The sequence below is a fragment of the Gossypium raimondii genome, chromosome 10, assembly GCF_025698545.1.
Source record: "Gossypium raimondii isolate GPD5lz chromosome 10, ASM2569854v1, whole genome shotgun sequence".
NCBI classification, from domain to species: domain Eukaryota; kingdom Viridiplantae; phylum Streptophyta; class Magnoliopsida; order Malvales; family Malvaceae; genus Gossypium; species Gossypium raimondii.
Window position 1 is genome coordinate 35,900,749 of NC_068574.1, and position 72,089 is coordinate 35,972,837.

Here is a 72,089-nt window from a genome sequence, read left to right on the forward strand (position 1 = left end):
TCATGGCAAATGGTAGGATAGATTGCCAACAGAAATTTCATAGCAATTCTAGGAAAATGACGCAACACTCAATCCACGTCACTCTCAGCCAACTATATGTGTACTAGATATATCACCCTGAACAAGAGGAGAAAAAATGTGTGCTTAGAGTGACGGATCTACCCTATAAAAGGAAGAGAGAGAAAATAAGAAAGGACATACAGATTGTGAGGAGAAAAGAAAAGAAAGAGAGTTGTTTCTCTCTCTACAGTAGAATCATGTGGAGAAATGGCGTGGGAAATTCAGAAGAGAAGAAAAGGGTAGCAGCTAAAAGGAAGAGATCATAGATGCGAAGAAGGGGAAGATAAATCTGCCCTAGGTTTTGCATAAAATCTTGAGAAGAAGATGGAGTGTAGTGAGAACTACCTACAGTTCTGCCTTTGTTCTGTTTTTCTTGGATTCTAATTTCTGTGATTTGTAAAACTTGAAGAATGTTGATGAATGATTTAATTTTGGATTTCATTGCCCAACCCATGAGATAAATATCTTTGGGTTGGAATTATTTAGATGAATATTGAATTATCCGTAATGCCCATGATATGATCTTGATTAAAATCATTGTTTCATTCAATTCATGTTTATTTTGAATGAATGCATGAAAGCTCTAAACATAGTTGACTACATGTGTAACAACCTTATTTCAGTGGTGTCAAAAATAATGGTTTCGGGACCACATTTTTGACATATGAATTATTATTTTATAATTTAATTAATATTTATAATATTATATTAAGGTCGTATTAAAATTTTATTAAGAAATTTTGATGTTTAAATGGTTATTAAGTGAAAAGAACTAAATCGTAAAAAAAGTAAAAGTTGTGTTCTATTAGTTATAAGAGATAGAAGTGGGACACCATATACCCGGCCTGGTCGCCAAGCCTAGATACAACATGCCACACCACTGTCTTATCTCATGTACATCAATTGGGGACTAGATCTAAGCAAAATGATCACTTTTTGTTAAACCAAATAAGTTTTAAGTCGTCCAAATAGTTAATTAATATTGTTACATGCAAATCATTTGTTAATTGGTCCTACATACTTCCAGCATCATGCATAAGAATCGTTAGCAAAATTTCATAAAAATGTCTGTAGGTATTGATACTAATATCTAGGTATCGATATTTTTCTTAAGTGGTATCAATACCATTTGGAAACACGATACTGAATGAGCATACTGTTTCTCGATTAAAAACCTAACTATCAGAAAATATCGGTACCATCGAACAACGTATCGATATTTCTTCCTTGAGTACCGATACTATAGCAAAGGTATCAATACCAAATATCTATTCTGTTTCCTGTACATTTTAATTCACAGAGGTATCGATTTTCAAAGCCCAGTCTGCTACTGGAGCTAAAAATACAGCATAGAAAAGAAAACAATTCATTTCAAATAGTTCCTAAACAACATGCATCAAGTACTACGTTAAAAAACCATTCATAAGGCTTAACTAATAGTACAAAATACCATAAATGATCTGAAGAAATATCATCATACCAACATCAATGTCTATTGCCTTAAGCAATAGTAATAGCATGACGTTCTTAGAAACCAAGACATTTGTTTAGAAATCAACGTAACTAAGTCTACCACATTGCCTATTTTTCCAAAACAAATAATGAAACACCTATGAAGAATAACCAAACTTCCTTGGATCACTCCCTCGAAAACCACACCACCCATATCGTGTCATCACTAATCTGCATATGTTGAAATTAGTGGGTGAGCTTTAACAACTCAGTGAATGCAAAGAATTTCCACACGCAAACATGTCACCACGCAACACGGCCAATCATTTACTCACAGTTACCTTATTTTTAAGTCTAATGTCTTAAAGTGTTAAATCATGCATCATCTAGTAGTTCATTTTCATTACACATGCATACTCATTCAACCACAGAATATAATCCACACAATTACATAAAATACGATAAACTGGGATAAGATGGCACTTGTGTTATGAAACATATAATGAACTCTATCATCACACATTAGGTACATGTATCTCTATTACACCACATAGACTCATAGAGTTAAACAAGTCCCAAAAGTGAAGCATTTAGCTAACACTCTCCTTATTTCCCCTTACATGTCCCATTGAATGGAGCTTAGCTCTCATTCCTTATTCCTCCAAACATGTCCCAGGCCCTCAACGCTCGAAACCACTAAACATATAAGTGTGTACTCACAATCCTATTACTTGCCAACTATATCCAATGGTTCCAAGGTCACAAGGCCATCATATCAGAAAATAACACACATTACTTACCGATTATTCATTCCCTGTCACTACATATTAGCATATTTTGCAAAACACTAGCATAGTCATATAGTATACATTTTAGACATTCACTTTACACAATAGTCATTATAATCACATACCGCTTTTCATGCACATCACATAACCACAAAATCTCAAGATAATTATGGATTCAAGGAAACTTACACTTGGAACTTAGAGTAGGGTCTTAGGCTACATCTAAATTCCTAAATAGCACATGACTCGTGTTTACGAGTAGCAATTCCACACAGTCACCACTTATGCTTTTGCCAAAAAACCAAAAGCTCAACTAACGCTTCCCTAGCTCGTAGAAAGCTCTAATGAATCCAAAGCTTTATGCACATAAATCATACAATAACCATAGTCAAGTATCAATCAATAATTCATCAAACCAATTAAAACACAACCATTAAGCTAAGCTCCCATGTAACTTAAACTATTAGCATAACAAATTTAAACTCTAATATCTTGGTCTATACTCAATATTTTTTCCCAAAGTCAATTTTGTTCATTTAATTAATCATCTATGCCTAATTCACAATGTTCAAACTAGACAAATCGACTTAGTTCATGGTATCGACATTTTTCAACATCTTTTAGGTAATTTTCGCAAAATGTATTAAAACATGAGAAATCATTAACAAAACTTCAAGATAAGTTTAAAAACCTTATATTCATTCTAAAATAAGTTGAAAAACACTTTGAAAGTAAGTTTTTACTAAAAATCTCGAAATCCACCATTAATGGTTCGATTTTTGGCTTTTATTTAAAGCATGCGATTTGAGGGCTAATAATTCAGCTTTAGAGTCTAAATAACATTAAAAACCAATGGATACATGAATGATTACCTTTGTTGACAGAATGAATGATTTTTGACAAAAATTTAGAAAACCCATGTTTGAATAATATGATGAAATCTATGCAGTTTTGGGTGTTTTTCTTGGGGATTTTGATGGTAATGACTTAGAAATGATAGGAAAGCAATGTATTGTGGTTCAGGAATCAAGAATCGAGTTGAAGATCAAGGGAATGGCAACGGGCGGCATGCATAATGAAGGGGATAAAGAAATTGACGTGAAAACATGTTGACATGGAAAAAATAGGTTCAATGTTACAAAATGGTAAAACTGCAAATAAATGCCTACTATTTTGACTTTTTTACAAATTAGTCTTTTCTCAAAATTAAGGGTTTTTAGAACACTTTTCCAAAAATTGATTAACAGTTAAGATGCCAAAGTCGAAAACATTATCGAGTACTAACCATAAGAAATCAAGCTCATCTACGTTTTTAGAACACTTTTCCAAAAATTGATTAACAGTTAAGATGCCAAAGTCAAAAACATTATCGAGTACTAACCTTAAGAAATCGAGTTCGTCTACACTAAAATTCTTAAAATACCCTAAAAACTCCTAGGCCCTATTTTGGGGTGTTACAAGAAGGCTATGGAGAGGAAAGTGAATGGACTTATATGGAAATTATACCAAATTTTAAGAAAGTGGATTGTGATGGATAAGTTTTATGGTAGTTTAAATGATTTAATAAGGTTAATATGGTAATTTAATAATTAAATGAAAATTTAAATAAAGAAATGATGAAACAAATATAATCTTTCTCATTCTTTCATTCTAAACTCTAAAACAAAATTAAAAGAGTTTGGAGTATTTGGCTAGCCTGGTTCTTGTGCATGGTATGTATAATTGTCCCATTTTTAATGATTTTTATGTTTTTGAGTTCGTTTTAGCTTAATCTAGTTGGCCCAGGGGTCAATTTGTAAAACTGTTAAAGTTTGAGGGACTTTCCATGGATGTTTTTGGTTAGGTTTTGATTTTATTTGATGGATTATTAATCTTTTGTTATAAAATAAACATGTTTTGTTAAATGATTTTTGATGAATTTTGGAATTGGGGATTAAATTGGTAAAGGTATAAATCTATGGGTTTTATTGTGAATTGTTGATAAATGTGAGTTGCTTTAAGGTCCCTTGTAACATTTTTTAAATTGGATTTAGGCTAAGTTATATTCAAGTTGTGGGTTTAAGGACTAAATTGTGAAAAGTCAAAGTATTAGGGGTAAATTTGTAATTTTTCATAATTATAAGTTATGGATCAAATTGAATCCTAAAAGTACTTAATTGAATGAAATTATTTATTAGATCAAGATAAACCACAATTAGATCTATATCGAGGAAAAGCTACAGCTTCAGACTAGTTCGACCATACTTTTACGCCCTAATTATCAAGGTAAGTTTGTATGAACTGTAATCAATTTAATGTTAGTTAAATTTGAATATTTGTTATGTTATTGTGATGTAAAGGGATTGGATTATGAATGTATCAATAATATGATGAATTGACGGATATCGAGTCCCGGTTGAACCTTAAGAATTCTTAGGATACAAATGACAAGTCATTAAGGATTTCATGTTTCGGGTGTTGGTCTTGAATGTCCTACCGATGGCTGAGGTTCTGCATTTGTTGTAAATTCTCTGTAGCTCGTGTGAGCAACATTGTGTAGCTTACATTCTGACCCATAGCTCGTGTGAACAGGCCCATTTCACAGCTCGTGCGAGCATTGATGTAAAGGAAAGATTACGATTATATGTAAATGCATAATATGTGTGAGCTTTCCCGAGTATCCGATGTAATTCTAGATGGTTCAATGAGTAAGAAAAGGAAATGAAATGGTAAGTATGTAAATAGATTGAATCATGACTTATGAAAAGGATTTATAAGCTAAATGATATATTTACCTATGGAATTTACTCATCCTATGGTTGATGTTGTTTGTATCATGAACAAGTACAATAATTTATGAATTTGATGATATTTTATAGGCTTTTACTAAGCTTATGGCATTGGTAATGGTTTATACTTAATCTAGGAATTGTATTATTGGAAGTGGTAAGTTATGTTTAAAGTTTATACGAGCTTACTAAGCATTCTTTGCTTTAATAGTTAGTTTCCTTTGTTTTATAGATTACCGGAAGGTGGATCGGTTGGAAGCTCGTCAGAGACCTATCACACTATCTACCAAGAATTTTGGCCGTTGTTGTGTATTTTTGCCAAGGTTAATAATGGCATGTATAGGTCATTTTGAATGGTATTTAGTGAATGTGTAAATGGTAATTTAGTATGTTTTTTATTTTGAAGTTCATGTATGGTTGATGGACTTGTAATGCTTGTTAAGCTAGGTCATCTTGATCACCTTTAAGTATTTGAAATATATGACCTTTTTGTATGTTTGTAATGGCTTGAAAGTGGTGATTGTGATGGGTTTTGGTAGGTGTTTGAATTAGGTTATTATGTTTGGAAAAATGACAGGTTTTGGTAATTGATAATTTGATACAACTGTGGTGCCTTTGAATGTCATATTGGTTAGGTAAGTTAGGATGTTTGAAATGGCTTGTTTAAGCGTGTTTGGATGATGTTTAAGTCCCTTTAAAGTGTGCACAAATGGATTGTTTAGTTATGCATGAATTAATTATGAAATGGCTTGATTTTAGGTAAAATTTTTGGTTCACAAGGACTGGGACATTGGCTGTCACATGGCCGTGTAAGACACACTGCCTGGCGACATGGTTGTGCATCATTTAAGAGTTTCTTAGTGTTAAAGACAGTGAGTTACACAGCCTAGCACACGGCTTGGCACACGAGTGTGCGTGGTAACTCAAAGAGTTACACGACCTAGCACACGGGTGTGTGGGGCAACTTAATGAGTAACATAGGTGAGGACATGGGCTAGGAGACGATCATGTGTCCCTTGTTCAAAAGTTACACGGCCTAGGGTGATGTCACACGGCCATGTGACTCTTATTTTTTAAAATTTTGCAACTTTTTCTCAAAACTTCTGTTTTGTTTCAAATTAGATCGAAATTGCTTCAAAGTTATTTTTAGGGCCTCGAGGGCACGATTTAGGGAAAAAATGTATATGAATGATTGGTTTATAGTGTATTTAATTTATTTAAACATTATGATGTTAAATGTTTTCGATTGTAAGCTAATCCTTTGTAACCCTAATTTGATAACAGAGATGGGTTAAGGGTGCTAAATTTAGTGGTATCAGAGTTACGATTTAGTCAGTTCTTAAACTGAACGTAACATGTATGGAGTCTAGAACTTCATGCCATTATATAACCTATGATAGTGTGATATCTCCTAAACCAAATTGAACTATGTTTTCGTATAGATAAGATGTCATCCAATCAAGCCGATTTCGATGAGGTTGAAAGTAACACGCAAGCCTCCATACACGGAGTAGCTAGTTTTGGCATTGGGCCCGTAGCTGAGGGTTGGGGAAGTGAGGCGAAAGAAGCCTTCTTCCAAATGATGTATGGCTGGTTCTCTGAGTTCATGAGAAAGAACTTGACATCTTAACGACCTCTACCCCCTCTCGTACCCCAACTTATCCCTGTTATTCCTCAAGGTTTAACAAATACGTGTAAGCAAACCTCTAGTTAATAAAATTCAAAAATGTAGGGCTAAAGAGTTCCGTAGTACAGCTGAAGACGATTTTGAAAATGCTAGGTTTTGGTTAGAGAATCTTATGAGGGTTTTCGATGAATTGCCTTGTACACCTGTTGGATGTTTAAAGTGTGCAGTATCTCTGTTGAAAGACTCAGTGTATCAGTGGTGCAATACCTTGATTTCGGTGGTACCGAAGGATCGTGTAAACTAGGATTTCTTTTAGACAAAATTTAGGAAGAAATATGTTAGTCAAAGTGTTTCTCGATAAGAAACGAAAAAAATTCTTAAATTGACACAGTATGACTATAGCCGAGTACGAAAGAGAATTTGTGCGACTCAGTAAATATGCTTGGGAATGTATACCATTAGAAGCTATTATGTGTACCCAGTTTGAAGATGGTTTAAATGAAGATATCAAGTTGTTAGTTGGGATTCTAGAATTCAAAGAATTCGTGGATCGAACACATAAGGCTGAAGAACTCAGTAAAGTGAAAAGGAAACTAGATTCTGAGGCTCCTTTACACTAGTAAACGACCCATTGGAAAGTCATTTTCTTCTCCCTGAAAGAAATCAAAGGAATTTCACAATCGTTCATTAGCTTCAGTAGGATTCTCAGGGAGAGATAAAGTTTAGTAACATTCGAGTTTGAGACCTTAAGCTACATCTATAGCAAGTGTGGATAGTGTCCGGAACAGTAAACCTGATTGTCAGCAATGCAATAGACGACATTTTGGGGAGTGTAGATTGAGAGATGGGTCGTGCTTTAAATGTGGTTCTTACAATCATTTCCTCAGAGATTGCCCTAAAAGATCTAATAAGGAAAAAGCTCAAAACACTCGTTCAAGTAACATAGCTATAAGAGGTAAACCAGCTAGAAATAGTGGAAATAAGGGTAATAGTCGAAGAGGGATGAAAGATTCTAGTGTTAAATCTGAGGCACGGGCACCAGCTAGGGCTTATGCGATTCGGGCTCGAGTGGAAGCTTCAGCACCTGATGTGATTACTGGTACATTTTCTATCTTTGAGACTAATGTTAATGCTTTGATTGAATCGGGGTCGACGCACTCATATGTATGCACAACTTTAGTGTCTAATAAGAAAATACCTTTTGAGTCTATTGAGTTTGTGGTCAAAGTAACAAATCCTTTGGGTCAATATGTGTTTGTTGATAAAGTTTGTAAAAATTGTCCTTTGGTGATTCAGGATTGTAGGTTTTTGGTTGATTTCATGTTGTTACCATTTGATGAGTTTGATGTGATTCGAGGTATGGATTGGTTAACTCTGCATGATGCTGTTGTGAATTATAGACGAAAGCATATTATGTTGGAATGTCAGAATGGTAATATAATTTGGGCTGAATCAGATAGATTTCATTGTACATTTAATGTTATCTCAACTATGTCAGCGTAGAAATATGTTAGAAAGGGCTATGAGGCATACCTAGCTTATATATTTGATTCCAGGGTTTTACAATTAAATTTGGAGTCGATTCCGATTGTTTGTGAATTCTTGGATGTGTTCCAAGAAGAAATACTAGGGTTACCGCCGGTCAGAGAGGTTGAATTTGCTATTTAGTTAGTACTGGGGACTTCTTCGATATCGATAGCTCCATATAGAATGACACCTACAAAAATTAAAAGACTTGAAAGCACAGTTACAAGAGTTGACAGACAGAGGCTTTGCTCAGCCTAGTTTTTCTCCCTGAGGTGCCCCTGTATTGTTTGTCAAGAAAAACGATGTGTCAATGCTTTAACAACCCATTTTTCAGTGGTGCTGGAAATAGTGGTTTTGAGGCCACAATCTGACGAGTAAGTTCGTAAATATTATAATTTGTTAATTACGAGTAAAATATGGTTTAAAAAGGTTTTTGATATGGTAATGTATGTTATATGAAATATTAATTAGGCTCAAGTGGTAAGACCCTAAAGTCAAGTGGTTTTAGAAAAAAGGTATCAGGACCTCGTTTCTATAAATTGAGCCGTAAATATTTTTATAAATATTTACGGAGTGTTATTAAGGTTGTATTAAATTTTTGTTAAGAAATGTTAATGTTTCGATAGTTAATTAAGCAAAAAGAAATAAATCGTAAAAGTTAAAAAGTCAATCGCTATTAGGTTAAAGGTGTTAATTTATTAAAAATCATAATTTGATGGCCTTAATGGATAATTTAGCCATACCTAATATAGCGGGATGATTTTAAGCTTTTAAATATTTTAATTTTATATGTTTTATAAGTTAATTTATTATAATAATAAAGAAAAGGTTAAAATATATGAAACAAAAGGTTGTCTTCTTAATTTATTCTCTTTTACATTTACCGAAAGTCATTCTTGGTGATTTTCAAGCTTCGACCAAGCTTCAATGGATGGATGCAATTAGGTTTAGCTAGCCTATACCTTTGTTTTTAAAACTGTTAAAGATTTTGAATGTTACCATTGATGAATTTTTGAGATTTTAGATTTTTAATGATGAATTTGAAGTATTAGTTGTTATTTATAAGTATTCTGATAAGTAATTTTTAATGAATTTAACGATTAAGGGTTAAATTATGAAAATAGTAAAAATACAAGGACTTGATGTAAAACTTTTATAAACATGGGCGGTATTGGAAGCTATGAACATCCGGTTAGCATGGGTTTGCAATAAAAATAGTTAATTTGCGCTTAGGGACTAAATTGAATAAAAGTAAAATATATGGGGAATAATGTAAAAATGTCAAAAAGAACTAAATTGCATAAAATGAATTAGTTTTGCTGTCTAAATTAATGAATTTAATGAAATTATTAATTTAGATCAAGAATGAGTGGAAAATTGAGAAGAAGGAAAAATAACGAATAGCCCTTATACTTTGACATTTCTGCAATTTAGCCAGGTTAGTTCGTATGAACTGTAATAATTATAATGTTAATTAAATTGAATGTTTAATGTGTTGTTCTAATGTAAATAAATCAATATATATATGTTATTATGTAATTTATCATGTCATGAAACGATGTAAATATTACAATGTCATGATGACTACTGAGCCCCGTTGCAACCTTAGGAATTCATAAGATACGAATGCCATGTCACTATGGTTTTCATGTTTTGGGTGTTGGTCTTGAATGTCCTACCGATGGTTGAGGTCCTGCATTTGTTGTGGATACTCCCCAGCTCAAGTGATCAATGATGCAAAGGAAAGGAAAGGTTACGATTTTATGTTTAGCGCACTTCATGTGAGCTATCTCGCATATCCGATGGTATTCTAAATGGTTCAACGGGCATGAAAAGGAAGTGAATGGTAAGTGTTCCAAAAAACCTATGTCATGTATTTATGAAAAGGTTGAAATGGTAAGTTTCATTGAAAGTATGATATGTTAAGGAAAATGATGAGTTCAAATGAATTATATTCATGTGAAATGGCTTATCTATGTTAAATTCATGTGGATTGTGTTTGAATATGATAACATGTGTTGTTGATGATGCTTAGGCTTGTGCCAAGCTATTGGTTGGATTGTATTATGTTTAATTTTAAAAGTTATGCATTGAAATTGAAATTGTCCAAATTGAAATATGCTTATGTTTATGAAAGGGTGGTAAGAATCAAGTTATGTATTTTCTAATGAAATGGTTTATCATGTGGTTGATGTTTATGCTTACGTCTTGTATTATGCAAATGAAATAGGTAAGAAAAGGTAACGAAATGGTAAGTTCAGAGTTGAGATGTAATATAATGAAAAAGGGATTGATGAGTTGAATGATGTACTTATATATGAGAAACTTATGTATGCTATGGATGAATTTACCTAGTTCATGAACAAATATAGTAATTAGTGAATTGATGTTGTTATTTTAGTTTATGCTAAGTAAATGCAATGGAAAGTAAATGGAATGGTAAGAAAGTAAATGGAGTGGTTCATAGTATTATGAAAATGTTAATGATTGAGTAGTATGTTTTATAAATCCTATTACGTTAGGAATGAAAGTATATGTGATATTGATGAACTTACTCATTTATGAGTTGATGGTTATAAAGTTTGATTAACTTTTTGGAAGTGGTATAGGTTAATAACTACCCTATATATTTCATTATTGAAATTAAGTGTTATGTTTAAAGTTTATAGGAGCTTACTAAGCATTCATTTCTTACGTAGTAATTTTCTTTTACATTACAGATTATCGGAAGCTCGATCAGTTTGGAAGGTCGTTGGAGAAGTATCACACTGTCCAGAGATCATATCGGTAGATTTTGATGTTATAGTCAAGGGTTAGTAAGTGTTGATGTTTATGGTATGTAAGTGTTGATTTCCATTGTGCTACTTTAGGTACTTTGGTTCCTTGATGGATGATGTTATTATAGCTATGTTGATGTGTATTTTGAATGAATAATTTTTTATGTGAAGGTGTAGTTTTAATATGGTCAAGTTGAAGCATGATTTTATGAACAAAGTGGTAAGTTTTGGTATGTTTTCAATATGCTCAATTATGGTATGCTTTGATGTGGAATTGAGTTAAATGTGTTTGGATTGAAAAAGACCAATTAGACATAAGTTTAAGTATATTTGATTATTTATGTTTTCTTGTAAGTTCAAGCTTGAATGGGTGAAAGAAATGGCTTGAAATTTAGCAAATTTCTTGTCTACACAGCCTAAGATACAGGTGTGTGTCTCAGCCGTGTGTGACACACGGCCATGCGACACGGCTGTGCGTCCCCTATAGGTTTTCAAGGTTACTTTTCGAAAGTTACACGGCCTGACACACAGGCGTGTGAGGCCATTTCGAAGGTTACACGGCCTGGCACACGGGCATGTGGCTTGGCTATGTGACCCAAGTCAAAGAGTTACACGGGCACGAACACGGGCTGGGACACGATTGTGTGTCCCTATTTTGAATGTTACACGGCCTAAGACAAGGGCATGTGTCTCATTCGTGTGAGTCAAATAACCGTGTGATCTCTGTATTTTAAATTTTTCTAACTTTTTCCATAATGTTTCAGATGTTTCCGATTTAGTTCCAAATTGTTTCTAATGTGTTTCTAGGACCTCGAAGGGTCGATTAAAGGACGATATGCATGTGTATGAATGAACTTTTCTATGTTTAATGAAATGATTGGAAATGTATGTTTTTATGTTTTGGTTTTACGGTAATGCTCCGTAACCTTATTCTGGCGATAGATACGGGTTAGGGGTGTTACATTTAGTGGTATACGAGCTACAGGTTAGGGGTGTTACATTTAGTGGTATACGAGCTACGGTTTAGTCAGTTCTCAGGCTCAACGTAGCATGTATGAAGTCTAGAAATACATGCCATTATATAACCTGTGGGAGTGTGATGTCTCCTGACTCTAATGAGATTTGTTTATTTATAGATAGAGATGTTCTCCGACCAAGTTAATTACGATAATGTTGAAAGCAATACTCAAGTATCTGATTAAAAGTTGCTATTGATGGCCAAAAATTCATAAAGGTAAGAGTAAAGGTCTATAATGTTATGTTGATAATGAAAGTTATGTTTGATGTGTATTTATGAGACTTAAATTTAGTGGCTTTACAACCTCCACCCCTTTACCCTCAATGTCTTATACAATAGAATTTAAACAAGATGTATGTTGTTTAAGTCTGTAAAAAGTGGAACCGAAGAGCTTAGCGGTTAATTGAGTAATAATGTGGTCAGAATAGAGAATTGGTTAGCATGTAAAGAATAAATTTTTCACTGGTAATTGACTTTATCAGGGATGGTATCCAAAGAACGGGTTAATCAGGATTTCTTTTAAATTGGTTTCTTTAGTGGAACAGGATAACGTGGGATCATCGATGACTTTAGTAGTTAGCGAGATAGTGTTTAAATTGTAAATATATCTGAATGTAGTTGTTATGGTCGAGCATCTTACAACGATCTCCTCTGAGTATTCTATATGTTCTTTTATCCTCAGAGACATATGCAATTGCTCATCTTCAGATGTGATTCTTATCATATGGAAATGTTAGATAACCATAATGTTAGACAGAGGTATTGTTAGTCTGGTTGATTAATTATCGGCACTATTTGATTTTTCTTTGGCATTCTATTCCATTATGTTTTGTAGAAGACTCAACGATAAGACTCATGTAATGCTATTTTTCTACATATACTGGTTGATGCTCTGATATATATATATATATGCAATTTATGTTGTCTCTGTCACAATTGATTCCAGTGTGTATGAGTTATATTCTTCTTCTGGATTTTCTTTGGGGTATCATCGATCTCTTTTTCATTAAATATGGGTTGTATTTTTGGAAATTCAGTAGATCTTTATATCTTGGAATTCTTTATCTCAGCAGTCTTATTATTCTTATTGTTTAATCTATCAAACATGGTTCATTTGTAAATGATATTCATTGGCTGGAGGTAATTACATCTATTACGGATATAATTCTTGGTTGGATCATGGGAGCACGATGATACAGATCTCAGATTTATAGAGGTTGTGTTGTTGCACTGGTTGTTATTGGAACTAAATTCAGTTTTTGTCTTTTGTTTCGGACTACACTATTGATGTTTGAGGTATTTTTCTCTCTATACGGTTGTAACGTCGATCTTAATATAACACTGTGGTTTTATTTCATCTGATGGTTGTGACTCCGATATGGTTAAAGCTTCGATGTTAGTAGTTGAAATAGCTTCATTATATATCCCATTTCTAGCTTTCATGAAGAGGATAGGCAACAATAAAAGTATAGATGGTGGAAGATCGAGTTTAACCTCGCATATTGGTTCTCATTACTGAGATAATCTCGAATTATGTCAGCGAGTGAAAATGGGATGTCATATTTTGAGTGAGTTAATGCAGCTTGTGGTATTCTAAGGAAAGTACGATAGATTGTATGTCTGGGTTGTCTTGACAACAAAAAGAAAGAATTATTCTGAAATGTTATTATTTGATTGATAAGATCGAATCATTTGTTTTACTTAAAATGGATTATTCATTTGAAAAGTTAATTGAGTTGTATGCATGTGAGTTTATCCCAGGTTTGGAAATCAATTTTGTGATTTCACGAACAAACAGATGGACTGTTAGAATGGGAAATTCATATTGTAGAAGAGATGATACATATGATACTATTTGAAACTTTTCATGAAATACAACGTTTGTCAGTTGGAAGTTACATATGCAAATATGTCGGAAACATCGGTTTGAGTCTATTGTGAAAATTACGAACTTTAGCTAAACGCTATGAATTGTCTAATGTTCCTAGAATTTGATAATCTGGGTTTCCTTTCGAATGTGTTTTGACATATGTTTGTTGGAAATTTCTCGGTATTAGTGATAATAAAGTTATGACAGGAGAACGTAATAGCTGTTCCGTTAAGTCCAAATATAACATCAAGTTTTGATATGAGTTCTGAATCGAGACGAGTTATGATTCATTTATTTAAGCACTACCATTGAAAAGGTGGAAGAAAGACTAGACTTGATGGCTATTAACAGGTGAGAAATTTTGAGGACGAAATTTTCGTAAGGGGGAGATTATAATAACCTATTGTTTAGAGGTGTCAGAAACAGTGGTTTTGAGGCCACAAATCCAACTAGTAAGTTCGTAAGTATTATTATTTTGATATTTACAAGTCAAATATGATTTTAAAAAGGTTGTTGATATTGTAATTTATGTTATATGAATGATTAATTAGTCTCAAGTGGTAAGATCTTAAAGTCAAGTGGTTTTAGAAAATGAGGTATTGGGACCTTATTTCTACAACCGAGCCATAAACATTTTTATAAATATTTACGGAATGTTATTAAACTAGTATTAAAGTTTCATTAAGAAATTTTAATGTTTCGATAGTTAATTAAGCAAAAAAAATAAATCGTAAAAGTTGAAAAAGTCAATTGCTATTAGGTTAAAGGTGTTAATTGATTAAAGAATCATAATTGGATGACTTTAATGGATAATTTACCCATACCTAAGCTGGTTTTAAAGATTTTAATTTTATATATTTTATAAGTTAATTTATTATTATAATAAAGAAAAGGTTAAAATATATGAAACAAAAGGTTGTCTTCTTAATTTATTCTATTTTACATTGACTGAAATCCATTGTTTGTGATTTTGAAGCTTTAGCCAAGCTTCAATGGATGCATGTGAGTTTGTTTTTCACTCGTTTCTAATAATTTTTTATGTTTTTGAAATCAATGCAACTAGGTCCAACTAGCCCATATCTTCGTTTTTAAAACTGTTAAAGATTTTGAATGTTACCATTTATGAATCTTTGTGATTTTAGATGTGAAATGATTAATTTATAATATTAGTTGTAAATTATAAGTATTTTGATAAGTGATTTTTGATGAATTTAACGATTAGAGATTAAATTGTTGAAATAGTAAAAATGAAAGGACTTGATGTGAAAGTTTTATAAATATGGGCTGTGTTAGAAGCTATGAACATTCAGTTAGCATGGGTTTCCAATAAAAATAGTTACTTTGCATGTTTTAGGCTTAGGTACTAAATGGAATAAAACTAAAATGTTGGGGGCAATTGTGTAAAAATGTCAAAAATTACTAAATTGTATAAATGGATTAGTTTTGTTGTCTAAATTAATGAATTTAATGAAATTATTAATTTAGATCAAGAATGAGTGGAAAATCAAGAAGAAGGGAAAATTACCAAATAACCTCTATACTTTGACATTTTTGCAGTTTAGCCAGGTAAGTTCGTATGAACTGTAATAGCCCATTTTTAGTGAAATCGAAATAGTGGTTTTGGGACTAAAATCCAAAGTGGAAATATTTATTTTATTATTATTTTAATGCTTAGAGCATGTTATTTGTGTCATACGAAAATTTCGTTAAGAAATTTTATCATGTACATGTTTACTTTGATGAAAAGGACTAAATCGCGTAAAGTATAAAAGTTGGGTTCTAATAGCTAAAATTTTTTAATAGCTATAGAATTTTAAAATAGAGGTCTTTATATGTAAATTATACCATTAATATGTTAGTGGATGATAATGGGTTGGCATTTGTGTAAATTTTAATGTTTTTAAAGGTTAAATTGGTAAATAGGTAAATAATGATAAATTAAGTAAAATAAAAGATGGCTATCATCTTTTTCCATCATCCACCACCAAAATTAGACCTAGGAAACTCCATGGAAGGAGCTTGAACATTCGGCCATCTTTCTCCCTTGCTTGTAAGTGCAATTTTACTCAGTTTTTAATGATTTCTATGTTTTTCAAGTCATTATAGCTTAATCTAGCTAGCCCAAGGACTAATTTGCGAAATTGTTAGAGAGTTAGGGTTTCATTATTGATGAATGTGTATGTGTTTTGATGTTTGATGGTAGAAAATGAATGGTTGTTGTTAGATAAGCAAGTTTTGTAAAGTGATTTTGGTTGAACATGTTAAATAGGGATTAAATTAAGAAAGGTGAAAATTATGTGGTGAAATGTGTGAGTTAATGAAATATGGTGAATTTGCATGAATTTACATTTGAGTTTAGGACTAAATTGTAAAGAAGTCAAAAGTTTAGGGCCAAAAGAGTAATTTTTCCATAACATGAACTTTGGATTGAATTGAATAGATTAATGGTTAAATGAGTTAAATTTGATTATATAGATCAAGAAAGCGAAGTATGGAATTAGATCGAGGAAAAGACAAAGTTATTGATTAAATGATAAATTTTCGTTGTACGAGTTCAAGGTAACTTCATATATTAATAAGCTTTAAATTATATATATGTGTTTACATGCTTATTTGATATAATTGGATGATACGATACTACGAAAATTCTCGACGAGATATCGGCAATTGTATGGATCCTGGTTGAACCTTAGGAATATATAGGATACAAATGACATGGCATTAGGAGTTACCGTGTTTTGGGTGTTGGTGCTGGTCCCGTACGTTCTACCGGATGCTGAGTTTTCTGGCATGTGTTGCGGTTATTCGACAGCTTGTGTGAGGAGCACCGTGTAGCTACGTCTTGACCGTCAGCTTGTGTGAGCAGACCTAGTGATGGCTCAAGAGGGAGCATCTATATGAGATAAGACATAGAGATGGTTTCGACCATGTATTGGTACTTAGTATGCGAGATACCTGAGTATCTGATATTATTCTAAATGGTTCAAAGGGCACAGTGTTATTACGAGAGTGTATGAGTTTGATATGAACTAGTACAGGTCTTTATGTGAATCATGTGAGAATTGAATCTATAAGTTTTGTGATTTCAATACTAACCTTGTGGATGAACATGTGTTAGGCTTGTGGATCAAATTGAGTTGCATTATGCTCTGTTTAATCACTTAATTTGTAATTAAATGGTAAACTGAGTTTTATGTTATACGAACTTACTAAGCTTAATTTCTTACTCTGTTTAATTTTCTGTGTTTTATAGTGAATCAGAAGCTCGTTCGGGTTAGAAGTTGTCGGAGATCGTGTCGTACTATCAAACTCTCATTTTGGTACTTTGGACTTTCTATATTTTGGTTAAATGGCATGTATTCGTATTTTGGCTAATGTAGCCTATATGTCTTGATGAGTTTTGGCCATTTGAATCGGCTAGTAAAGTGGTCAAAAATTTTGATATGTATATATGTATAAATGGCCTTGTGATATGTGGTGTATAGTTGCTATATAAATGCCTTGCTTGTGAAATTGTGTTTTCGCACCAAATGGTTGGAATTGAGATGAGTTTGCATGCTACGTTTTAGGTACAGTGTCTCATATATGTAAATTGACCATTTAGGTAGACTTTGGAAGTATATTTGGTATGCTTTAATGTGGTCAAATGAATGTGCATATAGATATCATGGTATATGTCATATTGCATGTTATACACTTTATATTTGCTCGTTTTGAATGCTTATTTGTCCCATAGTTGTATGTGTATTTTTGAGCTTAGGTTGGTACCTCATTGGATGAGAAATGTGGCTTAGAAAATAGCCTATATTTGTCCACACGGGTAGATACGCGGGCGTGTGTCTTAGCCGTGTGGGACACAAGGCCATGTGACACAGCCGTGTCTCCCCTGTAATTTTTAACGAAAGAAAGTCAATGAGTTACACGGGCTAGTCACACGAGCGTGTGGTTGGCCGTGTGACCCAAGTCAATGAGTTACACGGGCTAGTTATACGGACGTGTGGTTGGCTGTGTGGCCCAAGTTAATGAGTTACACGGCGTCGACCATGGGCTGGGACACAACCATGTGATCCCATTTCGAATGTCTACATGGCCTGAGACACAGGTGTGTCTCTTGGCTGTGTGAGACATACGGCTTGGCCACACAGGCATGTGTTCCTTGCACTTTTAAAAATTTTCTATGTTTTCCCAAAAGTTTCTTTAGTTCACGTTTGAGTCCTGAATTTTTTTTAATGTTCATTTTGGGCCTTGAGGGCTCGTATTAGGGACTATATGCTTGTATTTGAATGGTTTATGTTTGGAATGAGAAATGATTAGAAATTGTATGATTGTATGACCTATGAATCTGGTAATACTCTATAACCCTATTTTTGCATCGAATACGGGTTAGGGGTGTTACATGAACTGTCATCATTATAATGTTAATTAAATTGAATGTTTAATGTGTTGTTATAATATAAATAAATGAATATATATATGTTATTATGTAATTTATCATGTCATGAAACGATGTAAATCCAACAATGTCACAACGATTACTCAGCCCCATTTAAAACTTATGAATTCAAAAGATACGAATGACATGTCATTAGGGTTTTCATGTTTTGGGTGCTGGTCTTGAATGTCCTACCGATGGCTGAGGTCTTGTATTTGTTTCGGATACTCCATAGCTTGTGTAAGCAACATCGTGTAACTTACATTTTGACCCACAGCTCGTGTGAACAGCCCATTTCACAGCTCGTGTGAGCAATGATGTAAAGGAAAGGAAATGTTACAGTTATATGTTTAGCACACTTCGTGTGAGCTATCCTACGTATCCGATGGTATTCTAAATGGTTCAATGGGCATGAAAAGGAAATGAATGGTAATTGTTTAAAAGAAACTATGGAAATGAATGGTAATTGTTTAAAAGAAACTATGTCATGTATTTATGAAAAGGTTGAAATGGTAAGTTTCATTGAAAGTATGATAAGTTAAGGAAAATGATGAGTTCAAATGAATTATATTCATGTGAAATGGCTTATCTATTTTACATTCATGTGGATTGTGTTGGAATATGCCAACATGTGTTGTTGATGATGCTTAGGCTTGCGCTAAGCTATTGGTTGGATTGTGTTACGTTTAATTTTAAAAGTTATGCATTGAAATGGTAAGTATCCAAATGAAAATATGCCTATGTTCATGAAAGGGTGGTAAGAATCAAGTTATGTATTTTCTAATGAAATGGTTTGTCATGTAGTTGATGTTTATGCTTACGTCTTACATTATGCAAATGAAACAGGTAAGAAAAGGTAACGAAATGGTAAGCTTAGAGTTAAGATTTAATATGATGAAAAAGGGATTGATGAGTTGAATGATGTACTTATATGTGAGAAACTTACGTATGCTATAGATGAATTTACCTAGTTCATGAACAAATATACTAATTAGTGAATTGATGTTGTTATCTAAATTTATGCTAAGTAAATGAGATGGAATGTAAGTAAATAGAATGGTAAGAATGTAAATGGAGGGTTCATAGTATTATGAGAAGGTTAATGATTGAGTAGTATGTTTTATAAATCCTATTATGTTAGGTATGAAAAGTATATGTGATATTGATTAACTTACTCATTTATGAGTTGATGGTTATAAAGATTGATCAACTTTGTGGAATTTGTATAGGTTTATAATTACCGCATAAATTTCATTATTGAAATGAAATGTTATGTTTAAAGTTTATAGGAGCTTACTAAGCATTCATTGCTTAGGTAGTTATTTTCTTTACTTTACAGATTATCAGAAGCTCGATCGGTTTGGAAGTTTGTTGGAGAACTATCACACTATCCAAAGATTATATTGATTGATTTTGATGTTATATTCAAGGTTATAATGGCATGTATAGGTGGACTTATGTTTATGGGTTAGTTGATGTTTATGGTATGTAAGTGTTGATTTGAGTTGTGCTACTTTTGGTGCTTTGGAGCTTTGATGGTTGATGTTATTAGGACTAAGTTAATGCATATTTTGAATGAATAATTTGGTATGTGATGGTGTAGTTTTAATATGGTCAAGTTGAAGCATGATTTTATGACCAAAGTGGTAAGTGTTGGTATGTTTCCAATGTGCTCAATTATGGTATGCTTTGATGTGGAATTGAGTTAAATGTGTTTGGATGGAATAAGACCAATTAGGCATAAGTTTAAGTATATTTTATTATTTGTGTTTGAGGTGCCTATATGGCATATTGGTTGGATGGTTAAATGACTTATTGAATTGGTCTTATTACGAATGATTTAGGTATGTTTTAAGGTCTTGATTATATGTGCGAGTTGCTTGAATTTTAAAGCTTGAATGGGTGAAAAACATGGCTTGAATTTTAGCCAATTTCTTGTCCACATGGGCTGAGACACGAGCATGTGTCTCGGCCGTGTGACCTAAGTCAGAAAGATACACAGACACAGACACGTGCTGGGACACGGCTGTGTGTCCCTATTTCAAATGTTACACAACCTGAGAGACGGGTGTGTGTCTCAACCGTGTGAGTCACATGGCCTAGCCACACAACCATGTGACCCATGCTGTAACACCCAAAACCTGGCCTAGACATAATGGTCGAATCTGGCGTGCCACATCAAAGTGTCGTTCGGAAACTAGTTCTCGTTGGTAAAATTTTATTTTTAAGTTCATATTAAACATCTTGTTATTAATTAACTATTCATCTAGTAAAAACGTTTATCTAGTTGTTTGATATTGTTTTAATAGGTTGATCTAAAAATCGGGGAAACGCTTTAAATTCTACTGTTAAAACCCGTGTTTTTGAAAACAATAATTATTTTAAAATTTCTTCTTCTCCTAAACTAGCAGTTTTAAAAAAGTAAGGAAAGCCCAATTAAAAATTTAAAACCAACTTAAAGGCCTTATTACAAAAACAAAATCCAATATATAACCAAGTTAGAATAAAAGTAAATGTAACAGCTTCAGTAGTGTGGCCACCTCCGAGTCCCTCGCAGGACTGAATCGTCTATGGCTGAGGATTACCTGCACAGTTAAAAAGGAAAGGGTAAGTTTTACGTAATCCTCTACCAAACAGTTAGCATACAACATGCAGTAACAGTCTGGGCCTAAGCCCTATTCAGTAGCGGTATAGTGTGGGCCTTAGCCCATTACAGTAACAGTGTGTGGGCCTTAGCCCAATACAGTAACATTGTGGGCCTTAGCCCAATATAGTAATCAGTACAATGTAGTAATGCAACCCATCCCAATCCAGCCAACACACCACCCCGTACCACCAACACACCATGTGGGGATAAAATCGACCCACCCAACCAAAGACAATAATATCGCAAAGAAAGTCGCCAAGAACAAAGACGCAAAGAAAGGCGCCAAGAATAATAACACAATAAAGCTTCCAAGAATAAAGATATGTGGCAAAGCCACTAGTACAGTATACTTCCCTAGATTAGAATCCCAAACCCATGCAGTATGTCATGTCATAAATCATACGTTTATGCAGTATGTCATACTCAGTAACAGTCATATATATAACATAGAGCAAATCGGTCATACACTCATTTCCACTCCTAGGGTTATAATAGTAATTTTACCCTATTAGGGTATTTCGGTCATTTTACCCTTCAGGAGTATTTCGATCATTTTACCCTTTGAGGGTATTTCGGTCATTTTACCCATTGAGGGTAATTCGGTCATTTTACCCATTGACGGTATTCGGTTATTTTACCCTTTGAGGGTATTTCGGTCAGTTTACCCTTCAAGGGTATTTCGATCATTTTACCCATCGAGGGTATTTCGATTAGTTTATCCATCGAGGGTATTTCGGTCATTTTAGCCATCGAGGGTATTTCGGTCATTTGCCCACGAATCGTATGTTGGGCGTACCACTCGAGCGATCGCACGCCCGTGTGGTCTCAAATGCCATGTTTACGGCTTCTCGGCTTTACGCCGATCTACAGTTGTAGTGGAGTGATTACACACCTGTTTACGAGAAAAGCGGAAGTCTCCAGGCACACCGACCTTGCTTGATAGAGGGTGACATAACTCCTCCAAGACCCCCAACCAAAAATGATCACCCACTTATCGATTACCGATAATCCGCAATACTTGCAGCACTAGAACAGTAAAAGCAACGAAAAGAAGTTCAGTGCAGGGAGTGATCGAATAGAGGGATAACAATCGGCTAAACCCGACTCAATGAAGGGAGATAGTTCTCCGAGAAGAAACCTCTAGAAATTGGCAAAATTCGGCACCAAAACTAAAACGTGAAACCCGAAACTCACCAAAATCAAAGCAAACTGAGAGATAAACTCCAAAAAAAAGACCAAAACTGAATACCTTTAGTGTTAAGTGACTAAATTTGGCACAAACACCCTCCCCATCCGAATTCTCAATGCTTCAATTACCCGAAACGGCACAACAGTCCTCACACGCAACTCCTTGATTTTCTCCTAAAATCTTTCCCCTTATCCCTCCTTGATTTACTCCACCAAATTCTTCTCAACTCTCTCTATGACCAATTCAAACTCCATTTAGAAGTATTTCAGTCAAACTCCACCACCTACCCAGCTCAAGCAGCAAAATAAATACTCCCATGCGCAACCGAGGACTTGAAATTTAGACCTCACAGTTACACCACACGCCACCTTGCCACTAGACCACAGGCTCTTTTTGTGACATAAAATAAACACTAATATTTATAAAGCCTACAACCCTATGTCCAGACTCATTTAAGAGCAAAAATAAAAATTCTGCAAAAGCCAAGACTTGAACCCAGGCTTCTCAAACACTCCCCCACACACCCAAATTGCTTAACCATTGAAGCAAATAAGAAATTTGTGTCAAATCATGCAAAAATTAAAGACTTAAATTTTGGGGCATTACAACTCTACCCCCCTTAACCAAATTTTGGCCTTGAAATTTACCTGGTCAGAATAGGTGAGGGTATTGTTGTCGCATCACCTCTTCGGGTGCCCACGTGGCTTCTTCTATACTGTGATTACGCAAAAGCACTTTGACTAAAGGAATAGACTTCTTCCTCAGTACCTTAACCTCACGGTCCAAATCTGCACTGGCTCCTCCTCAAAGGTCAAATCTGGCCTAACCTCGATCTCGTCAACTGGTAATATGTGTGTGGGATCGGAGCGATAACGCCTTAACATGGAGACATGGAACACTTCGTGAATCTGGTCTAATTCTGGAGGTAACTCAAGTTGATAGGTGACCAGTCCCACACGCTTCAGTATACGGTAAGGCCCAATGAACCTAGGGCTAAGCTTACCCTTCAAGCCAAACCTCAGTATCTTTTTCCAAGGGGAGACCTTAAGAAAAACGTAGTCCCCCCACAAAATACTCAAACTCTCACCATCTAAGATCCGCGTAAGACTTCTGCCTATCAGATGCTTCGGTCTCAAATTAGTTTTACCTTCTCTTCAGTATCAAAAACCAACTCTGGCCCCAGAACTCGTCGCTCGTCCAACTTAGTCCAACAGGTAGGATTACGACACCTACGACCATATAATGCCTCGTACAGTGCAATTTGAATACTGGACTGGTAGCTATTATTATACGCAAACTCTGCTAATGGCAAATAATCTTCCCAGTTGCCTCGAAAATCCATTACACAACATTTTAACATATCCTCCAATATTTGAATCACCCTCTCTGGCTGACAATCTGTTTGGGATGAAACGTAGTACTAAAGTCCAGTCTAGAACCCAAAGCCTCATGTAATTCTTTGAAAATCGAGACGTAAAGCGAGGATCTCTATCTGATATAATAGAATCTGGTATCCCATGTAGTCTTACAGTCTCAGCCACATACAGTTTAGCCAACTTCTGTAAAGAGTAATCGGTACGGACTAGTATGAAATTGGCAGATTTAGTCAATCGATCTACAATAACCCATACCGAATCCTTCTTAGTAGGTGTTAAGGGCAACCCACTCAGAAAATCCATGGTTACTCTCTCCCATTTCCATAGTGGAATCTTAACTGGCTGTAGTAACCCTAAAGGTAACTGATGTTCAGCCTTCACTTGCTGGCAAGTTAAACACTTACCCACAAAATTACTTATTTCACGTTTCAATCCTGGCCACCAGTACAACTCACGAAGATCTCGATACATCTTACTTCTGCTTGGATGCATAGCATAAGGACTACTATGCGTCTCTCGTAGTATAGATTGCCTCAAGTCATTATCCCTCGGTACACACTCTCCCACGGAAACACAGTACTCCTTCACTATTCAACCCAAAGTCTGAAGTTTCCCCATTCTCAACCTGACGGAAACGAGGAACCAATGACTCATCGAACAACTATTTACCCTTAATTTGTTCAGTCCATGTCGGTCTAATTTGCAACTCAGCCAAAAAACTACCATCATCAAACAGGCTGAGACAACCAAACATCGCTCTTATATCAGATATAGCCCTACGGCTCAGGGCGTCCGCTACTACGTTAGCCTTCCCAGGATGGTATTTAATCAAGAAATCATAATCCTTAAGCAGCTCTATCCATCTTTTCTACCTAATATTCAACTCTTTCTGAGTGAGGAGATACTTCAGACTCTTGTGATCTGTGTAGATAGTACAGTTCTCACCGTAGAGATAATGCCTCCAAATTTTCAGTACGAATACCACCGCAGCTAACTTCGATTCATAAGTAGGCTAATTTTCCTCGTAAGGCTTAACCTGACGAGAGGCATAAGCAACCACCTTACCCTTCCGCATCGGCACACAACCCAAACCAACGTGTGATGCACCACTGTAGACAGTGAATTCCTTCCCAGCCTCTGGCTGTATCAAGACAGGGGCCTCAGTCAGAACTTTCTTCAATTTCTCAAAACTTTCTTGCTGCTTAGTTAGAGGTGCAGCAATTAAGGAAAACATCTTTACGTAGCAACTTAGTCAGAGGTGCAGTAATTAAGGAAAACCCCTCAACAAAACATCTATAATACCCTGCCAGACCCAGAAAGCTTTGAAGTTCAGATACGATCTTAGGTGGTGTCCAATCCAGTACGGCTTCAATTTTTCAAGGATCAACCCTAATCCCGTCGGCAGATACCACGCGACCCAAAAATGTCACTTCTCGCAACCAGAAATCATAGTTGCTAACTAAGCGTAAGTTGTTTCTCCCTTAAAATCTACAAAACAATTTGGAGATGTACAATATGTTCATCCTCAGTTCTTGAATACAACAAGATATTGTCTATGAATACCACCATGAATTGATCCAAGTAGGACTGAAATACTCGGTTCATTAGGTCCTTGAAGGAAGCTGGTGCATTCGTATGACCATAATGAGTCCTAAACGCAGTTTTATACACATCAGCCTCCTTAACTCTCAACTTATGGTACCCAGAACAAAGATCTATTTCGGAGAAAATCGAAGCTCCTTACAACTGATCAAATAAATCACCTATCCTTAACAAAAAAGATACTTATTATTGATGGTCAGTTTATTCAATTGTCTATAGTCGATACACATGCGCATGGTCCCATCTTTTTTCTTTACGAACAACACTGGTGCTCTCCAAGAAAACACACTAGGTCGAATGAATCCTCGATCCAACAGTTCTTAGATTTTAGCTTTTAACTACATCAGCTCCTTCGGTGTCATCCTATAAGAGGCGATGGACACTGGAGCCGTTCCTGGCAGGAGCTCAATTCCAAATTCAACCCAGGGAGCTCATTAACAATTCTGACATCCCTAACAAAAGGACCCTTAGAAACAGATGCACAATATAAGCTAGAAACGCTTCACAACCCTTGCGAACCAGTTTTTTGGCCCTTAAAGCAGAGATCACATTAGACAGAAAATACCTTCCCTCCCTAATCACAGCCACCTCCTCATCCTCAGTAGTCTTTAATACCATACATTTAGTAGCACAATCCAAAATTGCACGGTGTTTTACCAACCAATCCATCCCCAAGATCAGGTTGAATTCACCAAAGGGTAGCTCCATCAAATCCGCTAGAAATATAACTCCTTGAACCTCTAGGGGCACAAATATGAATAACTTATCTACCCTTACCGATTGTCCAAGTGGACTTAACATAGTCATCTCATTAGCAGTACTCTCACACATGATACCCAATGTGCCAGACATAGTGCATGCAATGTATGAATGTGTAGACCCTATATCAATTAAAGTAGTGTAAGGTACATTATGAATTAGAAACGTACCGGTTATAACATCTGGAGCGTCACCATCCTCTTGGCGACGAGAAGCATAGACCACTGCTGGTTGTCTGGCCTCACTGTTACCAACACCTCTACCAAATTTTCCATGACCTCGTCCCACACCATTTCCACCTCTAACCTGCCCATGGCCTTTTGGTGGCTGCTGACCACCTCTCACTGGCTGAACAAAACCCTAACTTGCAGCTTGCATCTGAGTAGGCCTCTGAGGAAAATCCTTAACTTGATGCTCCTTTGACCCATATCTGAAACATGCCCCAATCTTCTTCCAACACTCACCCAGATGATGTCTTGCGACAGAAACCCCAGCTCAGACTGGACCATCAAACCTGGCCTTCTTTTTAGGCCTTTCAAAAGAGCTTGAGGGCTCTGAATCCCTCTTAAACCTGCCCCTATCTTTCTCACGGTTCTGGCGCTCAGAACGCTTCACATCCTCGGCGATTTTTGCCTTTTCAACTAGGGTAGCAAAATCTCGCTCCCTTTGCGGAGCTATCAGAACTCGCAACTCATCTCGGAGGCCATCCTCAAATCGTACACAGCGTTCATACTCAATCGCCACTATCCCACGATCATAGCAACTCAATCGCAAGAACTCAGCCTCATATTCAGCCACAGTTTTACTCCCTTGGGTCAAACTCAAAAATTCCTTTCTTCGGGCGTCCACATAACTTACGTCCACATACATTCCTTGAAAAGCCGACTTAAAGAAATCTCATGTTAACCGATTGGCCTGAGTACCCTCTCTCACAGTAAGCCACCAGTGATAGTCCTCATCTCGCAGTAAAGACACTGCACCTTTTTAGCTTTTGCTCAGAAGTGTAGTCGAGATCATCCATTATTCTTTCTGTGGCTTCCACCCAGTATTCAGCCACACTAAAGGCTACTCGAGAAACACCCTTAAAAATTTTTGCTCCATTCAACCGGAGTCGTTCTGAAATTGACCCACGACCCACAACACCAGTGTTGGTTCCTGCAACCCTTTCCAGAATACGGAGCATAGCTTAGGATAGTACGTCATCTCCAGCTGCTCAATTGAATGATCCTATCTCAGTCACCAGTGAAGCTGGTGTTTCCCTGGCCCCAACATTAGGCATACGGCCTAATGCCGAGGACCCAGCCCTAGCACCTCCTCGGCCTCTATCGCGGCCTCGTGAACCCCTTCCGCGAGTACCTATAGCGCTTATATCGTATAATGTATTATCTGTTTACGAAGTTTTATGCATTAATTAGTAATTCCAGAAAAATAGTAATTAGAGTTTATTTTGGCAGTTCAAGAGTCTCCCTACAGTTTTCAGTTTTCATAAAGTCTCAATTTTCTCTAATCTAAGAGTTTAAGTGCAATCCCACTATCTATAGTAATCTCTCAATATATTTTAGTTTAAGCAGTCTACAGTATATAGAAACTTACAGATTCGGCGCTGGAGACTCAGTGTGCCACACTTGTAACCTTCAAAAATAATTCAAAATAGTCTTCCATAAATTCCAAATATTTTTTTTCAAAACCCATTCCACAGTCGAGTTTTGCAACCTGACTCTGATACCACTAAATATAACACTCCAAATCGGGCCTAGACATAATGGTCAAATCTGGCGTGCCATATCAAAGTGTCTTTCGAAAACTAGGTCTCGTTGGTAAAAATTTATGTTTAATTAATCAAATCTTTTTATTAATTAACAATTCATCATGTCAAAACATTTTTCTAGTTGTTTGATATTGTTTTAATAGGTGGATCTAAAAATCGTGAAATCTCATTCAATTCTATTGTTAAAACCCGTGTTTTTGAAAACAATAATTATTTTAAAATTTCGTCTTCTCCTAAACTAGCAGTTTAAAAAAATAAGCAAAGCCCATTTAAAAATTTAAAACCAACTTAAAGGCCTTATTACTAAAACAAAACCCAATATATAACTAAGTTAAAATAAAAGCAAATGTAACAACAGCAGTAGTGTGGCCACCTCCGAGTCCTTCGCAGCACTGAATCGTCTATGGCAGAGGATTACTTGCACCGTTAAAAAGGAGAGGGTGAGTTTACCAAAACTCAGTGCGTAATCCTCTACCATACAGTCAATATACAACATGCAGTAATAGTCTGGGCCTAGCCTTATTCAGTAGCAGTATAGTGTGGGCCTTAGCCCATTACAGTAACAGTGTGTAGGCCTTAGCCCAATATAGTAACAGTGTGGGCCTTAGCCCAATACAGTAATTGGTACAATGCAGTAATGCAACCCATCCCAATCCATCCAACATACCACTTCGTACCACCAACACACCATGTGGGGATAAAATCGACCCACCCAGCCAGCACACTAATATCGCAGCAAAGCTGCCAGTAATAATGATGAAGCAAAGCTACCAATAACAGTAACGTAGTAAAGCTGCCAGTAACAGTATATGTGGCAAAGCCACCAGTACAGTATACTTCCCCTATCTCAGAATCCCAACCCCATGTAGTATGTCATGTCATAAATCATACATGTATGCCATATGTCATACTCAGTAACAGTCATATATATAACATAGAGAAAATCGGTCATACACTCATTTTCGCTCCTAGGAGTATAACAGTCATTTTACCCTATGGGGGTATTTCAGTCATTTTACCCTTCAGGAGTATTTCGATCATTTTACCCATCGAGGGTAGTTCAGTCATTTTACCCATCGAGGGTAGTTCAATCATTTTACCTTTCGAGGGTATTTTGGTCATTTCCCCACGAATCGCATGTTGGGCATACCACTCGAGCGATCGCACTCCCGTGTGGTCTAAAACGCCATGTTTACGGCTTTTTGGCTTTACGCCGATCTACGATTGTAGTGGGGTGATTACACACCTGTTTACGAGAAACGCGTAACTCTCCACGCACATCTACCTTGCTTGATTGAGGGTGACTTAACTCCTCCAAGACCCCCAACCAAAAATGATCACCCACTTATCGATTACCGATAATCTGTAATACTTGCATAACTGGAACAGTAAAAGCAACGAAAAGAAGATCAGCACAGGGAGTAATCGAACAAAGGGATAACAATCGGCTTAACCCCACTCAATGAAGGAAGATAGTTCTCCGGGAAGAAACTTCTAGAATTTGGCAAAATTCAGCACCAAAACTAAAATGTGAAACCCAAAACTCACCGAAATCAAAGAAAACTGAGAGAGAAACTCAAAAAAAAGACCAAAACTGAATACCTTTAGTGTTAAGTAACTAAATTCGGCACAAACACCCTTTATAGCCAAATTCTCAATGCTTCAATTTCCCCAAACGGCACAACACCCCTCACACACAACTCCTTGATTTTCTCCTAAAATCTCTCCCCTTATCCCTCCTTGATTTACTCCACCAAATTCTCCTCAACTCTCTCTATGACCAATTCAAACTCCATTTAGTAGTATTTTAGTCCAACTCCACCATCTACCCAGCTCAAGTAGCAAAATAAATACTCCCATGCGCATCCCAAGACTTGAACCTCAGACCTCACAGTTACACCACACGCCACCTTGCCACTAGACCACAGTCTCTTTTTGTGACATAAAACCAACACTAATATTTATAAAGCCTACAAGCCTATTCTAGACTCATTTAAGAGCAAAAATAAAAATTCTGCAAAAGCTAAGACTTGAACCCAGGCTTCTCAAACACTCCCACACACACCCAAATTACTTAACCATTGAAGCAAACAAGCAATTTGTGTCAAATCATGCAAAAATTAAAGACTTAAATTTTGGGGCGTTACACCTGCGTTTTAATTTTTTCTAACTTTTTCCTCAATGTTTCAAATATTTTCGATTTATTCCCAAATTATTTCTAAAATGTTTCTAGGGCCTTGAAGGCTCGATTAATGAACGATATGCATGTGTATGAATGAACTTTTCTATGTTTAGTTAAATGATTGGAAATGTATGTTTTTATGTTATGGTTTTATGGTAATGCTTTGTAACCCTATTTCAGCGACGCATACGAATTAGGGGTGTTACAAATGTGGTTATGTATCGACTATTTACAGCTTAACAAAGTCACGATCAAGAACAAGTATCCCTTTCCACGTATTGATGATTTGTTTAATCAATTGAAAGGTGCAATAGTATTTTCAAATATTGTTGTTGCTGATGCTTTAAGTAGAAAATCCTTTTTTTGCTTTGCGAGCTTTGAGCACTCGATTGATATTGATTGATGATAGTTCTATTGTAGCTGAATTAAAAGCTAGACCGATATTTCTGCAACAGATTTGTGAAGCTCAAAAAGAATGACACTGAGTTGAATGCTAAACAAAAACAGATTGAATTGACACCTGATTCAGAATTCCATGTTAGTTTAGATGGTAGTTTGTATTTCTTCAACAGAATTTGGGTTCTAAGAAATTCAGATGTCATTGAAAAGATTTTATAGGAAACACACTATAGTAGCTTATCGACACACCCTTGTAGCAATAAAATGTACGGAGATTTGAAATAGATGTACTGGTGGCCAGTTATGAAAACAAAGATTTTAGAGTTCGTATCGAAATGTTTGATCCTCGTCGTTAAAGCTGAGCATCAGGTACCTTCTAGTTTATTACAACCTATGATGATTCTGGAGTGCAAAATGGGAATGAGTTACGTTGGATTTTGTATGGGGATTGCCTCTATCTCTACGAAAGAAAGTTGCTGTCTAGGTTATTGTGAATCGTTTGACTAAATCCCCACATTTCATTCCATAACGTATGGATTACTCACTTGGAAAGTTGCTAGAATTGTACTTTTCTGAGATTGTTAGTCTGCACGGTGTGCCGATGTCTATTATCTCTGATAGGGATCTACGGTTTACTTCTCAATTTTAGAGTAAATTACACGAAGCTTTGGATACTCGACTGCATTTGAGTACAACATTTCATCCACAGATCGATGGTCAATATGAGCGAGAGATTCAGGTACTTGAGGATATGCTCCGCTGTTGAATTTTAGAGTTCAAGGTTACTTGGGAGAAATTTCTACTATTGGTTGAATTTGCTTACAATAATAGTTATTAGACGCACATTAAAATGGCACCGTACGAAGCTTTATATGGTTGAAACTATCAAACTCTGTTATATTGGATTGAGTTGAGCGAGAAAAAGTTATTTGGTGTTTACTTGATTCGAGAAACTGAAGAAAATGTTAAATTAATATGTGACAGTTTGAAAGCCAGTTTTGATCGTCAAAAATCTTATGCGAATTTGAAAAGAAAAGAGATTGAATTTCAAGTCGGCGACAGAGTATTTTTGAAAGTATCACCTTGTAGAAAATTTCTACATTTTGGTCGAAAGGGGAAGTTTAGTCTGTGATTTATCGGGCCATATGAGATCATTGAAAGGATTGGACTAGTGCCTTATCATTTAGATTTACCGTCAGAGTTAGAGAAATCACATAACATGTTTCATGTATCGATGTTATGGCGGTATGGATTAGACCCTTCTCATGTGATTTCACCTGTAGATGTTGAGATTCAGCCAGATATGTCGTACGATGAAGAATCAATCAAAATCTTTGGTTGAGAAATTAAAGAGTTAAGAAATAAACGTATAGCTTTAGTTAAATTTCTATGGCAATGTTAAAGAGTTGAGGAAGCTACCTTGGAATTAGAAGAAGCTATGAAAGTGCAATACCCGACTCTATTTTCCAGTAAGATTTTCGGGGACAACATTTCCTTTAAGGGGGAAAGTTTTAATAGCCTTATTTTAGTGGAGACCAAAATAGTGGTTTCGAGACAACAATTTCGATGAACTAATTATTATTTTATTATTTATTTAATGTTTACAAGATTATATTAAGGTCCTATTAAAATTTCGTTAAGATATTTTGACGTTTAATGGTTAATTAGGTGAAAAGGACTAAATCGTAAAAGGAGTAAAAGTTGAGTTCTACTGGTTAAAAGGGATAGAAGGCTATGGAAAGGAAAGTTAATGGACTTATACAGTAATTATACCATTTTTTAAGTTAGTGGATTGTGATGGATAGGTTATGGATCTTGCATAATTATAAGTTATGGATTAAATTGAATCTTAGAAGTACTTAATTGAATGAAATTATTTATTTAGATCAAGATAAACCACAATCGGATCTAAACCAAGGAAAAGCTAAAGCATCGAACTAGTTTGACCATACTTCTACACCCTAATTATCGAGGTAAGTTTGTAAAGGAATTGGATTATAAATGTATCAATGATATGATGAATTGACGGGTATCGAGTCTTAGTTGAACCTTAAGAATTATTAGGATAACAATGACATGTCAGTAGGAATTTCATGTTTCGGGTGCTAGTCTTGAATGTCATACCGATGGCTGAGGTCCTACATTTGTTGCAGATTCTCCACAACTTCTGTAAGCAGCATTGTGTAGCGTACATTTTGACCCACAGCTCGTGTGAGGAAGCTCATTTCATAGCTCGTGTGAGCAATGATGTAAAGGAAAGGAAAGGTTACGACCTATGTAAATGAAATGGTATGTATGTAAATGGATTGATTCATGACTTACAAAAAGGATTTATAAGCTAAATGATGTATTTACTGATGAAATTTACTGATCTTATGGTTGATGTCGTTTGTATCATGAGCAAGTATACTAATTTGTGAATTTGATGATATTGTATAAGCTTTTTACTAAGCTTATGGCATTGGTAATGGTTTATACTTAATCTATGAATTGTATTATTGGAAGTGGTAAGTTATGTTTAAATTTATTTTTCCAGCAAATTTTATTATTTTGGAATGTGAGGCTGATAAAGAGGTGCCAATCATACTTGGAAGACCTTTCTTAGAAACGGGTAGAACATTAATTGGTGACCAAAAAGCTGAATTGACTATTAGAGTTAATAACCAATAGTTAACTTTTAATGTCTTTGATTTTATGAAGTGTGCAGATACTGATGAAAAATGTCATGCTATTAAGATTATTGATGCAGCAGTACAAGAAAAATTTGATGATTTTTGTTCTACCAATTTAGAAAATGATGAAGATGTATGTGAGTTAATTGACACTTACGCGTTTGTAGTTCTTGATAAATTGATGGAAGTTTAGCAAATTCGAAATTGATCAAGGAGAAGTTAAAATCATTAAATCTATCTAACCGTTCGTTTAAACCTCCTTAATGTCCATAGAAGATCCCCCTATGTTGGAATTGAAGCATTTGCCAATACACTTGAAGTACGCGTATCTGGGAGATGACAACACACTACTAGTAGTTATCTCTGTTGAGTTAAAAGTAGATCAAAAGGCTCAATTGTTGGAAGTTTTAAGGAAACCTAAGAAAGCCTTAGAGTGGTCAATTGGAGATATCAAAGGAATCAATCTAATAGTTTACATGCACAAGATAATACTAAAGGATTCCAACGGCAAGTCTATTGAGTAGCAGAAGACACTAAACCTCATCATGAATGTAGTGGTGAAAAAGGAGATTATCAAATGACTGGATGTTGGAATCATATACCCAATTTTTTATAGTACTTGGGTGAGCCCTGTTTAGTGTGTACCCCAAAAAGGGGGTGTCACTGTGGTAAGCAACAATAATAACGAACATATTCCCACTCGTACTATCACGAGATGGAGGGTCTAAATGGATTATCGAAAACTCAACAAAGCAACAAGGAAGGACCATTTCCCCTACCATTTATCGATCAAATTTTGGATAGACTAGAAGGGAAAACCTTCCACTGCTTTTTGGATGGGTACTCAGCGTAAAATCAGATTGCCATAGCTCCTGTTGATCAAGAGAAGACCACATTCACATGTCCGTATGGAACTTTTGCATTTCGGAGAATGCCATTTGGATTATACAATGCTCCTGTAACTTTTTAGTGTTGCATGATGGCAATACTTTCAGACATGGTAGAGAAATTCTTGGAAATCTTTATGGATAATTACTTGGTGGTTGGCGATGCATTTGAAGACTGTTTGCAAAATCTTGAGTTATTTCATTGTCGATGTCAAGAACCAAATGTTGTGCTGAATTGGAAAAAATGCCACTTCATGGTCTGTGAGGGCATTGTTCTGGGACATAAGATTTCACAGTAAGGAATTGTCGTTGACAAAGCAAAAATTGAGGTTATTGAGAAACTGCCACCACCTATTTCAGTAAATGGTATCTGAAGCTTCCTCGGTCACGCAAGATTCTATCGTTGATTTATCAAGGATTTTTCCAAAATACCCTAACCTCTTTGCACATTATTGGAACAAAATATATCTTTTAATTTTTATGGGCCATGCTTGCAAGCATTTGAGGAACTGAAGAAGCGATTGATCATAGCACCGATAGTCACTGCGCCAGATTGGACCTTACTATTTGAACTGATGTGTGATGCAAGTGATTTTATCGTAGTAGCAGTTTTGGGCAAAAGAAAAGCCAAGGTATTTCATGCTATATATTATGCCAGTTGTACGTTGACAAATTCACAGCTAAATTAGACCACCATTGAGAAGGAGCTGTTAGTTGTAATTTTACCTTCGACAAATTCAGAGCTTCTCTCGTGGGCATGAAAGTCATGGTGTATATGGACCACTCTGTTATTAAGTACTTAGTATCCAAGAAAGATGCTAAACCTAGATTAATTCGATGGATATTACTACTACATGAATTTGATGTGGAGATTAGAAATAGGAAGGGCCTAGAAAATCAAGTGCTGATCATTTATCACACCTAGAAGTAGGGAATGAAAATGGTAATATTTAGATGATTAAAAATGAATTCCCTGATGAGCAATTGTTCATTGCCATGAAATTACCATGGTATGCTGATATTGTTAATTTTCTAGTTAGTGGATTGTTCCCACCCGAGCTATGGAGTCAAGGAAGAAGGAAATTCCTCCACAATGTTAAGAAATACTACTAGGATGAGCCATTCTTATTCAAGTAGTGTAGAAAGCAAATCAATTGAAGATGTATTCTGGATTATGAAATCCAGAGTATTCTGCATCACTATTATTCAGCACCATATTGAGGCCACTTTAGGGGTATGCGAACTGCTGCAAAAGTTTGCTAGTCTAGTTTTTATTGGCTAAGCATGTTTAGATGCTCATGAATTCTGTAACGCTTGTGATCACTGTCAAAGAACTGGAAATCTATCCAAGAGATATGAAATGCCTTTGCAAAATATTTTAGAAGTGGAACTATTTGATGTTTGGGGAATTGACTTAATGGGGCCATTTCCACCCTCTTGGGGCAATATCTATATACTACTTCCTATTGATTACGTCTCCAAGTGAGTTGTAGCTTCTGCTCCATCAACAAATAATGCCAAATTGGTACTAAAATTTCTTCATAAAAATAATTTTCTACGGTTTGGTACACCTCATGCTCTAAGTAGTGATGAAGGTTCACACTTCGATTACAAGTTAGTTGCCAATGATCTTAATAGATATGGGGTGTGACATAAAATTTCCATGACATATCATCCCCAGATGAATGGACAAGAAGAAATATCTATTAGAGAGATTAAAAAAATTTTGGAGAAGGTATTCAATCCCAACCGAAAAGATCGATTAGCATGACTAGATAAAGGTTTGTGGGCATATCGAACAACTTTCAAGAGACCATTGGGTATGCCACCATTCTAGTTTGTTTATGGTAAACCATGCCGCTTGCCTACTGAGCTGGAACACAAGGCATTCTGCGCAATCAAGAAATTGAATATGGATTTGAAATCAGCTAGAAATAATCACTTACTGGTGCTGAATTAAGTGGATGAATTTCAAACTCAAGCCTATGAAAATGCCAAGCTGAATAAAGAAAAGACCAAACGAAGGCATGAAAACAAAATATTGCCATAGCAATTTTTTCCTGGACAACAAGTCTTGCTTTTCACTTCTAGGCTTAAATAGTTTTCTAGAAAATTAAAGTCTCGGTGTTTGGGTCCATTAAAAGTTGTCCAGGTATATCCTTATGGAGCAGTAGATGTCAAAGACGAAAAAGATGGGTTTACTTTCAAAGTCAATGGCCAACAGTTAAAGCATTACTTTAAAGCTCCCATACTTCGTGATAAAACTTCCATCATTCTTTTAAATTGATTAATATTTCTCTCCTGAACTGTTTATTCAATTATTTTATTTTTAATCTATTTGTCTTATTTCATTCAATAAATTTAATTAACTTTTATTTTCTTTTCCTTGTGGGTACGTTGCAGCCTAGGTTTGTTGGCCTCAACCCACTCATTCTATTAGCCACTTATTAGTTTAATAAATTTACTTAGTATTTTTGTTTTTCTCACTTAAATATTTATTGTTACTTATGTCAGACCATGATTAAGGCCCAATCTTATCACCCACGTCACGGATTCTTTCCCCTTCTAAAGGAAAATTTACTTTTACTACTGCACAGTCGCATGCATTCTTCAATAAGAAAACAGAAACCAAATACCACAAAAATATCTCCAAATGCCCTCTTTGCATGGAAAAAGGATTCCTTTTTCAAGATGCCCCTTTTATGGCCTATACTAAAGCCATTTCTTTAGTCGTGGAGCAACATGGTTGGTAGATTTTCTATCTCCATCCTGACTATGTTTTCCCTAAAGTAGTAAAGGAGTTTTATGCTCACCTTACCTCCCTTGAAAATGCCTTTATATATGTGCAGGGTGCTTCAATACTGTTTGATGTCGACTCGATAAATGCACAATACAAGTTGTCTGATGGTACCGATGAACATGCTAATTTTTTCAAGACAATGAAAGCAGAAAAATTAAACCACATGCTTACTGATGTCTATGTTGATGGCACCAAATGGACGGTCTCATGGAATGATTGTTATGCCATTAACAGGGTTACTTTGAAGCCCCACTTTAGGGTTTGGTATCATTTCCTCAAAAAATAGTCTCATTCCATCAGCCAACAATTCTATAATCTTAAAGGACCGTCTGCTACTACTCCATTGATTAGGGAGGGACAAAGGATAAATGTTGGGAACATTATCTTTCGAGAGGTCTACTATTGTGCTTAGAAAAATGTCGGTACTTTGAAATTTTTGTCGCTTATCACTGCACTTTGTCAGGAAGTCAACATTCCTCTTAAATTCAATGAAGACCGAATCCCTAATCAAAAGGTGCTATCACTAAGCACATTGCTTTGAAATTTTCTAGCAAGGAACTACCATGACATTCGAATCCTTCCTCAACATCTTCTCCACCCAGGCCTCACAATGTTGGTCCATCAACCTCTAATAATGCAATTGAGTAGAAGGTGGTTGAGACTCTAGAGGTCTTGCAACAACAATTTCAGAAACTAGAAAAGCAACAACAGATGATGTCCATTGATCTTGGGAAAGCTCAAGAGGAAATGACCATATTTTGGGGCTATGTTAGAAGAAGGGATAAAGCTATTAAGAAGTCCCTTCAAAAGAACTTTACTCGTCCAATGCCTACATTCCCTATTTTTCCTAAGAAGTTGTTGTTGGAGCTTGAGGAGGAGGATGACGAGGGTGAAAAAGTTACTGCGGAGAAGTAGACCACCGAATAAGAAGGAGAAACAGAGAAAACCAAATCTGTCCATGTTAAATTTGAGAAGGAAGATGATGATGTAACTCAAACTACTACACATGCAAACACTACCACTACCACCACACCAAGATCGAAAGCACCTATGACCGTACAAGAACGTACAGTTCATCAACTGATTGACGAACTCACGAAATCAACTTCTGATGATGAAGAAGAGGTGCCTATTAATCAGCTAAAAAGGAAGCATTACAAGACAACTGCTGAAAAAGCAGTCCAAGTTGATATTGGTGAAACCGAGAGGCAGTAGCATTACAAACGTGCAGCCAAGAAGTCAATCAAACTAAATTAAGAGTAGCAAATATTCTGTCGACGCTTTTATTTCTAATTCATGCATTATTTTTTATTTGTCATTGCATTTATATATTTGTAAATATGTGTTTTGTTTTCTGACATTTTTCATTTTTTTATGCATTGAGGACAATGCCTCCATTAGGTTTGGGTGTGTGTTGTGCATATAGGTTACATTAGATATGTATGTTAATATTAGTTGTCTTGTTATTCATTTTGCCATGACATACAATTGCCAAATAATTGCAAGACTTTGCTAAGTATATTTTTGTCTATGATGCTCGATGAGGTTGATAACTCTTTGATAAATTTAGAAAATTGTGATAGTTGATTAGGTATGTTTAGCTTAGGATAGTTGTTTGAGAATTGATCCCTAAAAGTAGAATGCCCTAATTATAATTGCAATTAGTCTATAGTAGGTTTCTTTTCATACACATAGAAATTTTTGAGCCTAAGATCAGTAAATTAGGAATGTGTTATTATAAATACCACGACAAAAGTGAGGGTAAATTACTAAGAAAATTAAAAAGAGCTATGAAGCACTTCAATGTTTGAAATTGTTGAGTAGGTCATTAATACTCTGTTTGCTCCATTTTATTATTGATCAGAAAAGCGAGATCGAATAAGAGTGATTAAAAAAAGGAAAGAAAAAAATAGTTTAGGGGCACTCTACTATAGTAGTAGGCTGAGTAACTAAAGGGGTAGTTGTTTGATCCATCTATCTTTTTAGTCAAAAGCCTTAGCTTCATGAGTGACTTACATTCAAATTGTGGCGTGATGTAATACCTGAAAATTTAGTGTATGCTCCATTGAGATTGTCAAGTAAAGAAATCATGTGACAAGATGAATTCCCTAGAAAAAATATAATTAAAGTATTGATACATGCACAGGAACGATTGAAGTGCACTCGAGCCCATCAAGTGGACCAAACTCTAAGCTGCCCGTTTCAAAAGAGGATCCAATTAAAATTCCCATCAAGCCTGTAATGCGTGCTAGATCCCAGAAGCTTAAAGTGGTGATAACCGGCTTGATTCAGCAAATTTAGGCCGAACATGAGAAGTCCAATCCCTATTAGACTCAAGATAACGATCTAATTCCATGCATGTGTTGCATGTGACAGTTTGCATGAACAAACTCTTCAATTTTTTTTAATTATGTGTTTTGTTTGTTAAATGCATCTTTGTTTAATGATATGTTTCATTTTGTGATTTTCTTGTTCAATGCATCTTTATTTAATGTTTTGCTTTAATACATCTACATCTTATAAAATTTGCATTATGTTTCTTATTTATTGAATGCGTCTTTAGTTAAGCATTACATTAATACGTTAGCATCCTTTAAGACTGCATTATGTGTTTTGCATTAAAGAAAGTCATGCATTATGTAACTCTCATGTTAGTTAAGTTTGCATAATAAATTATGGCATGCTTTATATAACTCTCATGTTAGTTAAAGTTTGCATCATTAAATTAAGTCATGCATTAAGTAACTCATTTGTTTATTTAATTTACATCTTAATTAAGTCTTGCATTTAAGCATATTATTTGATCATTTAGTTTAAAGCATGAGTTAGTAAGTGTGTGAAGTGTGTTTTGGATGTTACTTTTAATGCATAGTATGATAATTATCATTATAAATAAGGTGTTAATAAAGTATGGGTTTGAGTTGCATGTTCATTAATAAATTTGTGTATGAGTGTTTATAGTGTGCAAATTTTTATGAGTGTCTTCAATGCTTAATTATATATCTTGTAGATTACTATTCATATGGCTAATTGACTCTTCAAGTTTGGACGTTTTTCAAGCCTTTAAAGATCATCATGGTGGTTGTTCAAATGGTCCAAGAGTGGCTTTTCAAATCTGTTCAGTTTTAAAGCACTCAAAGCTAGTTAATGAGCCAATTAAATAGATCAATGCACAAGGCTTTTGACATTCAATTTAAGGAAGGGGAAGGGATAAGAAACATCATATTAAGGGTTCATTAATTCATCAATAAAGTGAAGAGACATGCATTTTCATCTACACCAGAATCAAGTGAAGAGACATGACTATTGGCTTCCCTACATGAGTTTAAAACAAAATTAATGCTTGTAATAGCTTTACTTAATTGCTAAAGAGGACATTGTTTCTTTAGACTATGATGAATGATTATTTTTGAGTTATTGCAAGAATTCTATCTCATTGTTCTTGAAAGAACTTACTTGGACTTATCAAGGTACTCCTTGTGGCGTCAAGCCTTTTTCTTTTTAACTTATCACTTCCTCTGTTTCTTTGTTCTGAAGTGTGGCATTCTAACATACTATTGGTTCCTATTTTGCTAAATAGCAGGTCACACATTACTTCTTCCTCTTCAAAAAATTGTTTGTTATTTCACTGTATAGAAATTGGGTCACCATCTTTCATATTATTGGTTCATTTCTAACTGTCCATTTCGTACAAGTTATCCATCCAACACCATTTTCCATCCTTTCCATTGAATCAATAACCATTAATCATATTTTCACCTTAAAGTCTTGATACGAGTCACAAAGGCCTTAGATACGTATACGAAGGAAAAACAAAATCAAGATTCACTTTCTTTTTTTTCAAGAAAATCAAGAAACCGAGTCTTGGTCCAATTTTGTTGTTTTGAGCGATTTCAAGAATTAAGAAAATCAAGATTTCAAATCTTGGAAATCTTGATCCAAGAAACCGAATCTTGCAACTAAGGCGCATCGGATCTCAGTTACGAGCATTAACAAGCCAATTTCAGGAGAGAACGGATTAGAAGCCCAAGTTCTTGAAGATAAGGCCCAATAAGATGTTCCAAGCCAAATCAAGAAATTTAAATTAAACTTAGTTGAAAATCAGACCAAAATGTCAAAGTGGCCCAATTTGTTAAGTTTTAATTCTTTAAATACTTAGTTTTCATTTTTAGACTTTATGAATAAATTTCTATGTAAAAATTCAGTCCAAGAGACCCATTTAAAGTCCTTGGCCGAATTTCCCCTTTAAAGTAAAAAAAAATTAGGTTTTTTTTAGTTTTCCTATTAGGACTAGCAAAATAGTTAGAAGGCCTATATGCATGGCTTGGCCAACCACCCTTATACACATAATACTTGAAAATTACATTGAAATAAGATTTGTTTTGTTGAGTGAAAATTCTCTTTGAGTTCTCCAACAATTTTCTCTTGAGTTTTCTTTAGAAGGAGTTTTAACAATCTTTTTGATTGTGGGAGCCATCTTCAACCTTCTTCTTGCCATTGTTCTTCATTGGAGGGAATATTAGAGCCGTTTGAAGGGAGTTGTGAAATCTTTCGGGATTTTAAGGCTACTTAGGACTTTCTTTATTTTCTTGCTGTTCGTTCTTCTTTATTAATTTCTGCTTGTGCTGATTTATTGATTAACTTGGGATTAATTGTTCTTGTTGCGTTTCAGCCATTCCAAACTTCAAGATCAGATTCGGCTTCGTTCTTAGGCATCAAGAAACATTCTTCATTCATAATTTCCAGATTTCTTGCAGCCCAAGTATTTCTTATTCTATTCGATTTGGGTTTCTTGATCTGACAAGTTTAGTTCTCTGTTTTCTGTTTTCGTTGCAGCCAATTTTTTTATCGATCTCGTAGGACTTTCCCGTGACTTGATCACTCGATCTTGGTCCGTACGCGACCCCCTATCATTTGGTATCAGATTTTTGGCATTTTGGGTGTTCTTGGTTGATTTCTAAACTGATCTCATTTTAAAAACATTAAACAACAGTTTTTACCCAGAAAAATTTTTGGAAAAAAATTCATTTGAGTAGGTAAACATTGTCCGATTGGTCTGAAATTTTATATGCATATTTGTGGCACTATGATAGATTATTAAAAAATATTTCCCACAAAAAAAATCAGTTGAAAAATTCAAAAAAATTGAAAAATACTAAATCAAGAAAAAAATTTAAAAAATATTCAGCAGGTTGAGTTTAGTGCCGAAAATTTCCAGATCAAATATAAAATATTGAAGGACATTCCAGTTTAAATTTTACGATTTTTGGAGATCGGGAACACCTCGAACGATGTTGTCAAGTTACTCCGCAGTTTTTCAAATTTTTGGGTTTCAGCAATTTTTATTGATTCTTAGCTGTAGGTTTTCATTTGTTTTGCCTTTATTATTCCTTTACTCTATCTAACACCTTATTGTTTCTTGTGTTAGTAGGATTTAAAAGTGTACACAATTCTTCCTCGGTGCGACACAAATCAATTGGTGTCTCGTTATTTTTGGACTCCTAGTGCAAATTAGGATTCTTTGGTAGTTTCGGTTCATACACTTTCTAATTGATTGATATAGACTCTACTAAAGAACTCACAAGACTGAATTCTACCTCTTTGAGAATTTGATTTTTCTTTTTGAGTGATTAAGAGTGAGGTTTGCTAATTTTCCTTTTTGAGTGTTGAGTGTTTGTTTTGCAGGTTTTTGAAAAAAAGAAAAAAAATGTCTAGAGTTGGTCAAGTTGATGATGGCCATAATGATGTCCATAATAAATTTAAAATGATCCAACAATAGTTAGACGAACGGGCTGCCATACTTCGAACATTGAGTGCTACTATCATTGAGATGCGAGTGGAGAAAAGATCCCAACGAGGACAACTTAACTCAAGTGAAAGGGCAGAAATGAGAGTGCCAAGAAGACGAACATCCAATGAATATTCGAGAAGAGATTCATATCATGACTCCTATTCAACAAGGAATTCAAGACGATGCAAAGCAAGTTTCAAGAGTGAAGTTTTCCAAGGGGATCATTGTTCGTATGCAAGTCATTCCGTACATACCCAACGAAAGTCTTTCCGTTCTGATTCATTTGTAACATCTCTATCTTGAAATGAAAGGAAGACACAAAAATAAATAAAAAGAAAAGAGAGGCAAGAGATGTTGATGCGAGAAAATAAGTGAATATGGAATGAGATTGAGAGACGAAAAAAAGGAACAAAAGAAAAAGACGAGGAAAGGGTAGTGAGGAATGTTTCCACTAACCAAGATATGAATTTTTCTTGTGTTGGTACTTTTCAGATTCCCAAAATACCGAAAGATAACTTTCAACTTCAATACCTCTCAAATGAAAGACACTTTCATACGATCAACATAGGCAAAGATGAAATCACACTACATGAGCCCGAAGGTAAGCGAGGTAAGTAAATTTTAGCAACCGAGTCCCTTGCAGATTTAAAAATTATTGATAAAACTTTTGGTGACTTAGTTCTTAAAAGATCCCCTCATTTTGATCTGATTAATTGTTATTCTTAGATTGTGGTTGATAAAGTCATTACGAAAGGAAGCGTGAGTTGTTATTCTCTTGATTTGCCAAGTGTAAAATCCGCGAATTTGTGCAAATCTATTTTGGTGAATAAAAAAGTTTTGAATATATGTTGGTATGTATGCGAAAATCCTCATTGTTTAACTTGATTGGTTTAATGAAATCTTTGTTACACTTCGGCATGACTAATCAAAATCAAGTTTTTAAACCCGTAATCTATTTTGGTATATTTTGTTGGAAAATCAAGCATCATCTATTGTGTGCAAATACTTTCTATTGTTTTGATACTTGGTTTTTGAATAAGGTAACGAAATTTTCCAAATTTGTTTTCAATTTATATTCGTGCCTTAAACAGTTTCTCTGGTTGTACATGAAGTTTGAGTTCCATTTGACAATGGTTAACTCAACAATAGAGCTTCGACTACACTATGCCCCCGATGAGCGAAGGTTTGTATTAAATGGAAAAGGTAAGATGCTTGAAACTTTTGAAACACTTTTGTACTCCTCGGATAGTGACAAAGATCGTTTTGATGATTTAATTTTTGTAAAACACTTAGATCGAAACGTGATTGACTGTCCTATTTTATTTATTGATGATCTATCTATTTTGATGGTTGATAAAAAGATTCTTCTTTTTGATAATGCATGTGTGAGTGAATCTATAGACCGTCGATTAATGCATGGTATGATTGTGCAACTCTGTGAACCGTGTGAACCTTTTCAAATACCAACTTGTGATGATTATGTTTACCATTTGATTTATTACTCGCGATTTATTCATGGTTTGTGGAAACAATTTGAGATGATTGAATGCCTTAAAACATGTCCATATTTGTTTCAAATATTTGACGAGGCATTGGCGAGTAAATTAGCTTGTTTACATGGTAATTTGAATCTGTCCATTCGCATGCTTCAAATACTTGTTTTGTTATGCTTATGATTGGACTACAAGTTCTACTTTCAATGTGGCTGACTTATCTCCATTTGATTTTTCAGATTCGAGGATGAATCTTTTTGAGTAAGGGGGAATGATACGAGTCACAAAGGCCTTAGATGCATATACGAAGGAAAAAGAAAATCAAGATTCACTTTCTTGAATCGAATCTTGGTCCAATTTTGCTGTTTTGAGCGATTTCAAGAATCAAGAAATCAAGATTTCAACTCTTGGAAATCTTGGTCCAAGAAACTGACTTGCAACTAAGGCGCATTGGATCTCAGTTACGAGCATTAACAAGCCAATTTTGGGAGAGAACGGATTACAAGCCCAAGTTCTTGAAGACCAGGCCCAATAAGATGTTCCAAGCCCAATCAAGAAATTTAAATTAAACTTAGTTGAAAATCAGGTCAAATTGTCAAAGTGGCCCAATTTGTTAAGTTTTAATTCTTTAAATACTTATTTTTAATTTTTAGACTTTATGAATAAATTTCTATGTAAAAATTCAGTCCAAGAGGCCCATTTAAAGTCCTTGGCCGAATTTCCCCTTTAAAGTAAAAAAAAAATTAGGTTTTTTTTTAGTTTTCCTATTAGGACTAGGAAAATAGTTAGAAGGCCTATATGTATGGCTTGGCCAGCCATCCTTACAAACATAACACTTGAAAAATACATTGAAATAAGATTTGTTTTGTTGAGTGAAAATTCTCTTTGAGTTCTCCAACAATTTTCTCTTGAGTTTTCTTTAGAAGGAGTTTTAACAATCTTTTTGATTGTGGGAGCCATCTTCAACCTTCTTCTTGCCATTGTTCTTCATTGGAGGGAAGATTAGAGTCGTTTGAAGGGAGTTGTGAAATCTTTCAGGATTTCAAGGCTTCTTAGGACTTTCTTTATTTTCTTGTTATTCGTTCTTCTTTATTAATTTCTGCTTGTGCTGATTTATTGATTAACTTGGGATTAATTGTTCTTGTTGTGTTTCAGCCATTCCAAAATTCAAGATCAGATTCGGCTTCGTTCTTAGGCATCAAGAAACGTTCTTCATTCATAATTTCCCGATTTCTTGCCCCCCAAGTATTTCTTATTCTATTCGATTTGGGTTTCTTGATCTGACGAGTTTAGTTCTCTATTTTCTATTTTCATTGTAGCCAATTTGTTTATAGATCTCGTAGGACTTTCCCATAACTTGACGACTCAATCTTGATCCGCACGCAACCTTCTATCAAGTCTATTTTAAAACGATACAACATTAGACAATTGGGCAAGTCAACGTCTTGTAATCGAATTCACGATTATGAGCACGCATCAATTGGTATTAGAGCTACGGAAATCTAATCCAGGTATTTTATTAGAAGTTTCAAAATATTAAAGAAGTTGAAAAAAAATGAGAACAAAAATTGAGAAAAAACATGAGTTGAAATTTCGTGAAAATAAATGACCCTCTTATTAAACATAAACAAATAAACTGATTAGTACTTGGGCCAACTGGACCCAAATTGCATTTACAAACTAGACTACTTAAAATAAAATAAATTGGTTAGTACTTAGGCCGATTTGATCCTCTTATTAAACATAAAAAATAAAATTAATATTAAAAATAAAAAATGAAAATAAAAATTTTGAGGTTGATTAGAAAATTTCTTCTCAAAAAAGATTACATTAAATTATTTCCCAGGAAAGGTTGAAGGGGTCACAAGTGGTCCGCTTTAAGTTCCTATCTACTTAGACAAAATTAATTAAATGTACCAATTTAAGAGAAATAATTTCTAACTATTTCTTAAAAATTAAGATTACGAAAAATTAAAGGTCTACTAATTAAACGTACCTCCATGGTTGTCATACAATTCTACAGCTCCATATGGATAAGCTTTGTAAATGGTATGGGATAAAGGTAATATGATTTGGCTTGTGTTTTGGCATGTTTGGTATGTATATAAGTTGTCTTAATATTGTTGATGTGTGGCTTGATTTGTGGTTGAATGATGAAAGGTAATATGATAGCTAAATGTGCACTTGGTTTATGTGTCTTGTGATGGAATGAATTTGCGGTAAATTGATACTTAAGTAGGTATGACCTATTTGGTCAAATGATGCTACTTATAGAATGAAAATTTTAGGACTGAATGGTTGTATTTAGGTAAGTACTTTATATGGTATATATTTATGCAACATGCGTATAAGTTAGTTGATTAATTAGCCAAAATGAGTACATAGTTATACAATATTATCAATTGGGGTGTCTAAGGGCATATTGGTTGTATGTGATTATACCATTTATACAAGGCTAGAATATGCATGGTTTTGGTGCCTTATTATAGCTTGTGTATATGTGTATTTGTGGTTGTAGGTACATGTCAAATTGGGTGAGAAAAATGGCATGTAAAATGGCCTATTTTCGTCCACACGAGCATGTGTCCCAGTTGTGTGTGAGACACGGCTAGGTGACATGGCCGTGTGTCCCCTGTAGCTTTAAAAGGGTTACAAGTCAAGCTATTACGCAGCCTGGCGCACGGGCGTGTGAGGTTATTTCGAAGGGTACACGACCTGGCACACGGGCGTGTAGCTTGGCCGCGTGACCCAAGTCAGCGTGTTACACGGGCACAGACATGGGTTGGGACACGGCCGTGTGTCCCTACTTGGAATGCCCACACGGCCTAAGACACAGACATGTCTCTTGGCCGTGTGACCCCTAAAGTATTGAAAATTTTTAATGTTTTCTAAAAATTTCTCTGAGTTTTCGATTTAGTCCCGACTTGTTTCTAATATGTAGTTTGGGCCTCGAGGGCTCTTATATGGGACAATATGAATGATTTTGATTGGTTTTTTATATGAATATTGGTATGTTTCGAAATGTTTGAAATTTTTGTCTAATTGATTTGTAAACTCCGGTAATGCTCCGTAACCCTGCTGTCACGATGGATTTGGGTTAGGGCTATTATAAAAGTAATTGACACCCAAGCATTGCAACGTAAGGTTTTGTGGAGTCAATCTGAAAGAGAAGAAATTATGGAGAAAGAATAGGACACGGATGAAGAGGTGAGATAAACAAGGATTTGGAGGTAACAGAAAATTACAGCAAAATTCTTTTTCCATGTTACGAAATTTGCTCAGCATATCCCGACATCGAACGAAATTTAGCACAAGCAACTTGCGTTTGATGTCGCAACACTAGCAAGGGTTGTCATGACACCCCTACGTAATCGGTAGCCTGAAATTACTAGCTTCAGACATGTTTGTAATAAAGTTTTAGTAGATGTAGAATTACTTAATTTATAATTCTTTATAAATAGCATCTTTAACATAACTTGAACCCTCATTCTTATTTTCATCCTCCTCTAAGAGTTAGTAGGCTACAAAAATCTCCTCCTTTTCTTCTGAATTGTGAAAATAGCAGGATTTCTTTTTAGTCGTTCAAGAGGTTCAATAACCGTAGATAGAAATAATGCCGTAAATCTAGGTTTGAGTAGTTACAATTTTTTTATAACATCATGAATACATATGTTAAATTCCAGGAAAACATGGATAAATACCAACAACCGTTGCAACCCTATACATCTGTGCAAGAACAAGATTTTGACATTTTGATGAAGAACTGTAGAGGAGTGTGGGAGATTGCAACCAAATGTGAATGGACTAACTTTTGCCTACCACCTGACAAACCAACAATAATACCAATTGTACATGAATTTTATCTCGAATTAAAAGATAGATAAGCGACAATACCATATAATGAGATGCAAATACATGTCAAAGTAAGATGGGCCAACGTTCTAGTAACAGAAAAAACTATTTGTCAATTTTATGATGCCCCTTATTATTACCGTGATTACATGTTCAAAATAGATCTCAAATAATTCAAAAACTTAGATATGAAGATGTAAAAGAGGTTGTGAGATTTTCAATAGAAGGAAAAGAATAATGGATGTGTCAACCCTAAACGCCGATACTAGATACATTCAAGCAAGCACTAATGACTCCAAGAGAAAAATATTGGATGAAATCTGTATGTTCAAGAATTTGGCCCACAGTAGATATTTCTAATATTTGTCAAATACAAGCTATTATATTTTATGCAATCTTACAAAAGAAGCAAATTGATGCGTACCTGGTCACATCATGTTTCGACATAACTCGACATCATTTAGAGTGGCCTAAGCTCGAAGAGCCTAAGTGCAAAATGAAGCTTAATTACAAGCTTATTCAGCTCACTAAGCGTGCATGGCAATTTTATGCAAGCTTGATTCAACTCGAATTCTAGCTCATTGAGCTTAATTTAGCTCAACTTAGCTCAATTAAGCTGATTTCTATTTTCCTTCAACGCTTGCATTTTTAATTTGCTGGAATAAAATAAAATTAGTTAAGTTCAGCTCAAATAAATTAAATTGTGTTTTAATGTGTCAAAATTCTGGACACGTTAATTGAGTTTAAATATGTCTTAGTTCATACATAATTATTAGCTAATTTTAATATGTTAAGCTTAGCACAAATTTATTAGCTACTGTTATTTAATATGTCTAGCCGAGTCTAGTAACTAAATTTGTCTTTGCTGCAGCTGATTTTATGATGTCTTAAGCCGAATTAATGTTTCCTAAAAAAGGGATTAATTTCCTGAATTTATTTGGTGCAAGTACATGCTTGGAATGACATTAAAGAGAGAAGAATGAATTTGGTTAAGTGCAAGAAGCAGAATTAAAGACTAGCAGCTGTTTTGAGCTTCTCCAAATGGCTGTTCATAGAGTTCAATGGCCAAGATATTGTTCACATTAAGTCCCATCAGTTCACAATGTTTTCACACCTTGGTGGCTACCCAAATCTATCCTTTCACACCATAAGGCCGTTTGGATCCAAGAGTTCACACACAAGGCTGTTCGTGCGCCTAAATGCACATTATGTTTGCTAGAGCTCATTCGGCTACCCAAGGCTGAATTAATGACGTGAATCAAAGTCCTTTAGCTACTTAATCATTGAACACTTCAAGCTCAATTCATTAGCTCATTTATTAACTTGAAGTGGAAGACTAAATGGACTGTCTATTACCGTCTCCTAGGCCTAGAGTTCACCAAAGGACTTGTAAACATTAAGTAACTTAGTCTAGCTCATAAGTAGATAGGTTAAGCTGATTGAAGGCTTCTAGAATCTGACCATTGACGTCTCCCATGCTAGGAAGATTCAAGGAAGCTTCAAAGGACGTTCTAGGAAGGTGCCAAGGAGTTTCATCTCATTAAGTTGCTGCATTTTATCCATTAGGCTACCCAAAGTGCCTATTCGACTAGCCTAGTTTTCTAACTATAAATACTTTGCTATTTCTATGTAATAGGGACTTTTTTCCATATTATTGAATGAACATTGTTCTTGTGAGGTTTTCTTTCTCTTTATTTCGTTTTGAGTCTCGATTGACTTATCTAGCTTGCTAGTGGCGCCAACCCAAACTCCTTCCTGAACTTATCACCAACTTTGGTGTGGCGTTCATCCATGAAATTATACCTTTGGTTCCTACCTCTTTAGGTAACGGGTCAAGGTCCATTTTCTATCATCCACTTAACCACCTTAAGCAATATAAGTCTTGGGGCAGTACTCCTTATAGTATTGAATCGTTCTTGGAGCTTGAGTTCATTTTTCCAATCCATCCTATCTATCAACTATTTACCTTATTTCTTTGTTAAACCGAACCTACCGAAAAATCATACCTAGCCTATCATTCGAACCCCTTTGTCAACTTCCGCTCATACTTAGTCTAATATGTCTTTTTCTCAAATCGAACTATACTTCCGCGACGATGATTCGACAACTTAGGTTATTTGACTCAACATCACCGAGTCGATTCACATCATTTGGTATCAGAGCTACTAAAACGAGGAGCACCGACGTTCGTATCCATCCAGAAGTAGGTTCGTAAAAAAACAAAAAAAGATTTCTCTATTATAATCAGCAAGCCGTAATTGAAAAAAAATATAGTTAAAGTAAAAAATAAAAATAAAAATATAATTTGAAAAAAAGGAGGAGAAGTATTGAAAGTTTTGTGATCGTATTCTTGTTTCCCGATCAAGCAAAGTTTGTTCTTCTATCTACTATCCTTATCTACCATCCATAAAACGCCACCCTTCAAATCGATTTTATTTTTGTTTCAGCCTACTTTACACTCAATACATTGTTACCCTTGTTAACCACTTTCAAACTGACCCCAAAAGCAACAAGTAAGTCTAAATGAGAAGAAATACGAAATTACGAGTGAAAGATTGAGAGGTAAAAGGCATGAGAGTTGTGAGCTTATTAAAGAGTACGGTTGATAATAGATTTTATATATTTATTTTGTTTTTCTTGTTTTCTGTGTAGGAACCCCACATGAAAAAGACACAACATATTTGAACTCACAACAAACAAGGAGGGAAGTACCAACCATTAGACCATTGCAATGTCATGATCAATCAGGTAACTTCTTTCCTAATTTTTTAGGGCTACACATTGAGGACAATGTGTTATCTAAATTGGGGGAGTAACATAGGAAATTTGCTTTTAATTTTTATATTCTTCTTTTAATTTTTATTGCCAAATGTGTGCTTGAGCTTGTAAAAATACAAGTGATTGGTTAGGAACATGTAAATAGGTTGATTGTGTTTTCTATAAACTTGACATGATAATAAATTATTTTAATTTTATTATTATACTATTAAGTTCTATATATTACACATGGTAATAGGTTGTGAGTAATTGAATATACCAAATGATATAGAGAATTTAAGGAAACAATCATGTATAAATAGTTGAATTTGTGATCATTTGATTAATTAAATTTGTGAACATTGAGATACCTAGGGATGACCTAAGGCATTGTTTGGTAAACACCTAGAGCCAAAAAGCTAACCCTATTTATCCATCCTTAGTCCTTATTTTGAGCCAAAAAACACTTCTTGATGAGCCTTCAAACAAAACTCGAGCCAAAAACGTTAATTAGTATTTACCTTTTTTTTCTTTGGTCCTAAACTACATGACTATAGATGTCTAGCCATATGTATTGAGGGTTAAGTAGATACATCACGGTGGATTTTATAAAAACAAAAGTGAAAGAGAAACAATTAGTGTGATGTAGTGATTATAGGTTAGCCGATATGTGCAACAAAAGAAAATTTCAAAAAGAAAATCAAAACGAGTAGAAAAAGTACATGAAAAACAAAAGCATTGTGAGTAAGATGTATGAAAAAGATCAAAAAGTGACAAAGTCACAAAAGTAGAAAAACTCAGTCATTGATGCACACAAACTCATGAGCTAGTCGTTATTGCTATATTATGTTGTGACTTCCTATGTGGAGAAAGAAATAAGGTGAAAGAAGTAGAAATAAGGAAATGAGCGCGCAATGGTTACTAAGGGGGGAAGAATAGGGAACAAGATGATCTGCTAAACTATTTTTGTGCTTGGAATTATTTTGATGCTTCCTGTTCTTGAATTCCATACCTGTCCCAAGCCTTAGAACATTACAAGCCGAAAAGTCCTATGTGACCTAGGTAGACGTATTCATGAATTGACATCATACTAAGTAATTGCATTTACGACTGCTAGTATTCTGCTAGTATAATCAAATTACATATATGATTTATTGATGGACACATATATTTGAAAACTTTAAAGCTTGTATACTTTGTAATATACAAAACTTAGTTGTTTGATATTGAAAGTTGTAAGTTATTTATATATCATGTAACACCCCAAAATCCAACCTAAAAGTTTTGACTGGATTTTGAAGCTCACATTGGACACCGAAATGGCCTAGAACAAAATGCTGTTCCAAATTCTAGTTTTTGTGGGAGAGTTTGATATGTCATAATTTAATGTAGCAGATAAAACTAGTTTTTGTACTCGAAGAGCTTGAATACGAGTTTATGTTTTCTTATTTTAGTTAAATTCAATAAAAAGTGCATTTTGAGTCTTTTATTGCTGAGGCCTAAAGGAGAACTAACGTACTTAGTAAGTGTGTAGGAGACCATTCAAAGGCGTAGGGTCTCAAAGCTGGTCGTTCTGTTGTAACACAAGGAGTTCGATGTCACAACATAGGGATCAAAATGCCATGATTATTATACTATCTTGGTTATCGCGACATAGCCAAGGGATGTCGTTACACATCTTTGAAGCTACTCATGTACCATACATGCTACCTCGATGTCGCGACACAAGGATTAGAGTGTCGCAATATCAGTCCTGTACGAGAAGCACTTACGAGCTAAGAGCATTTTGGTCCACAAAATGAAAATTAAAACACAAGAATGTTAGCTGACCTGGGGTGACAAACAACGACAGCCCTAAACTATAGAAATAGGCTTTTAAAACATTTGTTGGGGACAAATTTTCATACTTTAAGGTTTTCTTTGTAATTTTAGATTTTAGTTTTCCTTTCATTTAGACTTTAGGTTTACTTTCAGTTCAATTCTATTTTGTGTTCTTGGGAGAACTTAGTTGTAATTGTGATCAAACTACTGTAGATTCTGTGTTTCAATCAATACAATTCAAGATTCTCTTAAACTTTTCTCCTAATTCATTAATTATGAATGTAACACCCAATACCTGGCTCGGTCGTCGAGCCCGAATACTAGGACGCTACACCACCATTTCGCATCATGTCCATCTTAAATCGTCATGTTCTTACGCATGTATCTTTTTTTATTTAGCATAACATTCACATGAATTGTAAGACATACATTTACTTTCTATTAGTAAAATATGTCAAGCATTCATTAAATAAACATAAAATAAGTACTAAACTTGCATTAGGACCACTTAGCAAAATTTTCCCAAAATAGTTACGTAGGTATCGATACTGAAAAGGTGGTATCGATACCACTTGAAAAATTGATACCGAACTAGATTACTATTTCTCATAATAAAAACCAAACAATCAGAAAATATCGATACTATAGAACAGGAATCGATAATTTCACCCCTAGTATTAACACTTGTGATAAAATATCGATACAAACTAGCAAAATTGACATCTTGTACTTTAAAAATTTTAGAGGTATCATTTTTAGAATCCAAATAACAATACCTCTACTCCAGACCCTAAAAACACAACATACCTTAGCATATAAATCATACCAAAATAGTTCTAAACGACATGCATCAATTACCTCATAAAATAACAACCAAAATGATCCAAATAGTAGTCCCAAACATCATATTTTAAATCCACAAATCATTAAGCTTAATAGGCATATAATCAACTAAAAACCATAGAGAACCGATATAAAATCTACCACATTGTCTTTTTTTCCCAAAATACAAATAATAAAAGAACACCTACTAATAGAAACTAAGTCTTTGGCTTGGATCACCCCTCGAGACCACACTGCTCACACCAACACTACTTATCTACAACGGTTAAAAGGGAGTGGGTGAGCTTAACAAGCTCAGTGAATGCTCTAAACAACCACTACACAAACAAGTCATGTTGCATTGACTAAGCAGATATGTAACATATTCACAACATATTTAACTGTAGTGTCATATTTTCACACATTTAATCATCTTCCATTTATATCCATTTATACCCTTACGCATTTATCCGTTTAACTGTATATTATTTAAGCAAATACCATAGCACATATAAACCAAAATTTAATAATATTCAATCATATTATAAGATAGTTTGGTTCTTGAGGTTATGAAACATAATGTGGACTCTTAGAGTCGTACATGTCCCATAAATAAAGCGTATAGCTAACACTCTCCAACACATAAAACACACATATTAGTGTGACTGGACCTTAGCTCACATTCCCTTATCTCTCAAAAAACTATCCCTTAGCCTCAACACCCCATAAACCACGTCACAAAGGTGAGTACTCAAAATCCTATGGCATGCCAAATAAATCAAACGGTCTGATAATAACACAAGGCAAAAATATCCACATTTGATCACATATTTACTTAACGATTTTCCACACATATTCACTGTTACATGGCATGAGCAACACACCCTTATTTTCACTTTCACATTAGTCATCATAAGCTTATAGCATATGTCATAGTATCTCATATATGTCCACAATTTCACAAGCATACATATATCACATATATGTTCATAATTTCCAGACCTTATAAACACAACATATATCAACATATAAATCATACTAAAATAGTTCTAAACGACATGCATCAATTAACTCATAAAATAACCACCAAAATGTTCCATATAACACTCCCAAATATCATATTTTAAGTCCACAAATCATTAAGATTAATAGGCATGTAATCAACTAAAAATCAGAGCAAAACCGATATAAAATCTACCACATTGCCTTTGATTCCCAAAAAACAAATAATAAAAGAACAACTACTAATAGCAACTAAGTCTTTAGCTTGGATCACCCCTCGAGACGACACTGCTCACACCGCCACTACTTAACTGCAATGGTTATAAAAGAATAGGTGAGCTTAACAAGCTTAGTGAATGCTCTGAACAACCACTACACAAACAAGTCACCCTGCATTGACTAAGTGGACATGTAACATATTCACAACATATTTAACTCCAGTATCGTATTTTCACACATTTAATCATCTTCCATTAATATCCATTTATACCTGTACACATTTATCCCTTTAACAGATGATTATTTAAGCATATATCATAGCACATATAAACCATAATTTCATCACATTCAATCATATTATAAGATAGTTTGGTTCTTGAGGTTATGGAACATAATGTGGACTCTATCACCACACATCAGTTACATGAATCTCCAGCACACCAATAATGATTGTTACAGTCGTATATGTCCCATAAATGAAGCGTATAGCTAACACTCTCCAACACACAAAACACACATATTAGGGTGAATGAAGCTTAGCTCACATTCCCTTATCTCTCAAAAAACTATCCCTTGGCCTCAACACCCCATAAACCAAATCACAAAGGTAAGCACTCACAATCCTATGGCATGTCAAATAAATCAAACGGTGTTATAATAACACAGGGCCAAAATATCCACATCTGATCACATATTTACTTAACAATTTTCTGCACATATTCACTGTAACATGGCATGAACAACACACCCTCATTTTCATTTTCACATCAGTCATCATAAGCTTATAGTATATGTCATAGTATCTCATATATGTTCACAATTTCACAAGCATACATATATCACATATATGTTCATAATTTCTAGACCTAAAAAACACAACATATATCAATATATAAATCATACCAAAATAGTTCTAAATGACATGCATCAATTAACTCATAAAATAACCACCAAAATGTTCCATATAGCACTCCCAAACATCATATTTTTACTCCACAAATCATTAAGCTTAATAGGCATGCAAGCAACTAAAAACCATAGCAAAACCGAAATAAAATCTACCACATTTCCTTTTATTCCCAAAACACAAATAATGAAAGAACACCTACTAATAGAAACTAAATCTCTAGCTTGGATCACCACTTGAGACCACGCTGTTCACACCGGCACTACTTATTTGCAATGGTTATAAAAGAATGGGTGAGCTTAACAAGCTCAGTGAATGCTCTAAACAACAACTACGAAAACAAGTCACCTTGCATTAACTAAGAAGACATGTAACATATTCACAACATCTTTAACTCCAGTATTATATTTTCACACAGTTAATCATCTTCCATTTATATCCATTTATACCCTTACACATTTATCTCTTTAACCACATGATTATTTAAGCATATACCATAGCACATCTAAACCATAATTGAATCACATTCAATCATATTAAAAGATAGTTTGGTTTTTGAGGTTATGAAACATAATGTGGACTCTATCACCACACATCAGATACACAAATCTCCAACACACCAATAATGACTGTTAGAGTCGTACATGTCTGATGAATGAAGCGTATAGCTAACACTATCCAACACAAAAAACACACATATTAGGGTGACTAGAGCTTAGCTCACATTCCCTTATCTCTCAAAAAACTATCCTTAGGCCTCAACACCCTATAAACCTCAATTGTTTTTTTTTTACTCACTCTTATTTAAACTTATTTTCTTGATCAATAATACGATGGAGCAAACAAAGAATTACTGATCTACTCAACATTTTCAAACATTGGAGTGATACTTATAATTTTGCCATGATATTCATTAGTACAGATTGTCGGTTTACAAAATTTATGTTTAAGTATTCCTAAATGTATTAAAAGAAACCTACTATGGATGATTACAATTATGAATAGGGATTCTACTTTTAGAAATAAATATTCACACAACTATCCTAAACTAAACATACCTATTCACCCACCATAATTTTCTAATTTTATCAAGAATTATGATCCTCATCGAATTTCATAGGTAACAATATATTTGTCATAGTCCGGTAGTTACTTGGCATTTGTATGTAATGGAAAAATGAATGATAAAATGCATGAATATTAAAACATATATCTATTGCATACTATATTTACAACACAACACCACCCAAACCTAAGTGATGCATTGTCCTCAATGCATGAACAATGAAACATTTCAAAATGCAAGAAGAATAACTTACAAATTTAAAAATGCAAGGACAACCAAATATGAATGCATGAAACATATGTTATAAAATGAAAAAAAATACAAATGAAAGTAAAAACAAAAGCTTAGAAAGAATTTGGGTTATTGTAATTGGGTTGGGTTGATTTTTTGGCAGTGCATTTGTAGCGTTGTTTCCTTTCCACTCCACCAGCATCATCTCGAACTGATTCCCAGCAGCTTTCCTATAGCACTTCCTTCCTAGCTGGTTAATTGGAACCTCTTCTTCATCATGAATATCTGAGTTTGTGAGATCATCAATCAGTTGATAAATCGCATGCTCTTGCTCAGTCATAGGTGCAGTGGGTTTTAGTGTAGTGGCAGTTGTAGCAGATGTAAAAGTTTGAGTCATATCAGCTTCATCCTTATCAGATTCAATATGCATGGATTGAGTTTTCTCCTTTTGTCCCTATTTTCTATGCTCTTCTTCTCTACAGTGGCTTCTTCTCCATCTTCATCATCATCTTTTGGCTCTAAAAAAAATTCTTTAGGAAAAAATAGAATGTAGGCATAGGTCGGGTAAAGTTCTTTTGAAGAGATTTCTTAATGGCTTTGTCTCATCGTCTGACATATCCCCAAAATAGAATCATTTCTTTTTGAGTTTAGCCAAGATCAGTGACTATCCTTAGTTGTTGTTTTTCTATCATCCGAAATTATTATTACAACATCTCAAGAGCATGAATCACTTTCGAGTCAAAGTCACTATAAGATGTTTTTGGAACAACATCAGTAGTCATAGGTGGAGAAGTTATGGATGTAGAGCTAGGATGCTTTGGCAATTGCTCCCTTGAATATCTCAGGGCAATTTTCTTGGTTATAGCTCCTTTATTGGAGATTTTATCTTCATTTGCTTGAGTAGAAACCTTTACTCTCAACATAGTGCCGTAATGAGCAACGAAAATTTTAAGGTACCTGCATTAGTGGTGGACTTCTAAAAAAATAATTTTTCCAACATTTATCTTTCTTCTAGTCATAATCGAGTGCAGCAACAACTTGTGTTCCTTGGAAATAGTAGAGTTGTTCGTAGAAGGGATAAGAAGAGATTTAAGGAAATGATACCATAACCTACATTGAGGCTTCAAAGTTACACGGTCGATGGTGTAGCAATTATTTCGAGAAACTATCCATGTCGTTCCTTCTACATATAAATCTATCAAAACTTGGATGAGTCCTTCAATTTTCATTATCTTGGATGAGTCCTTCAATTGTCATTATCTTGGAAAAGGGAACCTTTTTCCATGCAAGAAGGTTGCTTTGATATGTTCTTGTTATATTTTTCTTCCGTGATTTTGCCAAAGAATGTTCCCGGATGCATAGAGGTGGAAGAAGATAGTGCTTGGCGAGCCATTTGAGAGAAAATAGTAACTGAAAAATGAAAACGGTGAGACCTTTAGATAAAAAAGGGTGAAGAAGATTAAACGGAAAGTAAGTTAGAAAAGAAGTAAATCGAATAGGGTAAAATGTGAGAGAAAATCTAGCAGTGACGTGGGGGATAAGATTAACTTGGAATTGTGCCCTGACATAGAAAAAAGAAAAATTGAGTGGGAAAAAGAAAATTAATAGAAAAAATTATTAAACTAAAATTAACTAATATATCAAATGGGTTGATTTCTACTAACTTGGGTCGTAACGTGCTTGCAATAAAAGAAAATAAAAGTTAAGTAAACTTATTGAATAAACTAAACAAAGAATGTAAAAATAAAGTAAATGAATAAAAACAATGCAAGGGAGAAATATTACGTAGTTCCAAAAGTGATGGAATTTTTGTCACAAATTATAGGAGCTCCAAAGTAATGTTTTAATCGTTGACCATTGACTTTGAAAGTAGAACTAGTCTTTTTATCTTTGACTTCTATAACTCCATGAGGATAGACATGCACTATCTTTAATACTTACATAAAAGTGTGATCAAATCGCACACTATCATGAATGGGTGGTGATTCTGAGATTTTCAATTAACTCTTCAATAAGGCACGAAAAGGAGTGATTAGTATTATTCTAATCTAGAAATAAAATTATGAGAACATAGTGTGAGTGAAAACCTTTCATACTTACAAAAGTAATAGAGGAGAAGGCTCAACAATAAATCTCGAAAAACTGATCAAGGAGAGGGATTAGGCTCTATAAATGCAAAATAGAAGTGTTTGGAGAAAATAATTTGAAAAATGATCTTTAATATTTAAAAAATCAGATTCAAAGTTTACGTAGATGATTTTTAGAAAGAGGAAAAGAAGAAAAAATGAGAAAAAATTGGCGGTGGCCGATGGTAGTGATACAACAGTGGTGTGTGTGTCCCTACTTTGAATGTCTACACGGCCTAAGACACGAGCATTTGTCTCAATCATGTGAGTCACACGGCTTGGCCACACAACCGTGTGACCTCTGTAGTTTGAAATTTTTTATCTTTTTATGAAAAATTATATATGTTTTTGAGTTAGTCTCGACTTGTTTCTTATGTGTTTTTAGGGCATCGATGGATCATATAAGAAAAAATATGTATGTTCTTGATTGGTTTTGCTATGATTAATGATATGAATGAAAATGTTTAAAATTTTTTATTATTTTAGAATGAAAACTTTGGTAATGCTCTGTAACCCTATTCTTGCGTCAAATACAGGTTAGGGGTGTTACAACTTTTACTAATGGAACTAATTTGTTTCGTAGTTCATTCACCTCCGAAGCCAAAATTCTAACTAGTCCCTCATTGTACGTCAGATCAGGTTGTAACTCTATCTCATTGGGAAATATCTTGTGAGAGGGATCATTATGATAATGGCATACACGTGCAACACATTATGTATCTTCTAAAGTTCTAGTGGTAAATTTAGTCTATAGGCAACCGAATCAACCCTTTCTAAAATCTCAAACGGTCCAATGAACCTCGGATTGAGTTTTCCTTTTGACCATCACCAGATGGACGAAGGTTTGGACTGGAAATATTGTAGCAAAAATATATATAACAAAGTAGTGGTGTCTGCAAGTATACAGGTCAAATTTTAATATAGGAAAATGTTGCAACGAAACACTCCGGGAAGTATTCTGAGGATCGTACCCAAGGGAAGTTGAATATATTAAAACTCATTTTCTACACTAACAAGGCTAAACAGTAATAACTTAAAACTATAGTACGAAGAACTGGATTAAAATTAAGTAAGCAAAAGAACATAAATTACACAAAATTAAAAAAATATATATTAACGATCGAAATTAATCCAATTAAACAAGCAGAAGATTAACTCACTTCAATGTTCCTAATTAACATCATAATTCGAGTTTTATCGATTTAGCTATTTTTTAACCAATTATTACCTTTCGGCCTCTAACTAATTAACTAATTGACCAATACTCACTTATTTTTCAACCTCACATTCTTGATCAGGATAAATTACGATTTACATGGTAGCATATCTTTCAATCTCGTTTATCCTAAATTACTTCCTAAGGTCATCAATCCTAGGGTTTAATAGCACATAATTTAGGCCAACTAACTTAGACTCAAACCCCAAATTCTTCTATTAATTATTCCCACATCAGATCGTTAATCTAAGGAAATTAGCCATTCATGGATCTATATGAGTTTTTCCTAATTTCATATTCATCATGCACAGTAAGAAATTAAATAAAAAAGGTAGTAAAGAAATTGATTTGTTTTTATATTGATTTACGCGCGAAAGCCTAAATTCCTTTGACAGTTGTGAAGACAATCTCGATTTCAATTGGAAATTGAAAAGAAAATAATATAAACTACTTAAATAAAAGCCAGTATCTAAATCAAATCCAAGTTAAACAAAAGGAAAATTTTTGGTTTTCATTATAAAAGGACTACATTGAAATAAAAGTAAAACTGAAATAAAATTCAAAAACTAAACAAAGCGACTGACTTAGCAAAGCTTCCCAAAGTGAGGCTGAACACATCTATTTATAGCCAAAATGTTTTGACCAGAATAGGTTAATTTATATACCTAAAACAGATTAAGTTACATTGGGCGGATGGAAACACCCCTAACTTTCGAGACACTGCCTTTCGAGAGTGAATTCTTTGGCTTCGATGTTTGATGTTGTGACACCACATGCCAATGTCGTGACATTGCCATCATTCTTTATGTTTTTTGCTCGAAAATAATGTCCTGTACACTCGATTAACTTGTTAGTTCATCCCTAGGCCCGTATTGGCTCATTAGGTCGTCACATGGGTAAAATTTGTGTAAAAGTGCTTGTTTTGCTGAAATTAAACTTGAAGTGCTAAAATTCAAAAAACACAAATAAAGAGCTGGAAAACAAGCTCATTAAGTGCCGAAAAGACACTAATAAGCCACAACAAATTGTGGTTGACCAAACTCCCCCACACTTAACTCACTGTTTTTCCTTAATAAACAAAACAAAAACAAACACAACTAAGAAAATAAAATAAATAAACGGTGCTTGAGCATGCTTAATACACGAGATTGGTTCGGAACATTATAAACAAGTCAATTGGCTAAACACATAATTCTAGCACGATATAAAACTGAATTCCGATTTTGAATATCAAACATGTTAGTTCACTAGATTACAAAATAAACAAATTCAAGAATGCTAAGCATATTATTCCATCTAAACAACTACACAAGTATAAATTTATGTTCAAAGAATACAAGCGGTCAAAAATGTTAATAGTAAGTTTAATTTTCATCCATGAGTCCTATTACATATGTCACACAGGGCTTTTCAGCTTGTAATGTTTTTCGACTTCGGTTGGTTTGGAATTGAAGAACTGACTCTACATAATGGTTTAAGCACGAAAATAGTTTGGCATGTTATATTGACCCCAATGCTACCCCAGTTATATCCCTTAGCTCACCACCTTATATCCACTTCTCTAACCTTCCTTTTCTTTCCATTTCCTAAGGTACAATATAGTGTTCATGAATACAATCATCTTAGCAAGTCGTTTGTGCAAAAATGAGTATTTTTCATTCTTTTTGCTATTGTTGCTCGTTTTGCGTTTTCTTTTTCGCTCAAGATTTTCTCGCTTGGCTTTTAGCCTTCACAAAGTTTTTATTTTCTTCACTTGATTTTTCTCCATTAATGCACAACTTTGCAAGAATCTTATACTCACTATTCTACACTATCCTTTAGTTTTCTATCACACTCGAAATTGTTAAATTAAAGTTTGGTCTTGATTGTAGAGAAGACATTAATTAAAATGATTATTTTGAATTCAATTCCATGGTAAGCAGAGGTATCAAATTAAGAAACTTCCTGTCCATGAGGGCTTTAGTGTGAATTATTGAATCTTTTGAACCGATTGGTAGACAAGTTAAATTTCAATTCTGGTCCTATTGCATTAGAACTAGATGGTATAGGTGGGGAGCAACATGATTATAGTTTAAATAATTTTTATTTAATGTTTAAATTGGTGAATGAAGGTAAGAGGAGTATAAGTAGGACAACTGAATATGCTATTGGGGGATTCTCTTGTGTTAGTATTCGTCTTCTTCATTTTCCTTTTATTTTTTGAAATAGTAAGGAAAAATAGATGTTTTAGGTTGAGAAGTTAAGAATCTGGTGAGATGGTAGCCTTTCTAAATCTTTTGTACCTTTTGACTAAAAGGGAGCTAACCAAGGAAGAGGTCAAAGTGACAAGATAAAGGCAAAGTAAGTGTAAGGTTCTAGCATTCGGGTGTTTTGCGAATGAGTTTCTAAACTACAACTTTTATTTTCATTCTGTATGCTGTAGAGGTATCATTTGTTGGAAAATGTTGCTACATAATCTGGAGATGTTGAACTTTGTCGTTGTTGTGTGAAAGTGTTGTCAATGTTGTTCTGTCTGAGTGTGAATATGTAGTCTAAACTTAAGAAGACTACTTGCATATATAATTTTTTTTCGTAGAAGCCCTTGAAGTATCAATTGGTAGTGAACTATTATTTGTTTGTGAGTCCATGGTTATTGAATTAATCTGGTTAAATGGTATATGAATTGCTCTTGGTGTGGCGATCCGTAAAACTCAAAGTGGAATGCATGTTAATGTAGAAATGCGTATGCCTTCTTGATATTAATTGGAAGAAGTATTGATGTTCTTGTAGGATGTTAATTGAAAGAAGTATTGGTGTTTGTGGCAGGATGTTAATTGAAAGAGGACTGGTGTTGTGGTGGGATTTTTCTCCAAGTTGCAAGTTAGGACAGTGCGCTGAGACTTTTCCTTACGTATACAGGTTTATGATAGTCCACAGGACTTGTCTTCAAGCATACTAGCATATTTAGCCAAGCATGGTCCACCAAGATCATTCGTGCAACATGAATTTACGTGTACAAATTTACTAAGTATGTATTCGCAAGTGGGTTTCTCTAAATGAGAATCAGTGGTTGTAAGTCTACCAAGACCATCATTCAAGTAAGATTCTGCATGGATTACCACCTAAGTATGAGTTCATCGAATTGACCACAAGTATGAGTCTGTAAGGACTATATTACAAGCTAAGATAGTCTGTAGGACTTGTACTGAAGCTCTTAGGCTAAGTCGATCCTCTAGGACTTCACTATATGAAAATTAATGGAAATAAGTTCGTGAAGAAAGTCCATGCGAACAAGTTCGCATAGTGTGAGTCTGCGAGTCTAAGTTCTCCAAGCACGATTGCAATAATTATCTTTAAGAATAGATTTGTATATACGAGGGCGGGTATGTGTTCGTAGACATGAATAGACAGGCATGTGTCTAGTGTGTATTACCGAAGTATGACTTCGCCTAGATTTTTCATCTGTACAAGTTGCATTGGCTAAATTCACCTATACTTATCATAACACATATCTTCGTAGAGAGTGAAGGCTAACTATTTATTTAAGCAAAGTGTATTTTATGCTTGTTTCTTACATTCTTACGTGTACTATTTAACGTATTAGTTGTCCTTATGTGTGACTTATATTCCATACAAGTCGTATGTATGGGTGAGTAAACATCATGCGAACTCACTAAGTTCATCTTAAACTTACCATGTGTCTTGATTTATTTCTTTTAGGTATCAAAAGCCTTTTTGAATTACGGGAAAAGGACTAAGCCAAAAGCTATTGATTTAGTTGTGAACCTCTTTATTGTATATTTGTAACATGTACATATAGGAATAGTCTGTAGGCTAGTAAACTAAGAACTGGTTTTATTGTCTTTAGCCAAAAATTTTAAAAACACAGGATATTATGTATGGTTAGATTAAATATACATTTTGTAAAGTTTTAAGTATGTGGAAAAAATGAAATAAGTTGTCAACTCATGTTATTGCACATTCCAATAAGTTGAATGTTTCAAAATTGTTTAAGTATTCTATAGTAACATCATCTTGTTCAAGTCCAGTGACGAGACCGGGCAAGGGGTGTTACATTTTCACTATTAATTATTTTTATTTTAAAACCAATATGATGTATCTGCCTAACCCTCAATATTAATAACCCGTCGTCTAAGTTCTTGCTGGGACCATAAAGAAAAGGATCAAGAGATTATGTATCAATCCCATGGTTTCATACAATGTTCATCAAGAAAATGGAATTAGGCTAAAAAATATGGTACTAGGGAATTCATACATGGGGTTGGCTTTTTGGCTCTAGTTGTGACCAAACAATGCCTTAAGTCATCTCTAAGTGTTTCAATTCATGGATTCAATGAACTAAAATTTAACATTCTAACAACTTATAATTCAAATAAAAATATATGTTTCTTATGTACTTCTTTTTTTATTTGGTATACTTAATACACTTTCACATATTTACAGTGTAACAAAGTGAACTAATTAGTTTAACATTAAACAATCTAAAATCAATTGCTATCGAGCTAAATTTACAATATATACACAAAATCCTATTTACATACTACTAATCAGTCACTTGTATTTATACAAGCTTGCGCACAAACAAGCACACAAAAATATAAATATAAATATAAATACTAAAACCTTAAAAAACAAGTAATAAAAATTTGAAAAATTTGAAAAAAAAATTGAAAAATTCTATGACACACACATACACACTTTATTAGGCACATTGTGCCTAATGTGCACCCAAATGATAAGAGAAGAGACTATCTAGTTTAAGTGTTGAAGTGCCTCGGAGTAGTCGAATGGTCCTCCTCGTACCAATTTATCTCTAATTTGTAGTGCCTCATAATTTATGGGGTTCCTACACAGAATTAATATACAATTTTTTTGTTAAATATAACTAATTAAAGTAAAATAAAAAATAAAATCATCCAAATTCAAAATTATAAAGTCCCAAAATAAAATAAAATACGAGTTTAAAAATTTTACTCTAAATTGGATATCAATCGTTCTCTGCAAAGAATAGGGCTTTCCCATGACCTATAGTAATCTCAGTGTCTCGCCTACCCGTAGATTGGGTCAGGGAGCTTTGGCTTGTGCTACCAAATTTGACCCCTACAATTATCGGTTGTTCCAGTAGGAATGCGTCATCAAGGTCGTAGTCATGGGTTGGCTCTTCTCCTTCTTTGATGTAAGCATGCCCGAGAGCTCCCCTAGCTCAAAAAAGGAACCAATGTTGCTGCCAAAAGGACCTATAACGCGAGCAAGAGCTAAGCTTTTCAAAGAGGCCATTTCGGCCTTAGTCTCACGAATATGGCTTGAAGTGCTATCCAAACCCATTGAAGAAGTCTGTACCAGCTCCATGAACACTCCTTGCAACCTCTTGCCAGTCGACCTCAGCTCCTCAATAGCTCCCCGAGCTTCATTCAGCTCAAATCAGCTCGTTTTCGCTCGTTTGAACTCATTTTAATTTATTTCCAAGTCATTTACTTTATTACTAGAATAAACTAAGTGTTTGTTTCATTTAGGTTATTTTGTTAGAACTCATGAATTAATCTTTAGCTTAGTACAACTGATTGCATGTTTTAGCACAATTAGAGCTAGTCGAATTAATATGTCTTCATTAAGTCTATATTTAATTTGTCTTAGCTTTATTAGATATTTATTAAAGTGTTTAAATATGTTTTAATTTGTCACAGCTGAATTTAATATTGGATTCAATGTCTTCTAGGTGCAGCTGAATACATGAATAACAATTAAAGCTTGGTGCATGCATGGCTGGATGCAACGAATAGAAAGGTTTATGCATGGTCAACTACAATGTATGGTGTGCTAGTTATTGGCCTTCCCAAGTACCTATTTGGCCAAACAGTAGCAACCCATTAACTTTCTCAAGTTGTCCAAACAAATTCCCATGCTGCTTCAATGAGTTCACACCAGCTGATTTTCCCATTCACATTTGCTGTCCATTTGGTTTTGAGCTTTCACATTCAAGTGACCTTTCAAGTTAGAGTTCACACATCAAGTAACTCTGCAAGCTACTCATTTAAGCCTTCAACATTCGGCTGAACCAAAGCAAATTAATTGAGGTTAATTAAAGTACATGGCCGAACCTAGACATGGCTAATCGATTTCCAAAGCTGCCATTTACATTCAACTGATTTTTCTTCTCCTAGAAGTTGTCCAATGGTGTCCCAAATAGCTGAATATAGACAACGCAATTAATAGTTTTATTCTAATACATTTTATTTCATTGAAGGCCAAATGCTTAGTCTTTAAGTCATATAACTTTGTCCATTCGGTTAGCCTAGGAATAGCTACAAATACTTAGCTAATTTCATTTTGTAAAGATCTTTGATCAAATTTTAATCAAATTGAACTTTGAGTTCTTTGTGAGGATTTCTCTACTCCAAATTTCTTTCAAGTCTTGCTTGACGTATCTTTTTATCAGTGGCGTCAACCCGATTTTCTATCAACCTTTGGTTCCTACCTTTTTAGGTAACAGGTCAAGGTCCTTTTTCTTCAATCACCAACCCACCTTAAGCCATATAAGTCCCGGGTTGCACTCTTTATAGTGTTGGTTCGTTCTTAACGCTTAAGTTTGAATTCCATTCCATCCATTATCAAAATTATCTATCTTTAATTCCACTACTTACTTAACCTATCCAAATTATATTTAACCTACTTCAATCATAATTACACCTATTATTTTATTATTTATCCGACTACAAGATTATACAAGTTTGGAAAACTACTTTCTCGATGACGAATAGGAAAATAAGACGACTCAACTCACTAACCTAAGGCGGATCGCATCATTTGGTATCAGAGCTTGCTAAAACGAGAAGTACCGTCGTTCGAGGTCAATCCAAAGCAAGTTCGTGAAAAAAAAAGTGTTGAAAAAAATTCATGCATAAACAAAAGGGCACTCAATTGTATTTATTCATCTTTTTTAATTGAAAAAAATATTCGAAATACTAAAACAATTTACGAAGTTAAAAAAAAAGTCTTAAAAGTTTAAAGTGTTTTATCTTTTGTAGCCTTTCTTATATCACCCTATACACCACACCTAAACCTATTGTTATCTTTTTTCAGCCTACCCTAACCTATTCATCATTTTCCTTTGTAACCATTTGAAACCGACACCCTTAGACTGAGATTTGATCTAAAGAGACTCTTATGAAATTACGAGAGAAGAAAAGAGTGGTAAAAGGCACGAGAGTTACGAGTTCATTAGAGAGAAGAAAAAGCCAATAGTGAGAGTAAACACGAGTGTGAGTGCTACTATTCTTTCTTTCTGAGTGAAAAGTGAGGATTTGTGGTGAGGTTTAAATTTTTTCAATGTCAAGAAGTGTGGAGCAAATTATGGGTGAAAATGAGCCCAAGACAACAATCCACCAAGAGGAGGAGTTGGAACACACATTTGATGGTAAGTTACTTGTTGTCAGAAGAAGTCTAAGCATCCAAACTATGGAGAATGAATAGCAAAGGGAAAACATTTTCCATACACGATGTCTAATCCAAGGAAAAGTTGGTAGTGTGATTATCGATGGTGGAAGTTGTACCAGCGTAGCAAGTACCCTAATGGTGGAGAAACTTGGTTTGCCAATTACCAAGCATCTGAGCCCCTACAAGTTACAATGGCTCAATGATGGTTGTGAGCTAAAAAGGTAACAAAACAAGTGCTTATATCCTTCTTAGTTGGAAAATACGAGGATGAAGTGCATTGTGATGTAGTACCCATGCATGCGAGTCATCTATTGCTTGGAAGACAGTGGCAGTTCGACCGAAGAGTTATCTATGAAGGATATAAAATTGGTATACATTTAAGTATTTGGGAAAGAAATTCACGTTAGCCCCGTTGACCCCAAAGCAAGTTTACGAGGATCAAATGAAATTGAAAATTTCTGTAGATCAATTGAAAGAAAAAGAAAAAAATGAAAATGAGGAAAAGAAAAGAAAAATAACAAGAGAAAGATAAAAGAAAATGAGAAAAGAAAAAGAAAAAAAGGAAGAAAAAGAAAAAGAAAATGAGAAAAAAAGTTTGATTGCAAAAATGAGTGATGTTTAGAAAGTATTGACAATGAAACAATCTGTTCTTGTACTTATGTATAAGGGAAATTTATTTAACACTAACGAGTTACCCAAGGATATACCCTCTTCTATTGTGTCTCTCTTACAGGATTTTCAAGGTATGTTCCCGGAAGAAACTCCGAGTGGGTTGTCACCTCTTCGTGGGATCAAGCATCAGGTTGATTTCGTGCCCGGAGCTGTCATTCCGAACTAACCAGCATATAGGATGAATCTCAAAGAAACTAAAGAACTACAATGACAAATTAATGAGTTGATGGAGAAGGGTTATATCCGCGAAAGTCGTAGTCCTTGTGTCGTGCCCATCTTGCTGGTGCCGAAGAAAGACAGAACGTTGCGAATGTGTGTTAACTGTCGAGCTGTGAATAAGATTACTATTAACTAACGGTATTCGATACCTCGCTTAGATGACATGCTTGATGAACTAAGTGGTGCCAAATTATTTTGGAAAATCGATTTGAAAAGTCTTTACCATCATATTCGCATCCAAGAAGGCAACGAATGGAAGACGGCCTTCAAAAGTAAGCACGGTTTGTATGAGTGGTTGGTCATGCTGTTTGGCCTAACCAACGCTCCTAGTACCTTTATAAGGTTAATGAATTATGTTCTAAGATCTTTTATCAGTAAGTTTTTTGTTGTGTATTTTGATGATATTCTTATCTATAGCAAGACGTTGGATGAACATGTAATACATCTTAGGTCTGTTTTGAAGGTTCTTCGAAAGGAGACCTTATATGCCAACCTTAAAAAGTGTATGTTTTGTTCTGACAAGGTTATTTTTCTAGGTTTCGTGGTGGGCCCGAAAGGTCTTGAAGTTGACCAAGAGAAGATAAAAGCGATTCAAGAGTGGCCGAGACCAGCAAGTGACAGCAAAGTGCGAAGCTTCCATGGCTTGGCGAGCTTCTACAAGTTCAGCACTGTGGCCGCACCTTTGACAAGCATGATTAAAAAGAATTCAGCCTTTCATTGGACCGAAGAACAAGAAAAAGCTTTTGTTTTACTTAAAGATTGTCTTACTAACGCACCCTTACTTGCATTACCTGATTTTACTAAAACATTTGAAATTGAATATGATGCATCAGGAGTTAGAATCAGGGTTATGCTTACTCAAGTGGAAGGTCTATAGCATATTTTAGTGAGAAGCTCAATGGTGCCGCACTCAATTATCCCGTTTACGACAAAAAAATGTACGCACTTATTCGAGCCTTAGAAACGTGGAAACACTACCTATGGCCAAAGGAGTTCGTGATTCATTCCAATCATGAAGCGTTTAAACACATTAAAGGCCAATAAAAGTTGAATAAGCATCATGCAAAATGGGTCGAGTACCTCGAATCTTTTCCTTACGTTATCAAGTATAAGAGAGGTAAAGATAATATTGTGGCTGATGCACTTTTGAGAAGGCATTCTTTATTATGGACTCTTGATTCTAAATTGCTAGGTTTCTCTTTATTGAAAGATTTGTATACTAATGATGATGATTTTGGTGAGATATTTGCTGCTTGTGAGAATGCTTCTATTGAGAAATTTTATAGGTACGAAGGCTTCCTTTTCAAGGAAGGAAAATTGTGCATTCCACAAAGTTCCATTCGGGACTTGCTTGTACTTGAGGAGCATAACGGTGGCCTTATGGGACATTTTGATATAAGTAAGACCTTAACAATGCTCCAAGCACACTTTTATTGGCTGAGGATGAGAAGAGATGTTGAACGAGTATATGAACATTGCATAATGTGTAGAAAGGCCAAGTCCAAGATTCAACCCCATGACCTATACACTCCATTGCCTATACCCGAAGCTCCTTGGATGGATATCTCTATGGACTTTGTCCTTGGATAACCGCGAACAAACACAGGGAAGGACTCTATTTACGCTGTAGTCGATAGAGTTTCTAAAATGTCAAATTTTATCTCATGTACAAAAACTAACGATGCTGTTCATATTGCTAATCTCTTCTTTAGGAAAATCATTCGACTTCATGGAATTCTGAGAACAATCATGTCCGATCGCGATGCTCAGTTTTTGAGTCACTTTTGGAGATTATTATGGGGGAAGCTCGAAACTAAGCTACTATTTTCAACCACTTGTCATCCCCAAACTGACGGCCAAACTGAGGTGGTCAATCATGTTTTATCAATGTTACTTCGAGCAATCATCCAAAAGAACTTGAAGTCATGGGAGGAATGCTTGCCACATATTGAGTTCGCCTCCAACCAATCCGTCCATACAGTATCTAAACATTCACCCTTTGAAGTAGTATACGGTTTTAATCCGTTAACTCCATTAGATTTAATGCCATTACCAAATGATCAATTGATACATTCTGATGTTAGAAAGAAAGTTGATTATGTTAAGGAGCTCCATCAAAAAGTTCGTGCCAACATACAGGCAAGGACTGAATCTTATGTGCAAAACACCAATAAGGGATGAAAAAGAGTTGTTCTGAACCTGGAGATTGGGTTTGGAATCATATGTCCAAAGAGCGTTTTCCAGCCCAATGAAAGTCCAAACTATTACCTCGAGGAGACGGACCATTCCAAGTCCTAGAACGAATCAATGAGAAATCCTACAAACTCGACTTACCTGGTGAATATAATATCAGCGCTAGTTTTAATGTTTCTGATTTGTCTCCTTTTGAGGCAGATTTCGACTTGAGGACAAGTCGTTTTGAAGAGGGGGAATGATATAAGCATGCCCGACAGCTCCCCTAGCTCAAATAAGGAACCAATGTTGCTGCCAAAAGGACCTATAACGCGAGCATGAGCCAAGCTTTTCAAATAGGCCATTTCGGCCTTAATCTCACGAATATGGGTTGAAGTGTTGTCCAAACCCATTGAAGTAGTCTGTAACAGCTCCATGAAGACTCCTTGCAACCTCTTTGCAAGTTGACCTCAGCTCCTCAATAGCTCCCCTAGCTCCATTCAGCTCAAATCAGCTCGTTTAAGCTCGTTTCAGCTTATTCCAAATTATTTCGTGCTCATTTACTTTATTGCTAGAATAAAATAAGTGTTTGCTTCATTTAATTTATTTTGTTACAGCTCATTAATTAATCTTTAGCTTAGTACAGCTGATTGCATGTTTTAGCACAATTAGACCTAGCTAAATTAATCTGTCTTCATTAAGTCTATATTTAATTTGTCTTAGCTTTATTAGATATTTATTAAAGTGTTTAAATATGTTTTAATTTTTCATAGCCGAATTTAATATTGGATTCAATGTCTTCTAGGTGTAGCCGAATACATGAATGATAATTAAAGCTTGGTGCATGCATGGCTGGATGCAACAAATAGAAAGGTTCATGCATGGTCAGCTACAATGTATTGTGTACTTGTTATTGGCCTTCCCAAGTACCTATTCGGCCAAAGAGTATTTGCCCATTAACTTTCTCAAGTTAGCCGAAACAAATTCCCATGCTGCTTCAATGAGTTCACACCAACCGATTTTCCCATTCACATTTGCTGTCCATTCGATTTTGAGCTTTCCAATTCAAGTGACCTTTCAAGTTGGAGTTCACACTTCAAGTAACTCTTCAAGCTACTCATTTAAGCCTTCAACATTCAAATGAACCAAAGCAAATTAATTGAGCTTAATTGAAGCACGTGGCCAAACCTAGACATGGCCAATCGGTTTCCAAAGCTTCCAATTACAGCTGATTTTTCTTCTTCTAGAAGTTGTCCAATGGCGTCCCAAATAGTTGAATATAGACAAGGCAATTAATAGTTTTATTCTAATACATTTTATTTCATTTAAGGCCGAATGCTTAGTCTTTAAGTCATGTAACTTTGTCCATTCGGTTAGCCTAGGAATAGCTATAAATACTTAGCTAATTTCATTTTGTATGGGTCTTTGATCAAATTTTAATCAAATTGAACTTTGAGTTCTTTGTGAGGATTTCTCCTCTCAAAATTTCTTTCGAGTCTCGCTTGACTTATCTGCTTGTCAGTGGCATCAACTCGATTCTCTTTTTGATACCTTTGGTTCTTACCTTTTTAGGTAATAGGTCAAGGTCCTTTTTCTTCAATCACCAACCCACCTTAAGCCATATAAGTCCTGGGTCGAACTCTTTATAGTGTTGGTTCGTTCTTAACGCTTAAGTTCAAATTCCATTCC

General features: G+C 34.9%; 1 protein-coding gene across 1 annotated transcript; it reads right to left on the reverse strand.

Moving 5' to 3' along the window:
* Nucleotides 1-25,491: 25,491 nt before the first annotated feature.
* On the reverse strand, nucleotides 25,492-26,762 carry LOC105775461 (uncharacterized). The gene is made up of 3 exons (XM_012597972.1): nucleotides 26,394-26,762; nucleotides 25,699-26,240; nucleotides 25,492-25,585 (listed from the first exon to the last, which is right to left on the reverse strand). Exons 1-3 carry the CDS (start codon nucleotides 26,760-26,762, stop codon nucleotides 25,492-25,494), a joined length of 1,005 nt encoding a protein of 334 aa, XP_012453426.1.
* Nucleotides 26,763-72,089: the final 45,327 nt, after the last annotated feature.

What these genes read in the sequence shown, in the direction of transcription:
- LOC105775461 (XM_012597972.1), bottom strand. Translation starts at nt 26,762, where the DNA reads ATGTATGTGGACGTAAGTTATGTGGACGCCCGAAGAAAGGAATTTTTG. An exon ending in AGGCCAGGTTTGATGGTCCA is followed by an intron (nt 26,241 to 26,393) that starts GTCTGAGCTGGG and finishes GGTTTTGTTCAG; the next exon opens with CCAGTGAGAGGTGGTCAGCA. An exon ending in GCTGTGATTAGGGAGGGAAG is followed by an intron (nt 25,586 to 25,698) that starts GTATTTTCTGTC and finishes TCCTTTTGTTAG; the next exon opens with GGATGTCAGAATTGTTAATG.